The sequence below is a fragment of the Alligator mississippiensis genome, chromosome 2 (assembly GCF_030867095.1).
Source record: "Alligator mississippiensis isolate rAllMis1 chromosome 2, rAllMis1, whole genome shotgun sequence".
NCBI lineage: Eukaryota > Metazoa > Chordata > Crocodylia > Alligatoridae > Alligator > Alligator mississippiensis.
The window spans coordinates 67,789,533-67,861,621 of NC_081825.1; positions in this window are offsets into that span (position 1 = coordinate 67,789,533).

A 72,089-nucleotide genomic window follows, 5' to 3' on the forward strand; every position below is an offset into this window, starting at 1 on the left:
GGCCTTTCATGTCCCTCTACAAGGTTGCCTTCACATGAAAATACCATGGGTATGATTCTGCTTTCCTCTTAAACCATAGTTTTACATCAGTGTTTCTATAGTGACTTCATTTAAGTTTACCTGGCTTACATTAGTGTCAATAAGGAGAGGATTTAATCTTAGACCTATCTTTTGCCTTTGCCTTCCTTTAAATTACCCTTTAGCAGCTTAACCTGCACTCTTGCCTTGTTTAAATTTAGCTTTTCTAAAATACTTACTCGTTGCTTTATTTTCCATGTACTGCTGCCAAAGTAGAACATCTGTACTTTTTATGGCATTGCCAAGAGGATCTATATGCACGCGCACACACGCACGCGCACGCACACACACACACACACATACACACACATACTCATTTAGATTTCAGACTTTTAGTATATAACCATTAGGCAGTCACCTTTCAAACATAAATTTAGAAAGTTTAGGTACTTGTTTGGGTTTTTTAAATGGCTTTGTCATCAAGCTGGAGTGATGCCATTTTGCAGTTTTATGTAAACCTGAATAGTGATATATTTGTGGAAAAGAAAGGAAAAAGCGTAGTTTATTTAAAGGTCAAATTCTATGACCATTACTCCTAGTAAATAGTATCTTACTTGATAAATAATTCCATGAAAAGAAGTGCTACTCAGGTGAGTAAAGGGATCAAGACTGAACCATAATGTTTCATGTGCATTTGATCTAAATAATTTGTTATCATCAAGAGGGTTATCTTTTTGTGTCGCCACACCTTTTAATTCAGCTGCTGCCACTCCTTCCTGTTTGCTTCACATTTGTACCGGGAGGAGGTTTTGTTCTTTTCCTTTCAATACCATGTCGTATAAAATATCTTCTCTGCCAGCAAATGCCAGGAGAAAGACTGTTCTTCTAATACTCTTACAAACACCTTCACATGTTGCTTTGAAGTTTTACAACTTGTTGTGCTTTATAGTTAATTTTCTGTTGATGGTGTATAAATCACTGCCAGAAACATTCTTTGTGTGTTGGATAATGATAAATTTGGATTGCAGTCTTTCAAACTCAAATTCACACTAAAAATAAGCAGATTGAGCATCTGTGACAAGCAGGTAATTTTTAATAGTATCAGACAGTTCCTTTCTGTGGAGAATTTACTACTCTCTCATCTCTAATCAACCTTCGCTGCTATAGCAGCAGCTGCCAATTAGAGATGTCGACTCTTGGCAGGGCACTCAACCCACACCTAATCTATTTTAAATGTCTGTTGTGTTTCTCCATGGAAGGTGAAGGAGTATTTCTAGGATTTCATGCCGTCAGAGACTCATGTCACATTTTACAATGCTGAGAGACAAGTTCAAATCAGAATGAAGGCTGTGGAGAGTTTCAAGCAGCACTTTCTTAGGGAGCAATCAATGCACTGGGTCTCCTTAAAAAGCTACAGGAAGAGAATTGCCAAATTGTCTTTATTTGCTCTATAGTTCAGAATCTGTTGAATTTAGTGGAAAGATCCAGTTCATTCAATGGGATTGGAAGCAGAAAATTAAATAATTACAACTGGTTATTGCATTTAGGATTTTTTTTAAATTAGAGAACCTGAACTTACCTCTCCCGCCCCTCCCCCCCCATTCAGCCCCCCTCCCCCCCAAAAAAAAATTCAGGTGTGCATCTTAAGTAGGGAAGCTGTTTTCTTTGTTGGAAAAGAAGCACACCTGAAGACATTACGCATGCCATGTAGCTAACATGACTGCTGCTTGTGCCTGGCTCATCAAGCTGAAGTGGCATAGTCCTGTGTTAACTGTAGCTATTGGATGAGAACTGTAGTTTATGCCTAAAGCAGCAGGTGACCTGCTGGTAGCATCTTGATGAGGCTTGTGATATGGAACAACACTTTTTTTACAGGAACTTATATAAAGGACTATTTACAATAAAGATCTAACAGTATTACTATTGCCCTTGCAAAGACCTGTAGCGTAACTCTATTTGACAGAGAGTATATCCTCCTGGGAACACTTAGAGGTTCCAGGAAATACAGCATCCCAGGAGAAAGTCTGGATAAGAAACCCTGCCTATTGCCTCACCTAGACTGTCTCCTCGGATGCCATACTTCTGGAAAATGTATGTTCCTAGGATGACTTACTTCTTCACAGAGTCTGGAATAAATCTTTTTTTCTATATTTTTCTTTCCATAAAACAAAGCAAGTGCTTATATTGGGGGGTGTTGTATGCAAGAAAATATGATAATTTAGAGGGTGTGAAAAATATATAGGCTATTTAAGTATCATATTATATACACTTGAGAATAACAAGTTTAACACTAATTTAAGGAAAGAAGTAAAGCTTTGGAGGCTTGATCCAGATAAGTAACCTTAAGTACTGTTGTAATACTAGCCTTTAATAGCCTTGACTGATATAAATTAATATAGAAATTGGAAAAAAATGCCTTGTCCACATCAACGCAAAAATACATTAAGTTGGAGAGAAAGGATCACAACCCAGAGGCATATTTCTGTACCCTGGGCAATGGTGTGCACAGTGCAGGAGCAGTGGCCAGAAATTCACCACTGTGGGGGAAGATGTTTCCTTCTTTCATTGCTACTGGCTTATATTCAAGTGGCCATTTATACACTGATTTTGGTGGCAAAAAATACGTATTTCCTCCCATAGCAGTGAACTTTCAACTTCTGCTTCTGCACTGTGCATTGCCATCACTGAGGGCATGGTATGCTGCTGCTATTGTTCTGTCCCCCCGACTGCTAGAGCTAGACCTGATGCAGGGAAAGTACAAGCTGTGTATGTGGTAAGGGGGATGGATGGCTGATGTACTCTCCTACCTCCATTCTGGAAACACCCCTCCCCTGCCATTAGACAGCATGCTGGGTCATATCTCGCTCACTGCCTCATTGTTTTCCTATTGTCACAACCCACTTAAGTACATGTGAATAAGTTCATTAGAATGAGAACAAAAGTCTGCAGCTTTAAATTAAGCAGGAAAAAAATTGTAGCGTAGTGAGGCCAGAACCAGGCAAAACATCTGGATGAAACCATATAGGAATAAGGGACTAGAAAGGGCTTCTGGGCAATCCACTGTTTCCTGAAGGCAGTGCTCTTGTTGATAGGGTATTTATATGTATAAACCAAACCTGACTGCTCTGTCTAGGAAATAGGTAAAGAATACTTTGCTCTTTTGGGCAGGTTCAGTATCTCATCCTTGTATTCTATAAGTATCAGCAGCAATTTTCTTCAAGAAATATGGAGCTGTTACTGAGGCCAGTTCAATTACCAGTATTCGCTTACCAGCAGAAATCTGTCAATAATGAATGTTTGTTGTTAATGTTCAGGAAGTGGGAACTTTTTTTAGCTTGCTTTAGTGATTCCTGCAAGCTTGCCTTTTAAGGCTGACCATATGGGTGGCTCTTCTTTGGAGTCTCTCAAGCTTGTCCATGCCTTTGTTAAACATAATTCAAATTCACATAAAGGGAACCCACTTTACAAGGTAATAAATTGGGATACATTCCAAGACCTCAACTACATCAGCAGCAAGTAAGTCTGCTGGGTCTGGGGCAGCACTGGGCTCTTCCGGGAGTGGGGCTGGGCCGGGCTGTGCTTGGGGTGGGTGGCAGTGGCACTGGGAGAGGGGCTATGGGGAAAAGGGCTAAAGCCACCCCAAAATTTGCCATAGTCCCCCTAATCTCCCTCCCAACACTGCTGCCACCTGCCCTAAGCACAGCACGGCCCAACTCCGCTGACACCAGGAAGAGCCCAGCCCCTGGGGCTGGGATGAGTGGGACCTTGATCTGCCCCCACACTGATGGCAGGGGAGGAGTGGGGCTGTGGCTTGGGCTGGGACTGGGGCAGAGGCAGACGCTGCACAGCTGGGGTAGGGTGGGGTGTAGAACAGGGGATTGGGCTCCTGCTGCTATGGGCTGCCACTGTGGGCTGGGGCTGGATCTATGCTGGCCTCTTCCCGGTGGGAGCTGGGCTGCACTGTGCTCGGGGTGGGTGGCAGTGGCACTGGGAGAGGGGTTGAGGGGCTACAGCAAATTTTGGGGTGGCTGCAGCCTCCCTGTTGCCCCCCTCCCAGCGCTGCTGCCTGCCCCAAGTGCAGCCCAGCCCAGCCCCTGCTGGGAAGAGTTCAGTGCAGCCCCAGACCACGGTCCACTGTGGCAGCCAATAGCAGCAGAAGCTGCATCCCCCCCCCCATGCCCAACAGCCGGGGTGGGTAGCAGTGGCACCGGGATGGGTGGTACGGGGGGCTGCAGCCACCCCAAAATTTACCGTAGCCCCTCTGACACCCCTCCCAGTGCTGCCGCCACCTGCTGCAAGTGCAGTGTGGCCCAAACCCCCATCAGGAATAGCCCAGTCCCAGAAGCAGGGGTGAATGGGGCCTTGATCTGCCCCCCTGCTGGTGGTGAGGAAGGAAGTGTGACTGGGGCTGGGACTGGTGCCCAGCCTTAACCCACAATGGCAGCCCATAGCAGCAAGAGTCACACCTCCTGTCCTGCACACCACCCCAGAGGTGCAGCACCTGCCTGCCTCTGCCCAAGCCCTAGCCCCACTCCCTCCCTCACCACCGGTGGGGGGCCAGATTGAGGCCCCACTCACCCCAGCCCCTGCTCCTGCCTGTGCCACACCCTCGCTGCTGGAGCCTCAATCTGGACCCCTGCCCACGGCCCTTTGCCCTTCCCCCACAGACTTACCTGCTGCCGATCGCATACGAGTGAATTTACCTTGCACATAATGAATTTTGGGTATAAAAAGGGTCATTGCATAAGAGTAAATTTGCATATACAGAACCTGCATAAAGCAAGGGAAACCTGTATATACCCTGAAGAGAGGTAAGTGCCTGTGAAGAGAGGAGCCATAAGTGAATGTGAGAAGGAAAGAAAATAGAAAGCAGAAAAATGAAGAAAATTAACACAAAATAGGTTAGATTAATTAGATGTAATTGAAACTTTGGATCTCTTTAAATGATAGATAAATGAAATGGTTTATCTTCAAGCTCTATCATTGCTGGAAGTACCACAAGGCAAAAAAAAAAAAAAAAAAGGATATTGAGATGACATCTTTTTCTCCTCTAGGCTGGAGGTAAAAATATTCTGTTTCACAGGATCTCACTGAACTCCTGGAATTTCCCTACTGCTTTTTCTGCCTTATCCTCCTGTTCAGGAAAGGCTTTCCTTTTATCATGAATCCCTTTTAAAAATATTTTCTTCTACTGATGAGGGCACATTCTTCTACTTGTCTAGTATTAGTGAGCCCCCTACTTAGTACTCATGAAAACAATAGGAGCTGCTGGGTGCTGAGCATTTTTAGAAATCTCAACACTTTATTTAGATGCCCTGATTGTGAGCTTATTTAAAAATATAGCTAAAATGTACGTAATTTCTATTCATCTATGACAGAAGACATTTACATTAGCAGAAATGACATAACTCGTATTCAGAGTATAAATATTCCTATCCTTTTTACCTACAGTGCTCTGCTCTGCTAAAGTGAGCATCACATTATCCTTATATTCTTGCCTAAAAACCACTCAACCCAAAGCCACATCTTCCCCCCCACACCAACATGTCTTTTGTTTCTTCCTGGTCAGCATTCTTTGCTCAGTTTACCTGGGTTATTTACCAGGTAGATGAAGGATGACAACCATATAAGTGCCCTTAGCAAACCATCTGACACCTCCATGATAGATACCATGCTTTTCATATTCCCACATTTTTTAACTGAGTAGTGTATCAACTATTCATATCTCAATAATTTGATAAAATGCATTTCATTACCTTGTTTTCCATAGTAAAATTTCAATATTGTTATCGTCTAGAGAAAGTGAAGGAATGTAAATTCCTTTCCCCCAAGATTCTTCAATAATACCTAAAGGCAAGAATTTTGTTTTTAATATTGTCCTCCTCTTCCTTGTGCTGACCCCCCATGGATACTTAGGAGAAGAAGGTTGTTAGTAAACAGCTAAAAGCACAGAGAAATTAGCACATAAAATGTAATAATAACTTCCTTAATGAAGAGGCTTTCATGTATAAAGAGAACAAGTTAGTAAAGAAGTACTGTTTAAATAATCTGATAGACAAGATTATGTTAGGATAAACCATGATTCAATGACACTGTAAATGCCCATAGATTTGGGTGGTATGCCGGATCTGAGCGTATGGCTTCTTGTAAAGCTTTTTTTACTTGGCTGAGAAAACATTTGTTCATATCATTCCAGATTCATAAGAGCAAGGTGAAAGGCCTTGGCAGGAGATTCCAGTTCAGTTTTTTGAAGTGTGTGGACATCTGGAATTAATAACTTTCTTCTCCTGATTCGTTCTAAGCCATGCAAACACATTCATAGGAACATAGGACTGGAAAGGAATGCCATAGTCCCATATTGATGCAGAAAACTATATCATGTCATTCTTTCATACACCTGAATCCTATCTTGCAACTATTATGTTTCTGGTACCCATTACTGCAGCTGGGAAGTTATCTTATGACCTAATGGTTAAAGACACTGTTCTAGTTTTCTAGATGTGTATTAGGCCAAGCCAAGCTCTTTCTTGAACAGGAATAACCGTAATTGCACATAGTGGGTGGGTCTACATGTTCATTAATGCACCATAGTTACTGCAGATTAAGTTTAGTACTAGGATAACCAAGTACTATACCAATGCAGAGTAGTAACTGGCGCTGCTGTGCAGTAGCACCAGTGCATGGCTTTTTAGTGACATTAACTGTGCAGTAGCCTATTACTACTGTGAAGTAGTGTATTAACATAGGTTTTGCCCAGCATTCTACTGCACAGTGTTATTAGGCTACAATACAGTTAACATATTATGTAGATGAACCCAGTATTCCAGATAAGGCCTTGCCAGTGCCTTCTATGCTGGCATTATTACTAACTTAATGAAAAAGATGCATTTCATATATTTATAAATGAAAATGTATAAATGCTTATGTTTTCATATTATAACATGTAAAAATATATGTTTAATATTCTATAAATATAAATGTTTATAAATATATAGATGTGTTTACACATCAAGTTTCACTGTCTATTAAAAAAAGATAGTGAATGGAATTTGGTGGTATCAACACTTAAAGTTGCCTAATATATCTCATTTTCAGTGCTGCCATTTGGACTGAATTTTTCAAAGCAACTTTTGGCCATTTGAAGTGGTTCTGCCATTTCCAGGAAAGTGGCTAGGTAAACAAAAGGCAGTTTTTTCTAAAGCTGACATTTTCACCAGTCATTTCTTTGAAGTGTTCTTGTGCTTCCATGATTTAAAATAAGGACTTGGAATTTGGCAGATGTAATATTTCTGAGGCGGATCTTTCTGACAATACAGTCAGATATGCTTGAGTTATATGCCTCTGAAAAATCTCGCTTAAGCCTAGTAATATACAGAGGAAAGCCAACTCCACCAAGCAGGGAGTAGAAGTGGAGCTGTGCACTAAGTACTGTTACAACCCTGAAACTGCATAGAGTCTGCTACTCCTTTGTCCTTTCCAGATCCCATAGCTCTGAACAGTGACAAATTCCCTGGCACTCTCTGTTTTTTTCAAAGCCCATTTCTTCTAAGAATCTGCTCTATAGGATGAGAAGGAAATTCCTACACAGCAGATATGTGTGGTGTTTAGGGTGTTTAACTTGTGTAGGCTCTCAAGTTTTGTCTTCTTTTAACTATGTACTTATGTCTAGGACTCTCTATGCCCATGGTCAGGGTGGAGTTAGAGGCTGATCTTCCCTTAAGGACCATATTTTAGAACATCATATTAAATGCTTCAATTTTTTTTTTTCAGGGAAGCAACATAAAGTATTTATATTATTTTAGAAATCAATTAAAAGACAGTCTTGAGAAGTTATTCTCATTTGGTTATGGCAGCATTAGAAATGCAGGTTATTTTCATTGGATATAAGTAATGCAGGTGGTCTGTGGACAATGTCTCCTTTATTGTGCTTCAGTGATTTACAGATCATGAAAGAAGAGAAGTTGATATGGTGGTGTGGGAAGTGGACCTTTCATAACAGCAATAAATTTTAAATGAGAATTTTGTAGGGAATGAAAATATCCTTTTTTAGTCATTGGGTCCATCTAATAGAAGAAGCTGACATTTATGTGATATATGTATGTGCACCATTACCCTTTATTGTAATACACATGTTCAGGCCACTTCACACACAGCAGTTCTCTCTACTGACCCATGTGATGGAACTGGCTCTTTCACTGCTTAGCAATCTACATTTCTAACGTTCAAGAGTGTAAGCTCAAATCCCAGTGTCAGAAGCAAGCAGTTGTCTGTTGATTGGAGTGTGAAATAAGATGCTGCAAAGTGGATATTTTTCCTCTGAGCAGTAATGAGTAACTGGCATCCTATTGGTTATTTATCTAATTCCAAATGAGAACAAAGGGCGTCATTGATAATTTTCAGTGTTCTAGTAGTTTAGAGAAATCACTTCATTGAAATTCAATATTTAGGAAATGCTACATTTTTTTTTTTAAATAGAGAAGCCTGGAAATTACCAGTGAAGAGTGTTTGTTAAGATAAAGACTCTCATCATGGTTTTCATAATATATATTTCATTTGTCAAAAATGAGCAATTCTTTGACTTCACTAACTGATGAAGTTGCAAATATGCTACTGGCCACAACAGAGAAAACAAGCAAACAAAAAAGCAGGTTACAGTTTCCATTTTTAAATATCTGTGCTGAAATACTAGCTATATTGATATCAACATGAGTCTTATAAATCACTTCTACAGAGCTAGAATTTTTTCCTTTTTTAAGATTTCATTTTCCAGAAGCATATTCCTAGCTGATACTGTGCAAGCACACCTTAATCCTATACTGGGCATGGTAGAAACTGACAGTCCTGAGAAAAAGGTTTAGTAAGAGACCATGGGACTCTGTTTCTCCAGCAGAGTAAATATTTGAAAAGAAATAGCAGAGACATGAAAGACCAGGACAGAGAAATGTAGCATGCACCTCTGCAAAGCCTTTTATTCCTTTTCTGTTTAGAAATATGTTTCATAATTATTCTTCCATTTCAATCTATATGTGAATAGTGCTACCATTGTGTAAGAACTACTCAGTAATGACTGTTTAGTGCTCTAGTACTGTGATTTATAATAGTATGGTACTACTGAATTATTCATGCCTTTCCATGCTACAGGATTTTTGAGTTTGTGCTCAGAAGATTTTTGAGTGCTTTGAAACACACACATTTGACCATCATTTTTTAACCAAGTTCAAGTTTCAGTCAGCAACTTTATCTAAACATAGACATCCATTAAACCTAAGATGTCCTTAAGGAAAAGGAGCTCAGGTAAATCCTTAGAACTAAACTGAAATGACTGAAGTAAGCACTTCAAAGCCCATCTAGCTCTATATATAAAGAGGGATTTAACCTGCTGTTGTTCCTACAACTTTTGAAAGGCAGAGCCTTAAAAATGAGGGATGAAATATTGTCCCTCTAAAATGAATGGCAAAACTCCCTTTGACTTCAAGAGTGCCAAGTTTTCACCATACTTAAAGGCTTTGAACTACCATGGCAAAAGTGGTTCCTGCTAAACAAGTTCAGGACAGGCCAAGGCCCCTGTACAGCCAACCGTCACCACTGGGGCCTCAATGCTAACCCATTGTGCACTTGTGGAGAGATACAAACAATGCCGTACATCACTGAGTAGTGTCCCCTCTATAAACTAAGAGGAGGATTACTAACTTTGAACTCGGCTAACAAGGAGACTATTGCTTGGTTTCGTGGTTTTGCATTCACTAAATAAATAAACAAATCACATTTAAAAAACGGAAGTCTTAGCATACTATATTTTCTCTCTTTGTTCCCTCCCCCCCGTCCCCCCCCCCACTCCGCAAATCCAAAAACCTAGTAACATAGCTTCTGTTTCATCAGTTATTGGACCAGAAGAATGGAAAACATTTAAATTAAAATGCATTCAGGGTACTTGTACCCAAAAGCTTGCAAAGAACTTTGTTCCAACTTAGTCAGTCTAATAAAAGATATAATATCTACCCAAAGAGCCTTGCCTGCCTTCAGGGAAAATAATGATTGATACCAATACATTGTCATGAGAGGCCATTGACCTGAGAATCATTTGCACATGTAAGTCATGTGAAGAGACATGATTGGCATACATTTCACTGGAATGAAAACAAGACACATTGGAAGGACCTAATGCAGAAATGGTCCAGCTACCTGCTTGTGCTCATTTATTTATTGTTGCCAACTACAAAACTATTACATATTCCAATGATTTTATTTTTCCCCTTTTTAGATTTCACTGCTCAGTAGCTAAATTCAATGTTATATCAACTGCAAGTCTCTATTTTTCACAGAAAAAGATCTTTGGGTTGATTTCAGGAGAAGGAAAAGGGGAAGTCTTCGTGTAATACTAGCTTTGTTCCACATTACCAAGAAAGAAAAGAAATCATAGATTAAAAAAGGGTAGTTTCAGAAGTTTGTTTTTCAGAGATTCCTTTCTATATTTTTCATCAAGAAATAAGGCTATAATTTGGGAAAGCTTGCACTGCAAACTTTGTCCTTTATGTTGTATATGATTATGATACAATTTTATGGAGCCCAGCAGAATTTATGAGGCAGGTGTTCAAAAAGTGCCTAGATCCTCTATCTGTGAACCACAGGGCTTAGAATGCACTTTGATGAGGTAACTGTTTACATATGTAGTAAACAGTGCAAACAAATAGCATTTCTACAGCAAACTCCAATCATAGGATGACTTTAGAGAGAGATTTCTCTGCAAGAGCCGTACAGTACACAAAATGGCTACTGGCACTGGCATTTTTCAGCAGAGCATATTATTGATAACCTTATGCTGCTGAACGCAGAGGTAATTTATTATTATGATTGTTACTCTATTACTTGTTAAAATTGGGTGAATTATGAAAGGAGACTGCATCGAGTGATAAATTTGTAAAATATTTAGTAGCTGCCCCTTGACCACTCTGATCTTTCCTGTGCCACAAAACCACACAGGCACATTCCCTTTCCCATTTTACAGGTCCCAGTTATTGTTACCAAGGACTACGTTCAGTTGATTGTCCTATTGCCTGAGAATAAATGTACTAATAAGTATTCACTATTTTTCAGTGTGACTTACCCTGGGGAAAAGATTCTGTGCAAATTTAGGCTTCTTCTGAGTCCAAACTCCTAAATTCTGAGGGTTTATGTTGGACTCAAATAAACCCATAAGATTTATAGGTAGGCAATTTTCTCCTATTATAAACGGACACAAAAAGGAGGGTTTTTAGAAAATGTGTCCATTATTTTTGATTGTTCAGTTAACTTATCCTATGGATATAGCTGGATATTTAGTTTTTGCAAATGATTATGAATATCCCTCTAATTAAACCATAGCCAGTGTACACAGTCATCTAAATCAGAGGTTCCCAAACTTTTTTTCATTGTGTACCCCCTTCCAGATTTACCAGCTGCCCACATACCTTGCCAGCACGCATTTTATATTTTAACCCCTCAAATGCCAATTATCATTATTATAATGAAAATTAAATCTACCATTTCACAATCTCTCTTGTGTACCCCCCCAGAGATGTCTTGCATAAACCCGGGGGTACATGAACCACATTTTGGGAACCCCTATCTAAATCATCATGTTAGGGTTTTCTGCTCCCTGGCTGAATGTCCTAATCTTTCTAAAGAGGAAGAATATCCAAATCAGTGATTCTCAACAAGGGTGCCATGTGCACTGTTAAGTGTGTAAACATGATTCACAAGATAAACCCAGAGATTTCAAATAAGTGTTAATAACATTTTAAGCCAATGTGGGCTTTCTGAGTTTTTGTTTTTGTTTGGTTGTGGGGGGAGTTGGCATTTTTTTTGGTTTTTTTGTTTTTGTTTTTTGCAACAGAAGATTAGCTCTATTATTTTTCTGTAGTCAAAAATGAGCAAAAACTAAGAGCTGGCATTTTCCAAAGGGTGCCATCAGTCTATTGAGAGGTGCCTTGACTCTAAAAAGTTTGAGTATCACTTGTCTAAATGAAATTGAATCCTTCAGGGAAAGAATGCAAGGAGAGATGCACAGAAAATAAGCAAGCATGGTTCATTTTTTTGTAGGGCACTTTGGGACTGTTGAGACTTCTTCCACTTTTCTGGGTACAGCGCAGTGCATGCCACCTCCTTTGGCATGTGCCAAACCCAGGAATGATGCATCAAAACTCCCATGGACATGCATCTGACAGTGTCCTCAAGTGCACCAGAAACAGGGAGCTCAGAAGCAGCAGCTAGGCATGCCCCAAGGGAGGCTTCACTGCCCTGTTTCCAGATGTGGTACATACAGAATTCGAGTGTGTGGGTTGGCACCTGCTGTTCTATGAAAGCAATTTACACATGCCCTTTAAATCTGTCCTCCTCTGCATTGTATTTGGCTGTGAACTTTGATCTCTCATTGTATAATGACTAGATTTCCTCTTGACTGAGGCTGACAGAAGTCAGATTTATTGACAGACTAGGAGACATTACAATTCCAGGTTTTTTTTGTGTCTCCTTTCCACTAACAAATGCCATGTATGTGTGAATGGGTAGCTGGTGAGCTATCTGCAAGGAGCTACTTAGGTCATCAAGAATAAATGGTTTTTCACAACATTTTGTTAAACAGAAGGTAGTTTCATGAATGTTCACAGAGAAGTAAACAGAAAAGGGCACATGAATAAAAACAGATTTTTTCACTATTTGCCTAGTTCTCAACTAAGTCCACAATTAAATAATATACAGTTACTTCAGACAAAAGCTTTTACCTAAAAATATTTTATTAAGAACTGAAAATAGTCCTCAGATCCTTGACTTCAGAAAAGAAAATATTACATTAAAAACCTGTGCTGAATTTTATAGAAGGCTATATATATCAGTTTTATATCATGTCTTCACCCAAGAGGAGATAGATACCAATTAAACAAATATATAAATGGATTCTCCACACACTTACAGTAGCTTCTTGCTAGAAGCTGAGTCCACCCACACCAAAATAACAAAGTGACGCAGAGTCTGCTTCATATATGCATCTGAGTTGTGGCCAGAACCAGAGGGGTTACTATCATGAGCAATAATTATATGTTCTGGAGAAATCCAGGCAATTGTCTAGCAGTTAAGATTAGCTAATGCAAAGCTTGCAAGTTTGCAACCCGCAAGTGGAATTTGTCTGTCACAATTTAACCAAAGTGTTGAATCTAACTGTTTGCACTGATCATGGGACTGACTGGGCCCTCAAAATAAGCAAAACTACAAGATTAGCTGATCTAACAGGTTTTTTAAAGGTCAGCCATAACAAGATCTGACCATCTAATATAATTAGCACATTCCAAGGAATCCAAGGAGTAAGAAACCAATGAGTTGAGCAGAGTAATGCTAATTTCAAACCTAAAAGTAATGTGGTGTAATTTGCTTATTGGGTGAACCCGAGTTCAGGTGGAAACCTTTCATGATAATTTCTGACATCTTTTAATCCCATAGGATAACAGCTATAGGGCAAGATTGTGAGTGGCTCTAAAGCCAACAGATTAGCATAAGATAATGCATAAAGGAACACGCATGTCAAGTAACCAGTATGAAGGAAGGGACAGAAGGACCATCGCTGTACCAAGCCTGGACCCTGGACTGCCAGTGTAAGCGAAGACCGGATCCTGACCAAGGGACCTTCCTGGTGACCCCTCGGACAGTGTTGATCGGGGACACCTGATTTCACTGGAAAAACTTGGCACGCACCTGGCATACAGGGACTGCCGATAAGTTGCCAACCCCACGTGGGAACTCTTTGACATTCTATCTGTTGTTATTATTCACTATTAGCTCTTTATTACTATACTATCTGTTTGTCACATTAACCTTTCTGTTAACTGTTGTATGCTAAGCTATAAGTAAATTTGCCTTTACTTCACTCCTGACTTGCCTCCTTGATCCCGAACCCAGCAGCTTAACGGCTGATACACTCACAGCACCTAGCCGGCCTATGACACTGAGTGCAAATGGTGGGGTCAGGATCTGCTTTACTTAGAGTATGGTACAAAATAGATTCATAGATTGTAAGGGGCTGGAAGGAACCTTGGAAGATCATTGGGTCCAGCCCCCTTGCACTAGGCTGGAACAACAACTGGGGTCATGCTTCCCTAGCAAGGTGACTGTCCAGTCTCTTATTGAAAATTTACAGGATAGGTGATTGCACAACCTCTGGAGGAAGCTTATTCCACAGTCTGTAAACTCTGTGAAGAAGTTTTTCCTAATGTTGAGCCTGAACTGGTCTTCCAGGAGTTTGTGGCCATTACTCCTGATTTCCCCCAAGGGTGCCCTATAGAGCTGTGTGAAATTTCTCTGGGGGTTTTGTTTCAAAGCTTTTTCGATGTGTTTTGAGCTCAAAACAGTGAAATTGAAATGAAACAAAAGGCTTTGAAACAGCTCTGAAATGAAACAAGGGCACTCAAAATGTTTCAAAAGTTTTGAAACGTTTTGAGTTTTGAAGCCGGGCTTACCTGACTTCAGTTCTGGTCCCAATTGGCAGTGGCAGCCTCCTCTCATCTGGTGCATGGATGTTATTCAATCATGTCATAGTTCCATGACTGTGCAATGACTTGCAGTTTTTCCTGCTTGTTTCCCAGGCTTTGTGCATTTGTGTACAGACACCTAAGGTAACTAGTTTCTCAGGAAGTAGAACACACCCCTTGTTGCCCCCTCCTGATTGCTATTCCTCCAGGTCACCCACTTCCCCACTTACCTCAGGGCTTTGGTCTCTACCCTCTGGTGAACCTAGGTTAAAGCTCTCCTCACTAGAGTTAGCGAGCCTGTCTGCAAAGATGCTTTTCACTCTTCATCAAGTGGATCCCATCTCTTCCCAGCAATCCTTCTTCTTGGAACAATGTCCCATGGTCAAAGAAGCCAAATCCCTGGTGGTGACACCACCTGCATAGCCAGGTATTGATTAGCAGGATGCACCCATTCCTCTCAGGGCCCTTTCCCTTGACAGGAAGGATTGAAGAGAACACAATCTGAGCCCCAGACCTCTTCACCCAGTGATGTCTGGTTGCACCCAGAGACCTGTAGTCACTTTTGATCTGCTCAGGGTCTCCCCTGGCAGTATCATTGGATGAGTACCATGAGGTAGTAGTCAGAGGGCTAAATGAGTCTTGGTAATCCCTCTGTAACATCTTGGAATCAGGCTCTTGGCAAGCAGCAGACTTCCTGAGATAACAGGTCAGGTCAGCAGATACCTCTCTTTGTCCCCGACAAAAGTAAGTCTCCAACTACCACCACCCATCGCTTCTTCTTGGTGGTGATTGTCTTGATCCTTTCCATCTTAGTGAGGCCTAGACTGTCCTCCTCCACCAATGGAACATGCTCCTCCTTCTCTGCTGCTAGGGCTGTATATGTGTTCTCCAGATGAACTGCTGCAGCTGGAGGTGAAGATTTTTGCTTGCTGCCATCAAACATAGCTTCCTGCTATGGACTATGGGAAGCTGCTCTAAACTTCCTTTCTTGTCTATTTCAAAGCACAGAAACAGGGAAGGTAAGAATTAGGGAGATGCCTGGAGAAATATGTGGCAAAACAGTAATAAAAAGAAATCTGAAAGAATTATTCTGGAAAAAAATTCAATTATATATCAAGCATCCTTTTTTCAAAAGCAATTGCTTACAGTAATCCATTACTCCAAGTAACCATATTGCATGCAGTTGATTACATCCACTACTTTAACAACTCTAAACATAGCAGGTTATAAGGTTAATTTTTTTTTCTTTCCTATTCCTACAACCATTTTTTTTTCTGTTCAGGTGTTTTCACTTTCTGGTGCTCTTTTTCCATATTAGAATAAAGGTCCTAGCTTCCACCTTTACATTAAAAGAACTCTACTCCTATTCCTCAACTCACTTCTTTTTCTTTCTGTTCTTCTATGCTTTGCTCTCCCTAATGCTGACTGCATATAGTCATGGATAATGTATTTGGCAATAGTATTCAATGTGAGTGGTCTCATTTCATACATGATCTGAGGAAACTGGGAACAAAATATCCCTCTAATAAATTAAGGGATGAAACATTTTAAAATAATTCAAAGCAGCTGGTAAGATCCACTCCAACTTTCTGCTTACCTAATATCTGCACCTTTTTCTCCCACTCTAGTTTTTATATCATCTTCCATGATGTTACACATACTCAGACTGACCATCTGAGCTTATTTGCTACCTACCGTCCTCATCCTTATTCAACTTTCTAGGTAAAACTAATTTTATCTCTAAGGGTAATCCTTTATTGAATGAATTATCTCCACAGTGTAAATTGTACTGCTCTGCAATGACTCAATTGCTACAGCAGCCAAGCTAACTACCTTACACATAGATTTCTAAACTATTCTGCAGTGACCACTCTCTCTAGAGCTTTGTGGGAAAAACAACCTTTCTTTTTGTCTACCATTCCCATCCCCACACTTCGTGTCCTTTCATGTTACTTTTGCATTTTCAGTTCTGTTGAATAACCCTTATTTTATAGAGTACCTGCCTGCAAAGTATAATGTCTGCCTTATGCTGCTATATTAATAACACAAAATTAACTGTGGCAAAAGGACTGGGAGAGATGAGTGACACCAGGGAAAAAACTCCAGGTCAGATCCCTACCTGCTGTAAATCAGGATAGCATCAGTGAAATCAAGAGAACTGAACCAGTTTTCAGAAGCTGAGGACAAAGCCCTTTGGCTTTTCACTCTGTTTGACTCTGCCTTACTTCATTGAGAGCTCTGACCTTCTGCCTTGGCTTCATGGATATCCTCATGTATTTGACTCTTCACACCATCTGCTGCTTGCATAATGACTCATTAATGAAATCCTCTTGCATGCTAAAGCAGCAGTATATTCAAAGCCGTCTGCCAGAGACAGAATTTTTACTGTCAAGCCCTCTACTCAAGATTTCTGAGCTATTGTGATGTGTCATGTCACTGCATTATGACTGCTGATCCCCCTCCCTAATCTAGTGCTCATTGATATATGTATTACATATTATCGAGAAGAGCCCATTATTCTAATGTGTATATAGTTATTACAAAATATGGAATGGGCAGTAAAATATCAAGGAAAAAAATTGCTGTAGACACTACAAAAGTGAATTTAGAGGTTGTGATTCACTGAAGCTGCTGGGCTTTTACTGCTCTGAATTACTAGTAATGATAAAGACCCACATAATTGAGAGAGAATGTGGAACCTGAATTAATTACTCTGTGAACTGAGGTGAATATGCTACAGCCCAGTCTCTGGTTGGACTACTTGGTATACATGTAAATTATAACCGTCTATATAAGAAATAAAGATAGTAGGTGAAGTGGGTTATTGCTCTACTCCATACAGGCCAGGCAAGAATCATAGGCCCTTTACTACCAAGCCAGTCCTCTGAGATATAAAAATGTAGCATTTCAGTGACCTTTTGGCTTTTGCATAGACATGTTGGTAAGGAGTGGAATAGGCCCAGGAGTATCTTCAATCCTTAATTTCTATATGTTAACTCTAAATGCCTGCAAAAAAAATAATTTGTTTACTGTTAGAAATAAAAAAGGAGATGCACATTCAAGCTGAGCCCTTATTGGGTAGGCAGGATTCAGCCATTTGCCAATGTTTACATGCAAATAATAAACCCTTCACCAAGGAGTATATAATAAATTTGCTGAGAAATCCTCAACTGTAGGGGCACATTTGTAATCCCTTTATAAATGAAGATGTTTGGTATTATTTTGAGAGAGATGATGATGAGGGTTTTTAATCACATGATGAGAGTAAGCAGTAGACTTAAATTCTGGGTGAGAAGCTCTTTACCCACTGACTCCAATTAGAGCTATATGCTTAGTAGGTGCTCATATTGGAGACATGGCAAGCTGGAGGGCAATTAAACTAGTTTGTTGTGCATTCAAGTTACCAGGAGGACTGGTGCATGGCAAATTGTCCCAGGTGGTGTAGAGGAGGCTGGGGCTAGCACCTGTGCTGGCCCAGCAAACCTTACCTGGGGTCCTGGAGGCCTCCTGGGGCAGCATCAGTACCATTTTGGCTGCTTGGAGCCTGGCCAGCAGCCAGAGCATGGCTCTGAATGGCCAAGCCCCACTTTTGGTGGTGCACACTGCTGCTGTGTGCGCTGTGCTGTTTTGTTTTGTTTTTTCAGCAGGTTTTTTTTACACCAGAATCTTCCGGTGTCAAATTTTGGTGCTGTGCTGAAAATCAGCAGTGCGTCAGATGGGTGTATGTGCATCATGCATGGTTTGCAGTAACTCAGACAGCTTTGAGGTGCTGCAAACTGCACATGCACACTTATCTGGGCGAGCCCATAGGGAGCTGTTTTTAATAGTGAAATGCAAAAATCTTTGGGGTTTTACTGGGGATATGGAAGATAAATAGCATGCCTGGAGGAGAGGAACAAAGAACAAAGAATTAGATAGGAAGAGGATGTTAACTGGAGGCTAGAAGAAGAAAAATTAATCCCCCTTTAGGGTAAATATATGTTTAATCTTGAGATATATATACACACACACACATATATGCCTGGAGACTGTGGCTATGCACTACTTGAAAAAAATCAGATTAGACCCCAAATATCTTTTTTTTAGTTACTTGCTTTTGTAACTATTGGAGTGGTAGCATTGTCACAAGAGCATCAGTACTTTTAGGGAAGTAGGAAGAAGAATAAAAAAAAGAAAGGGTTTTTCTTGTCCTTTTTCTTTTAGTAAAAATTCCGTGAGTACTGATTCCTTTTCTGTATCATGAAGAATATTATTATTTTGTAGGGCATATTTCCCTAGATGAAAGGACATAATACATAAACACAACAGACCTTTCTTTCAATCCGTCTTGGTGGCAGTGCCTATAATTCATCTAACTTCCTCCCACAAATTAGAATTTCCAATGTTCCCACTTTCAGTATGGAGTGAACCTGAGCAAATCGATAGGCAATGCATAGATCTTAATGAAATTTGGCAGTTTCACAAAGGACTTTTTAGTAGTGTCTTCAATGTACCTTGTGAAAATTTAAAGAGCAAAAGCACATTTTTGCAGATCTTATGGATGCTTCAGTATTACATAACCATGTTATCTTTTGATATAATAACTCCAAGGCCACATACAGGCATTATGTTTCCTCTGGGAGAACTGCAACTCTCCTGGGAGAAACTACCAGCATACAGGCATCCACACAGTTTCTCCAGGAACAATACTGGTAGTTTCAGGACACAAATAACCCATTTATGAACCTGTAGAGGTCATTTTGTGAGATTTTTCTCCTGGGAGAATGAATGTCTGTACATTTCCCAGCCACTTGAATATTTCTGGGGATTAAGATGAGTTGAGCTGCACAGATGGACTCCTCATGCCTTCTGAAGACCTGGGTCACCTGGTCTGGGAAGAGCATAGGAAGCAGCTACTCCTTGCCTCCTCCCAGTCCTGGGCAGAGCTGAGAAGCCAGGAAGTGCTCCCATGCCTCCAGACCAGGGTCAACCAGGTCTGGAGAAAGCAAGGTGGGTAGCTCTTCCTGCTCCTTCCATAGATTGGGCAGGAAGGGGAAGGCAGGAGCAGACATTCACCCCTTCCCATTCCCCAGACCAGAGTCCCTGATATAAAAAGAGGCAGGGTAGGAGAAGGGAGGAAAGGGATTCCCGGCCTGCTCCTTCTCTTGGCTTTCAGCCACTGGGAGCCAAACAAAGGAACACATGCTCCTTGATCCCTATGAGGTGCTCAGACCAGGATTCCCAATCTCAGGAGAGTGTGTGTGTGTGGGGGAGGGGGTGTTCCTCCACTACTCCAGTTCTCCTGTGAATGGAAAACTGGAGAAGCTGCTGTTCAACACATGATGGTTACAGGATGAATGCCTGTATTGCTCCCTCTTCCAGAAACATTTCTTGCAGTGTAAAATTTTCACCGCTAGAAATGAGTGCCTGTTTGTAGGCAAGTATACAGTCTCATAGTTCACTCTATCAGATTTTAATTTCAGAAGTGAACACAGGAAAAATATAGTACATTTACATATTTTTAAAATAATTATAATATGGACGGAAACAATAGTTTGGCATTAGCTGACAACAGTTACAAAACTGTATATTATAATTTGCTTCTGCACAAGAAACAATAAGCTGTGGAGGGATACGTATGGTATCAAAAAAGAACACTTATATGTTCAGGATTCTTTTCTTGCATTTTATAATCACTTTTTCTGATAATTCATAATATAAATCTCAACTACTCCTTAGGTTAAATTTAACTGACTGACTAAAAATAGAAGTAATTGTCACTAACTGTCATGTCATTGCTGAGACACCCAAACCATCTCTCAGCTAAATTTATCTTCAGGGCAAATTAGCAAACATTAAGGGTGCCTGTACATGTGCAGGGAGGCTGCTCTGACATGCTGTAATTACAATGTGTTGGAGCAGACTCAATTAATCAAGTCTGCTGGAGTGTGCTAATTAGCGTGTGACAGGGGGGAACAACAAGCTCTGCCCTCGGGCTGTGCACATCATTGGCTTGCCCCCTGCCTAGGGCAGTTTGCACTGACTTGCCTGCAACACCTTCAATGTTACATTAATGGTTGTTGACATGTGGGAGGCTACCCTAATCATAGCCCTGGTGTATTGTGCCAAATACATGGCTCCAAACCATCTGTACACCATGTCCCATGCCTCACAGATGGCATTGAATTCACTACTATAACTCCCCCAGCCCCTTTTCTGGCCCAAACTCAGCCTATGGCCCGTATTTGGCCTCAGGCCCCACTATGTGGGCCTTGGCCTCCTGGCCCCTTCTCCAAGCCACTCTCTACCCCTTAGTGGGCCTCTGTTCCACCCCTCACTGGGTTCCTGGACCTTATGCTCTTTGGGCCTCGGGCCCTACTCAGTGGGCCTTGGCCTCTCACTATTCTGCCCCTCACTGGGTCACATTCACACAGCCCCCCACTGAGCCTCACTCACTCCACTTTGCTCTACATAGTCTTTCAGGCCCACCCAGACCCTACTCTACACAGCCCTTTGGGTTTCATTCTCTACAAACTCAGGCCTGAGCCTTTGCAGACCTTTAGGCCACCCAGGCCCTACTCTGCACTGGCCTTCAGGCTTACTGTCCCACACTGGGCCCTCCTTGGCTTCTGGTCCACTGTGGCCTCAGATGCCTTATGGCATGCTTTGGCTCAAACTCGTCCCTTCTATGGGGTAACCCACCAGGTTGTGGGGGCTGAGGCTTTCCAGCATCCCATTCTTTGCCTTTCACTGGATATAATTTCTAGCTCAGCTCCTAGGGCTTGGTCTTATACCCTGGCTGCCCAACCTTCATCCAATTTGGCAGCCCCCTTGTGGTCATGTAACCTCCAAATTGGGCCTAACCACACTTGCTGGTTGCTCCACAGCCTGCTTAAACCTCTTCAAGTGGCAGGCACAAGTTGTGCTCTGCCAGAGCATGCTCCAGCAAACCTCCACATCTCATGTTTTCAGCAGCACCATGTCTTATGCATTCATCATCCCCATGCTTAAATAGTGGAGGGACACTTTAACTAAAACTCATAGAACAAGCTTTAGTTAAAGTGCCCCCACCACCATTTTGAAGCACAGGACACTGAATACATGAGACGCTGAGGGTGCTCTAATTAAAGTGGCTCTCAGAGCACATGTAAAGATGCCTTAAGCTTCTAGCTACTGTGGCTTGGCCAGTGCCTAGAGCCAAGCTAAATAGTTTGGGTGTAATTCAAGTATCTCTGCATATATACCAAACAGTCAAGGTGCAAGCAAGAAAAAAATGCAAACTCCATTAGCATGGTCTCTGTCTCTAACCCTTCATAGGAAAGGGTAAATAGAGGGAAATAGGGACTGCAACCTATAGGGTCAAACTATGTTTCATTTTTCCCACAATTGGCAGCATGCCATAAAGATGGTCAAATAAAAAAATATTTCATTGTGTCACATCTTTTGAAATATGCACATTTGTTGCCATTCTTCACTGAGATTCTTCAAATCTTTCAGGGTTCTTTGCATAATGGAACAGTGTAAAAAATGTCTGTTCTGGACCAAACTGTTCAGTATTTCTATGCAGATTCCTCTCCTTCTCACTTTGCAGGTAGCCAGAAAATCCACTATGATGCTCAGACAATTACCCATCAAAATGAACATGCCTCTGAAGAATATCTCAGGTTTGATGAAACAGGATATTTTGAGAGGGAAAAAAGACACTTTGTCAGTATATTATCATAAATTGTACATTTAAGTAGTTTAAATCGTCAGATAAAGGATGTTTGTGGGTAGACACTGCACAAGTGCATACGGGAACTGTTTAACAGTGTTAAACAGAAGCATTTGGAATGGCATAACTGAGTAAAGAGGATCTCTTCAAGCTCTTTCAGACCAGAGTGATTAGTGGGCCCCCAACTTGAAAATTTCTGACCAGTTTTAATGGGGATATTATAAAACAAGGAATCTTATAAATGAAGATTTTCTCTTTCTCTCTGGAGGACAGAGATAGATACTTGATCCTCTTTTTTCCATCATTCCCATGTCAAAGGAATTGTGTTTTAGCCTGCCAGATGAGGAGCACTTGATGCTGGCTCTTCTACTTAAATTTTTCCTGAACTTAGACTTCACCTGTGACAATCTAGCTGGTGCCAAAGGCAAGATTTTGTGGGGAGAAAAAGGACACAATTAGAATGTCAATATCTTTTGCTTGTGTTAGTGGATTAAGCACCTGTTGAGACCTCTTAAGCGTACACCATAATCCAGAGGATCAATGCATTGGCTAATGCATTAAAAACTTGATAGTATCTGCTTGTTCCCAGATTTTGGAACAAAACTCTTTTATTCTAGAGCTAAGATAAAAATGATGGCATATTCTCTTAACTGGTACTCAGAATAATTCCTTTTCTTCATTATAATGGCTTCCACTCTCATCATAATCATTCTGTTCCAGTACCTCAACAAGCAAGCTCTATGTCAAGAGTAGTTATTAAAAATAGGGAGTTTTGAGAAAGTATTTGCAGAACTAGGTTTTAATCTAAGAAAAGTGGGCATTCAGAAACTTACTTCTTAACTTCTGAAATGTGAATGCAAAAAACTGTTCATGCATAGATTTCAGCAAATAATTATGTGCATCTATAAATTATAAATTTCTCAGAAATTGTAAAATGATTAAATTTCACTGCATATTATTTCTGCAGCTCTTGTTTCTGCCTGTCTTTGCAATTATGGGTACATGCACATATCACAGGACCTGATTTATGGTCATACAGTTTCCTTTAAGGGATGTGATAAATCCTACTTATGCAGATATAGACAGGTGATGGGAGCTGCACCAGGAATGAAATCTAAGTAAACCAGGGAGGGTTTTTTGGATTCGGGGTGGGGGTTAGCCAGTCTGGGGGGTGCTGGCTGCTCTGCAGTGAGGTTGATGTGTCCTTGCAGGGGGTTTTCTATCCAGGACTGGGAGTGTCAGAGGGCTAAAAATAGCCCAATTCAGGTTGGGAAGGGGGCGTTGGAAGAGTGCAAGCCTAGGTCTGGGGTGAGCATCTTGGCTTTTTCAGACCCGGAGCTGTGCTCCAAATGTGTACAGATATTCATTAGATCAGGTTAACCTGTTCCCAATCTAACATAGTTTACCTCCTCAATCAAACTAAATTAGATTAAGCTTGTGATTTTTTTGCCTTATTTAACCTCCTTGAACATCTGTATAGATCAGCATTTAGATTGACTTAACCCTAGTTAGGTCAATCTGAGTGTAACATCTGCATGTGCCTTATGGGTAGCAGTTATTGCTCTAAAATAAGGGATCAAGCTAGGAAATTGAGTTAACCCTCATCACCAAGGTTGGAACTTTCAAACAGAAGCAGTGACTACAGAGCAAAAGAACCCACAGTGGGTGCAGCTACACATGACACTACATTACCGTAGCAAGACACTATGGCAATGTAGTGTCGGTGGGCAAAAACCATGATGCTGCAGTTACATTGCCATAATGACATGCTCCCTCAGTACAGCACAGATGTAGGGGCTAAAAGTAACCATGCACACATGGATGGTGCAGTACAGGCTATTACCATGCCATCATTTAGTACTTCCAAAACTAACTGACAGCACAGTGACACACAGCAGGGGCATGTGTAGACACACCCAGTCAACACAATATTGGAAGAGGGACTACAAAAAATATTCCTTGTCATTTTTAAACTGTTGATTTATTCATCTCTACTCAAAATATTTTGAATAAGTAAACTGCAGCCACTTAACCTCTGACTCAGTTTTCCATATGTAACATGGAGATAATCCTTATTACTGAATTCACAGCAGTATTTTGAGGATGAATTAGTATTTGTAAAATACATTATAAGTGAAAGACTATTAAGATATTATTGTAATTATTGTTATTGCTACTACTATTTTTATTATTGTAATTGTTGTTACCTGTTGCTATTGCTACATCTAAAGTTGTCCTGTACTTCTTTAAGTTAGCTATTGTCCTTTTTTACTATCTTTTCTTTCACATCTGTATATAGGATGTTGCCTATATTTACTCATGAATTATTTTTTAAGGGGCAATAACAACACTATCACGGGCAATATAAATGAGAGACACCAAGACCAAATATAATTCTGCTTGCTGTATGTTCAAGGTCCTTTTATTTATGGAACAAGCATGTTAAATGGTGCAGAATCAGGATGTATTTATCAATTCCTGCCCAGAGTATGATTTAATAGCCTAATTAGACCTTGGGGGAAAAAAGATAATACACTTTCTATTCACACTAAAAACACTTCAGAAACTAATCTTTAGCTGTAGATAATCCTGACAAATGTAGTAGAAAAAATACTCCTAAATTGTTCTTTTTTAGGATTAGGCACATACATTAGGCCTGGAATGTGCTGCTCAAATGATTTCCCTGAGCAAAAAATTCTCCATCCTGAGAAAATAACTTGACTGACCAACATGCCACATCCACAAGAAGCCAGATCATTTGTTAACATGCCAAAGAAAATAACTTAGAAGTTAAACACAAACTAAAGCAGCTGTTCAATGATGACAATAAGTCAGTGTTCCATTCTAAGATATAAAGTCTAGTCAATTTAAATTTACAATTCTAGGGAACAATAATTCTTCATCATGGAAAATGTTTACCTTCTTTTCCTTTAAAATATTTTAAATTGACGTCATTTGATTGGTTATTGACTATTTTTCAGTTCTTCCCATTCCTCTTACACGGTTAGACACTGGGCTAGATTCTATTTAGATATTTATTAAACAAGATACACTTCCTACAGGAAGGAGAAAGTCTCTAAAAGTTTGAGATTTCATAAAACCGTTTATAACTTTTCAACTAAGCTTCAGGAAGGGGAATAAGAGGTTCAAAATTTAATCATGAAATTCTATGAAACCTGAACCCAATAAGTTGATCTTAATATTTTATTTTATATGCTATCATAGTATTATATGGGTTATGAAGGTGGATCCTCAGCATAAGGAGTCTCTGTCCAATGTTATGAAAAAACACAACTGTCATTATGTGACAATACACTAAGGGGTTGCTCTGCAGAGTTGCTAAGCACCTGTTGCTCCAAATTACTCTACTAGTCATAGGTATTCAGCACTTCTGAAAACTAGGCTGAATATCCTCACTTTAGTAGTTATATTGCAAAAGGTGCTGAGTTGATTTTTTTTAAACCATATCTAGTCATACCACATACTATATTTACTCAATTCCAGGAAAAGTCCACCCCCCTGCCCATTTTACATGGATGGGGAGTGGAAAGCCCTTCATCTTAGAATCAAGTATAAGGTAGTGCGTGTGCGTGTGCGTGTGCGTTGGGGTGGGGGGGAAGGGGGAGAGCAGGGAGATGGGAGCCTGAGACTAAAGGGGTAAGAAGCAGTGCAGTTCTGGAGGGAAATGGTAGGAGGGAGGCAGGCACAGGAGGACGAGGGGGCAGAGGCACCCTGGTTAACAGAGCATTTCCAGTCCCTTGCTGTGTTCCCCTTAATGAATTTGTAGGAGATCACAAGATCACCTCTCAGCCTTCTCTTGCGGAGGCTGAAGAGATCCAGATCCCTCAGTCTCTCCTCATAGGGCTTGTCCTATAAGCCCCTAACCATATGAGTGGCCCTCCTCTGGACCCCCTCGAATCTATCAACATCCTTCTTGAAGTACAGCACCCAAAAGTGGACACAGTACTCCAACTGTGGTTTAGCCAATGCTGCATAGAGGGGAACACCTCATTGAGTCTATTTGTCATGCATCTGCTGATGTATGATAAAGTGTGGTTAGCTTTGCTGATGATTTTGTCACACCGACGACTCATGTTCATCTCGGAGTCCACTATGACTCTGAGATCCCTTTCCACTTCTGCTTCCCTGCTTCTGATTCCTTAAACCTCAGCTGTCAAGTTGCCTAAAAAGTGCATGATAATGTCTAGGTTATTGGTATGCTACCACTGATGTTTATTACACTGATTGTAATTGTCTTGCTGCTACCTAGTGCTCTCCCATCTGCTGTATCCACCTTATAATATAATTAGATTGTAAGCTCTCTAGGGTAAGGACCATATTCTTCTTGTATACTTATACAATGTTTGGCACAATGAATTCCCATCCTTAGGCCTGTTAAATCAAGTTTGGTGACAGACTGCAGTAAAGGCAGCTTAACTGTACTAAAAGCTCTTCCCCTTTAAAATTGAATATTCATTGAAAGTGATTTACAGCTTGTATATTAAATTCATAGCTCAAAATTCAAAATGTTAACTGTGCAGATTCTTTTTGGAAGTTGCCCAGTCAGGAAACAAGTCTCACACTTACCTAATCAACGTCGCACATATTTAAAAAGTGAATGTAAGTCATAACAAATTATAAGAAAAATGGTTTTAAAAAACGTTTTGAACCACTTTGAATGATTTTAAAATTATTATTATTTTTTAAATTTTGTGATTTATTATTCTTTTGAAACAAGAAAAAGGCAAAATTGAGCAAATAAATTAATAGTAATTATTCATGTAACTATTGTTGAGCTTAATTAGTGTGTCTCATGACATTCTTGAATTGTAAAACAGCTTCCTTGTTCTTTGTTCTTAAAAAGTCACAGCCTATTGCTGTAATAAACAGCAAAATGTAGAGGTGTAACAGGTACCCGCTCTGGGCCGAGCTAAAATGTGGCCCGCACACCTGTTCTTGGGGCAACCACCCGCCTTCTCGCTTGCCATGCCTTGCTGTTAATTAATTAATTGATGTTACTTAGCAGGAGGCTGCCCTTGTACTGCCCCGCTGCCAGGGGGCGCTATCTGCGGCTCCATTTCCTCCCCTACACCGCAGTCCACACCTCACCGATGGAATAGCCGTTATGTCTCGGCCTTATCACAATTTAGCCCCTTGTCCTCTCTGGGCCTTCCTTCCTTTGATCAACAATGCTGCCCACTCTCCGGGGCTCACTGTGCCCGCAGTGGGCTTCTCAGTAAGGCTGCCCCTCTCTCTAGGACTCCTCAGTAAAGCTGCCCCTGCTTTGGGGCCTTCAGTAACGCTGCCCCCACTCTGGGGCCTTCTCCGTAATGCTGCCCCCGCTCTGGGGCCTTCTCCGTAACGCTGCCCCCGCTCTGGGGCCTTCTCTGTAACGCTGCCCCTGCTCTGGGGCCTTCTCTACAATGCCACCCTCTCTGGCGCTGGGGTCCTCACACTCCGCTGCGAGTCCCCTATGAGGACTCCTCCTCCAACCCCTAATAGCCTCACCCAAACCACCGGTCTTGTAACAATAACAAAACACAAGCCCCTGGGCTGTAACATAAATTAAAGCTGCCCGGATAAAATATCAGTCCGGCCTACCAGGGAACACTCCTTCTCTCATCAGTGTCAAAACACTGCTCCTGTAGTCAGGCCTCCCCCTTCTTCCCTGAGAGAGTTCCTTCCTCTTGGGCCGCAGGCAGGGAACTGACTCTAGCCCCAGCCCCAGGGTTTATAAGGGAGCTAGGCCCTGCTCCTTCTGGTCAGCTGACCTTCCCTGGTTGCCCCGGCAACCCACAGCTGGGCTCCTTATTCCCTACTAGGGAGGAAGCCCTAGCAGTTTCCCCTCTTTAGGAGCAGGGCACCTCAGTGCTCTGTATCAAGAGGATATCCTGATTATTATTTCTTGAATTAGTAAGCACTCTGAGTTATATTGTCCTTAAAGTTGTAGTAATAATAAAAATAAAGGTTATTTATATGGAATCTATTCACTATTGCTGTTCTTACTACTTCACATAAAACAGTACATTAAAACAACAATTAAAATCAATAAAGCCATGTGAAATCAGATAAAACTATAAAACCAAATAATTGTGCCATATTCTTCAAAAGAGTTCATCCTAAGTCTTCACTTACCCATTGGTCAGAGAAATAACAAAAAGATAGCAAATCAAAAATTGCCTGAGTAGGATTGCTAGACTTAAAGTACCACAAGAAACCAACAAATTTCCACTGTAGCCCTCAGACCAGTTGTTGAAAATGATAATTAATAAGACATATGTAGGGATCAAATTTGGAATTGTTAAACCTTTTGTCATTACATTTATTTTCTCTGGATAAAGGAAGCAAAGAAAGGAAGAATGAAGGACCCGTGTACCTATAGGTCAATCAGCCTAATCTCTATTCCAGGGAAGATCCTGGAAAAATTAATCAAGGAGTCTATATGCCATAGGTTTGCAGAACATAAGATTTTGAATGACAGGCAGCATGGCTTTATCATAGGCAGGTCTTGTCTTACCAATTTCATCTCCTTCTATGATCAGGTAACTCACCACCTGGATAAGGAAGAGGAGGATGATTGTATACTTTGACATCCAAAAGGCCTTTGATCTAGTATCCCACGATATTCTCAGGAGAAAATTGGAGGACTGTGGGCTTAACCATGAGACAGTTAGGTGTGTAGAGAGCTGGTTCTGAGGTAGGACCCAGAGAGTTCTAATGAATGGATCTGTGTTGTTCTGGCAAGAAGTGTCCAGTGGTGTCCCTCAGGGGTCGGTGCTTGGCTCAGTGCTTTTCAACATCCTTATCAATGATTTGGATGTGGGGGTGAAGTGCTCACTGGCCAAGTACATGGATGACACCAAGTTATGGGGATGAATGGTCACGTTTGAAGATAGGCTGCAGATACAGTTGAACATAGGCTAGTAAGCTGGGCGGATGAGAATCAAATGAAGTTCAACATCAAGAAATGCAAAGTGCTCCTCCTGGGGACAAAACACCCCCGACACATCTACAAGCTTGGCAATGTCAAACTGACCAGCACCATGAACGAAGGGGATCTAGGGGTAATAATAGACCACAGTATGAATACGAGCCAGCAGTGCAACACTGTAGCCAACAGGGCAAATAATACCCTGACATGCATCAATCGATGCATCTCCAACAAAACTAGGGAAGTGATTCTTCCACTCTGCTCTTGGTGAGACCACAGCTGGAGTACTGAGTCCAATACTGCGTGCCACACTTCAACAAGGATGTGGTAAAGCTCCAGAGAGTCTAGAGAAGAGCCCCCCATATGATCAAAGACTTGCACAGCAAGCCATACAAGGAAAGGCTGAGGAACCTGGGAGTCTTCAGGCTGAAAAAGAGAAGGCTGAGAGTGTACTTGATAGCAGCTTACCACTAAACCAGGGGCATACATCTAGAGCTCAGTGAACAACTGTTCACCAGGCACCCTTGGGGAAAGCCAGGAGTAATGACTATAAACTCCTGGAAGACCGTTTCAGGCTCAGTATTAGGAAAAACATCTAGGATGTCCAGACTGTGGAATAAGTTCCCTCCAGAGGTGGTGCAATTGCCTTCCCTGGAAATCTTCAAGAGGAGACTAGAAAGTCACCTTGCTGGGGTCACCTGACCCCAGTTGTCTTTCCTGCCTGGTGCAGGGAGCTGGACTCGATGATTTTCTGAGGTCCCTTCCAGCCTTGCAATCTATGAATCTATGAAGCAGAAAAATGCAGCAATTAGTATAGCTGCACAGGGTTGTGGTACATCAAACCTAAGAGGCAAGAACTGAAGGTGATTCAGCTTTAATCATTAAGCCTACTGGCTCTTCTTATCCACTTAGACACTAGACTTGTGTGAAAACACATTTTATGAGGGTTGGCAAGAAAAAGAAAGGTTGCAAGTATTGTAGGTGCAATGGCTTTAATAGTTTACAATTGAAAGTCCATGAAAGTCCATAGAAGTGCCCTGAAGGGAGCACTCTGAAAGAAGGTACAGCTGTTCAGGCTTAGTGCCTAAAAAGCCCTCTCCAGGCCGGTCATTTGTTATAAACAAGAAGGAGCCTGAATTTCCAGGCCACAGTCTCACTGAATCCCCCTACTGACACTCTGCTGCTTCCCCTCATATCCAAGCTGTAATGTCTTACAGATGCATGAATTTCCACATGCCTGTTCTGCACTTCAATCCTGAGTAACTCCTATGCATTTATGTTCTCTGCTATTTCTGTCCTGCCAGGCTACTACTGCTTCCACCCACTGTCAAGGAAAGGAAAGAGGATCTTCCAGTCAAAGAGCAGTGGGGTGGGGGACAACCTTCAGTGGGAAGGGAAAGTTACCTGCTTGGCTGTAAACCTTGATTCTGTGTTTTTGGATGAAAATAATAGCATGAATGACAATATTTTCTCACATATAGCAGATACTTCTCCTCCCCCCTTCCAAGAAAACAGCTACTTAAAACTGCAGTATACATTGTATTTGAAAAAGAGAGGAAGAACAGTTTCTTCATGTATGGAAAAAAGTGAAAGTAAAATCTCCACACAACTCACAGAGAACAGAACAATGAGGAGGCTATGCTCTGTAGCTGCTGCTATTCAGTAACTTACATAGAAATATCTTTTCTTTCCTTCATTCTGCCTTTCAAAAACAAAGTACCTATTATATTCCAAGGCATGTTGTATGTGAGTAAATAGGGTACACAGAACACTGGCTGAAGAGACTTATGTTTTGTGTTGTCTCAAATGATAGACTTATAACTATTTTCTTTTTGTTCCAAGGATTAAGTTTGAGGGAAGGAAAGGCATTCTTCCCCTAGACCAAATAAAAAGACAGTCTTTCCCTGTCTCATCATAATAAATACAACTGGGCTTTTAGAGGTAGTCTGTGCTCTAGTCCTTATCTATAATACTACACATACTGCGTGCCCTCTCCATTAGTATGTATGAAGCCTCACTGTAATAGATGAAATTGTTTGGAGAGGGAGCTGGGTGAAATCACCAAGTTCACCAATCTATACGCATGAGTGAGTTGCTGCCTGCCGGCCAGGCTTATATGCAGCGTTAACCTTTAGGCCTTTCCGGTACTGAACATTCTAGCAGGGCATAGCCCTGCAAATGCATGTCAAATGCATTAGCAGAGGAGCTGTACTATAGCCGGCAGGAGCAATGCCAAATTGCTCAAGATTCACTGTCACGTGTGCTTCCAGCTCAGTGACAAATGGTGGATACAATCTTGAAAGGAGTGGAGAATCATGAGCAACTTTGTGCATTTGTTGATGCACCTGGTGGCAGAGGAAAAACATTTTGCTTCAACATGACACGATTCTTTCAGCAGTGTGCAGGGAAAGGAAGATTGCATTGGCTGTGGCATCCAGTGGAATTGCTGCTACCATGCTTACGGGAGGCAGGACTATGTACTTAAGGTTCAAGCTACCTCTGAATGTGTTGAAAACCAGTATGTGCAGCATATCAACACAGTCTGACCTTGCTAAGCTGATTCAAGAAGCAGCTATCATAATTTGGGATGAAGCATCAATGGCTCATTGGTACATGCTAGAGCTGTAGAACAGATGCTGAGAGATTTAGAGCAATTTATTTTTTGGTGGCAAGGTGATAGTGCTTGGAGGTGATTTTCAGCAAATCCTGCCTCTTATGAAACATGTCTCAGGGCCACAAATAGTAAAGGCATGCTTCAAGTGATCTGAGTTGTGAAACCACTTCCAGACTTTCCAACTTTGTGAGAACATGTGAATACGTAAGGGAGGTTTTGATGCACAAAGTGCAAAATACGCTTAATGGCTTTTGGATCTGGGAAATGGCCAATGTCCAAATATTGAGGAAATCATTACACTGCCTCCTGAGTTCTTCATGCCTCTGGATCTCTCAGCAAAGATAGAATGAACATTTCCAAATCTATTGGATAACTATCAAAATCCAGGATGGACATCTGAAAGAGCTATTTTGGTGCCACATTACTCCATTGTACAGGAGATCAACAATGCTATTGTGGCAAAATTTCCAGGCTAAGAATGGATTTGTACAAGTGCAGATGCTCTTTCAGAGGATGAAAGTGTTATGGCTGTGCCAATTGAGTACCTGAATTCCATGCAGGTCTCAGGTTTGCCTCCACATCAGCTCCACCTTAAGCCTGGGAGGTTCATCATGCTTCTGCGAAACCTTGCCCCTAAGGATGGTCTGTGCAATGGAAGGTGGCGATTGGTGCACTCCGTCATCAACAGCAGACTACTTGAGGCAAAAATTGTTGGATCAGAAAGAACAGTACTAATTCCTTGGATAGCACTGAAGCCGTCTGACGACACATATCCATTCACATGGACACGTCGACAGTTCCCTGTGCAGGTGGCATTCAGCATGACCATCAATAAAGCCCAGGGGAAAACATTACAAAGAGTAGGAGTGTTCCTTCGGATCCTGTCTTCACCCATGGACTCCGGCCGCTTCCAGAATCTCCCACCCAGAAAACATCCGATTTGCAGGGACTGCTGACTTGAGTAATAAAACCAGGAATGTTGTATATACAGAGGTGTTGTAACACTGCTGAAGTGCAATAAAATGTGGTCTCAAGCAAAAATTGGCTCATTGGATTTTCATGCAAGCAATGATGCACGAGGCATCTAGTGTATATTATGACCAGTAAATTCATTAGTTCAGAAAATGATTCTAGGAAAATAATGAAGAAATAAGTTGAAGATAATGGTACAGAAACTCTGCCAGACATAGCAAGGATGGAAGATATTGTTAGCTCTTAAATGCTTACACTTGTGAAAGGGACTCTGTATTCCTCTTAGGTTGCTTATGAATGCCAAAGATCTGTTGGGTATGTGAACACTGGCAGACACCAGCTAAATCCCATTCTAGCTTGGGACTATAGAGGAGAAACATAAGAGCTTAGTATTACTTGGAATGCTTTAATAATTGGAGCTATCTAGATGTTCATACCCTTTGGAACGTTAGAATATTCAAATGGAGCAAAGGAAGTAATGGAAACAGAACATAATTTGGGTAGGCAGCAGGAGCAAAACTACCTCTTCTTCTGCACAGAGTAAAAAACAAACTCTTTTGTAAGGCTAGAAGCTTCTCTACTAGTCCCTTCAACATACTTTACTCAGGAAATGGTATGTCAACAACTTCCTTATTTTAATTGGCTGGATCCCCTTGTCTGGTACAGAAAGGATGAGTACAGGTGGGTGGAAGGGAATTAGAGTGAGTTACAACAGCTGGGTTTTTTGGTTATAGCTGGTAACTAGGGCCTATCAAAGGACAGTAATTAAGTGTGGCACTTCTGTTCCACCATGTCCTACATCTCTGGTAGAACAGCAACAAAAGGGTGTAAAGGAATGCAAATTGTTCAATCATGCACTGCCCCATCTGGAACAATTCAGGCTTGGGTTATTATGAGTCTTAATTAATGATAGTTTCTGAGTTGATGAGAAGAATTATGAGCTTCAATTATAATGACTCTTATTATGTGGTCTGAAAAATTTATCTTGAAGTCTTCAATAAAGCTTTGTCTTATGATCTCTGACACATCCTTTTTAGAAGTGTTGGAAATTGGAGTCGTTCTAGGCATGTACTCCTTGTCCCAGGGGAAAGTAGTAAGTTTGCAGGCCTGAGAGATTTGTGTTCGGGATTTAGGGAAAGAGAGGGCAAAACAGTTCAGTAAATTTGTTTTGCAAATTTGCATTTTGTTTAGCCTAATTTAAAGCAAAAATGCACTGTGGTTCATATTTTACTCAGAATGGCTCTCCAGACCCTGATATTCCCTCAATAAAGACTATTCCCTAAATAAATAATAATGTAGTTAGGGTTTGGAAAGTGGTCCAACTATCACGTCTCTTCCATAGCACCTCAGCATCCTTAATCAGCTCAAAGCTTTCTGATTACAATGGAAAACATGCAGTTTGGTTGTTTGAATAGGCGATTGGTAGGGGGTACATGGGGGTGCATGTGCCCCCCTGATGGGGCTGGTGCCTCCCCCCCCCACGATGGCCAATACTGATACTGTCAGTAGGACTGGTGCCCTCCTCCCCTCCCCCCAACAGGGTCGGCAGCTTCTGCAGGTGCCCCACCAGATTCAGAAGGAACCATTCACTCATGGTTGTTTGATTACACTGGGAACACTTGAGAGAATAACTGCACCCCTTCACAAAGGAGAAAGAAAGGATGTGAAGAGCTAGACCCACTACTAGAGAAGAGCACACAATACCAGGATGTTATATTGCCATAAGCAAGTGTTGAGTGAGCAGGAAAGAGGGTTCAGTTCCTTCACCCTGATCCTTGTCTACAGCATACTGCCTAGCCCAAATGAGGCAGTTTGGAAGAAGAAGCTAGAAGCCTTTCAGACTCATATGTTATCTCAGGCTGCCCAGCTCCTTACACAGCATGATAGTATGTTACCCTTTACTGGGCATCACTGCCAAGACCCTACTAGTGAAAAAAAAGGAAGAAAAGTCTCATCTTTCTACAAGGAAACTTTTGCTTTTCCAGTGTAGGTTATTAAAGGCCAAAATATAATGGTAAATTCCATTTGCTGAGAGCAATGGGTTAATAGAATATTTGAAAGTGCTGAAACTCTAGGTCCATTAAATAAAATATTTCAAACATCAACCCACAATGAGCACTATTGTCAGTAAAAAGAACATGTATAATGAAACACTAGACAAAGGAATCTGTACCTTCAATGCCATGTCAGAATGGATTAAAGGCATGAATGCATGATATATCCTGTTAGAATGTATTAGTTTATTGACTCAGAGACCATCCAAAGACTTTTAAGAACTTATGGAACAGTTAATTCAGCCTAAATTTTATATCATTTACTTCATAAATGTGTTCCATTATCTGTTATTTTTTCTGTGGCCTTATGGAATATTTTTATTTGGGCCACTAAACCATGAATCGGGTAGGTAGATATATTGGCACATGTAATTATGTTTAGGTTTACACATATGCAAATAAATATAACTACATATATATCTACATAAAATATGTATACATTTTGTGTGTGTGTGTCACACACATACGTGTGCTTAATATACATATATACTACATCTCCTATGACTTTATAGCTTACACACACACATTTTTGGGGGTGGAACTCAAAGGATAAGGGACTTAGATAAAAAGCTACTTAATGAAAAAAATCTTAAAAGTTCTTTAGGCTCTGTTTCATCTGCTTTAGTTGTCTTTTTAGGTTATTTTAAATAATAGGAAAAATAGAAGTAATTATTAACAACAGTATTGTGTATTATTGCCAGAGAAATTAATGCAATGACATTAGCTAAAAATAATTGTCATTTGAGGACTATATTCATGTTCCTACTTCAAATAATCACGTAAAACCTTGTTTCAGAAGTGTTTTTCTTAACAAGCATTAAATAATAGCAAAAATAAATGTTTTATAAAGCACTGGTAGGTAATGAAAGATCAAGATAGAGATCCAGCAAATTATAATTCCAAAATAACATTTAAGTTTCCTTTAACAACTGCTGTGCATATTTTTTATTTTTTACAATTATCATATCATAAATAATTTTAATTTTTGCATTAGCAATGCAATAATTATGAATTAAAAGACACTCATAGTAAAAGACCCTATGGCATATGTAGGCATTTAAAATTTTTCAAAGAGCTGGAAGCATAAGAGGATTATAGGTTCTGGATAGGACTGGTATTAGAGATATGACTACTGGCCCTTCAAATGCTGTGCCTTCTGTTTGAGAAAGGCTGTTACTGAAAGAAAGTACAGCAACCCAAAATATGTAATTTTGTCCATACAGTAAATGTCTGTCTTTCTCCTCCGAGACAGCAAGTGGTTTGTTTATAACATGAAACATGAGGGCTGACATATCCATTGCACAATTTTATCCTGGGTTAGTGTAACAGAAGATAGTCTTAACTTTTTAATCCTACTTTGAACCACATTCCCAGGGTAGTGTGTACAACACATTAAGGTATCTGCTTTGTTTTACCTATAGTTGCTCTTCTGGAGGACATCAGTAAAAGTTCAAAATATAAAAATACAATATAAAATATTTGTATGATTTTCCTTTCATTCTGTCTAGTAGTTGGGCACAAACTCTATATGTAGGTAGATGACCCATGCACAATCTGCATGCCTGTGAGTCATTGCTGTTTACAGAGCTGCATACTCTTTTTTCTACCCTGATCCTTCATGTTCCAGCTGTATTTTACACTAACAAGCTTATTATATATTATTGAACAACAAAGTTTTATTTATTATTGAGGTAATTGTTGAAATGTTCTCTTTATAGGAAACCAGCTCTGCATAAAGATTAATGTGTGCAGTATATGCTTGCTTTCTAGAATTATGAAACTTCATTAATTTGAGTTGGTTAATTATTTATCTACCTTCTAATTTTCATAAACAAGAATGCCATTTTTTCATTACAATAAGAAAAAGAAAAAATGTCCAGCTTTTTCCTTTGATCAATCTGGATCATTATATTAAACACCCATGTAGGGCACCCAGACTACAAGCACATGGTCACCTCAACTGAAAGCCTGAGAGCACTTATTAACATTTTGAAATTAATTTGTTTCCCTACCCTCTCTCTCATTTTTTTCTCCACTCTTTCTTTTTAGGTCTGGCTTCTCATCCCTCCTGTCATGAAAGCCTTGCTGGTACAAGAAAAGGAAAAGAACAACTGAACATTTGTCTTACTCAGATGAGCTCACCATGACCCTCTCTCTTAATGAATTGAAGCTTTCTTTCCTTGTAAATAATTTTAACACTTAACCCCACCCGTAAGCCCCCATGCTGCTTCTTGCCTTTTTATCTTTCCTATGGATTTGTAAATCAAAATTTCTATTGTGAGACTCATCCCACCCGTCTTATATTATGCTCTTTGGGTCTTAATTGCCATGTGTTAATCATTCTAGTTCTTCTTGCTTGTTTCCCAGACTCCTTGCATGTGTGTTGTTCTGGGACCATATAATGCAGTAATTCACTTCTTATTCTTACTAAGCAGTTTCAGGAAACAAACAAACAAACAAAAACATCTTTGTACTACTCTGCTTAGGAAGTACTCACAGTTATATCTAAATGTGAGTTTCTTTTTTCTTCTTATCATAAGGCCCAACCAACAAGCGTTATCAATTTTGAATAAGACTAAATCTCCCTTCTATTTTCACTATTGATTCATAGACATTACAATAATACTCAGTGTGCTAATCTGGCACTGTACAGATACTGAATTTGTTGGCACACTTTCCTGCCCCAAAAAACAAAATTATCAAAGACAAACAGCAGACTAAAGTTAGTTATGTGAGGGGTGAGAATTTAACATAAAAACATAGGGGCTATTGATTTATTAAAATATCTATGAACTATTTCCATCCACCCAGCTCCCTAGCAACTGTTGTTACTTTGTTAACCGCCTCTCCCCCCCTGCACTTTTGTTACTAATTTGTTTCTAGCTACCCTTTTCTAATAGTTAAACTAAATTAATTCATTAAATTCACCACTTGTCCCCTTATTTTTCTACTTGCCAACCTACCTAGCACTGTGGTTGGTTTCCACTTTCAGCATGTCCTTTCACAGCATCTGATGAAGTAAGCTTCAGCTCATGAAAGCTTGTGCTTTCTCTATATCTATCTGTCCACCACAGGAAAGGTCATTGTGAGAATCCTCCTGAACTGTCTCCTTCCACTTGCTGAAGAGCTCCTCCCAGAACCTCAGTGTGATTTTAGGGCATCAAGAGACACAACTGACATGATCTTCACTGCTCACCAACTGCAGAAAAAATGCTGGGAACAACATTAACCTTTCTACATGGCCTGCTTTTATCTCAAGAAAGCCATTGTCTCTGTCAACTGAGAAGAGCTGTAGAAGATGCTTCTGAAGTATGGATGCCCACTGAAATTCATAACCATTCTTCACCTCCTCCATGACAGTATGCAAACAGTGGTTCTCAGTAACAGATCTAGCACAGATCCCTTTTAGTTTAAGATGGGAGTTAAGCAAGGCTGTATCATCACTCCCACACTTCTCGATATTCTTTACAGTGATGCTACATCTGACTACCAACAAGCTTTGAGTTAGAGTAGGGCTAAAGTATCAAATGGATGGTAAGCTGTTTAATCTCAGCCAACCTTGAGCCAAAACTAATACCACCCTGACTGCAATCATTGAGCTGGAGTATGGTGATGATGCTGTAGTGTGTACTTGCTCAGAAGCAGATCTTTAGGCAATTGTTGATGTCTTTACCAATGCATACAAAAAATGAGATTGATGCTTAACATTCAGAGAACAGGTCCTCTATCAACAAGTTCTGAATGAGCAGTTTCCAGCTCTGGTAATTCAGATTCATGGTAAAACTCTGGTGAACACTGAGTATTTCCTGTACCTTGGAAGCCATCTCTCACAGAAGGCTAACATCAATGAAGAAATCAAACATTACCTCAAATGTGCAAGTGCAGACTTCAGACACCTGAGGAAATGTGTGTTTGAAGGTCATGGCATTAGATCCCAAATGAAGCAGTCATGATCCCTGCCTTACTGTATGAAGCTAAGTTGTGGACATGGTACAGGAGACACTTCAAGTTGCTGGAGAATGCTGTCTGCGGAAGATCCTTCAAATTCAGTGGGAAGACAGATACACCAATGTTAGCTTCCTCTCACAAGCAAACACCACGAGGTTATGATCATCCAACATCACCTAGCTTTTGTGACCTAAGTACACAAACACACACACTTTGGTTAGTCTTTAAGGTGCAAATATTAAAGAATTAATAAACCTAACAAAAATACTTCAAATATGCTTGTTTAGCTATTAGAAGGGCAGAAGTGTCCTACTTTCCCTTTTATCTGTTGAAATGTGGACCTTCATTTTCAATGAGAAATTAATCCAGTGTAACTACCCTTTTTATATTTTGTGACTTAATTTACTCAGGCAGATAGTCAACATACAGTTTTTGTCTTTGGCTAGGGATGCCGCAAGCCAAGTTCCTCAAAATGAAAATACAGATCAGGATCACTTTCTTCTTCTTTCTTTGTAGTGGCTGCCGTTCATTGATCAACTCATGGCCACCATTCTAGTTACTGGCATTGCCTTATCTCTTTGTTTCCCCCTCCTTCCTGAGGTCTGAGTAGGGTGACCATCTATCCCATTTTTCCTGGGACAGTCCTATCTTTTGGTGTAGATTAAAATGAGTGTCCCAGATGAGGGGCAGAATCCACTGGGGAAGGGAAGCAGCAGAGCACCCCAGGGAAGTAGCCAGGCAGTCTGTCTATCACAGCATGCAACTCTGCGTCCACCTCCTGAACTGTGATGGTGACTTGGAAGGGAGGGAGGGAGGGAGGGAGGAGGAGAAACAGGGGAGCAGGGGCAATGTCCTGGATGTCCCATATATCCAACTGGGATGAATGATCAGGTCTAAGGGCCTCAAAAATTATCTGCACACCCTAAAAGACTAGTTCCAAACTTGGTGTTTGAAACCTAGTGCAGTCAAGATGCTTATTTTCTCATTCCAGCTTAACAATTCTCAGACCAGTAAAATGCTAAATGGTAGTTTTGTGGGAATAAAACAATGCACAAAAAACATCCACTGTACCTTGGAGACACTCTAGTTTGAACCCTCAGTTACTGCCAGAACCTTGAAATCACTGACAAGAAGACAGTGACAAGGGTAAACATTATAGAAAAGCTCACTGGAACAACCTGGGGAAGCAATGCTTCTACCCTCTGTAGGTCCCATGTGACAGGTCCATGCCTCAGGGGTGGCTGTGATACCCCCTGGTGGCCATGTGACTCCTGCCAAGCTCACTCTTTATTAAAGACCTCCCTTAATTGCTTATGTGCCATGCCTTGTTCTTATTAGAAGTTGAATGAGGGAGGCTGCCCATGGTCCTTAGAGTGAGCCTTAGTCCATTTTTCAGTAGTAATGGGTCTGGGTATCTCCTGGACCCCCAACAACCTTGATTTGACCCTTAAGCTCAATGGTCCCTCTCAGCTGGCCTGTGCCCCTGCAGAGCCCTTGAAACTTTGAGGGCTACATGCATTTCAGTGCCCCTCTACAGCACCCATAGCCTTAAAGGCTCAATGCATGGCTCTATTTCCTCCCCTACACCACACCCCAACCCTTGCAGATCTTCTCACTCACTGATGTTAACTATTTGTACACACAACCCCCTTTGGCCCTTGGCCCCCCTGGTCTCTTACACCATCTCCCTCTGAACTGTTGGACTCCTGGTCCCACTCACACTCCCTCCTCTGAGCTCTCAGACCTCTTGTCCTGTACACAGCTCCTCTTCTGGGTTCTCAGACCCTGTCATCCAGCTTAGCCCACTCTGGGCTCATGGACACTTTGGCCCAGCTCAGCCCTGACTCAGCCCTTCTCTGGGCACATGGACACTCTGGTCCAGGTCTCAGACTTTTCCTAGGCTCCTTGACCCCTTAGTGGGTTCCAAGCTCCATCTGAGGGCTCCTGGGTTACTGGTTGTCTAAACAGGCATTGAGCCTGCCAAAGCAGGACTCAAGGCTAAACTACCCATGTAACTTAAATAAACAAGAAGCATCTCCATCCATTGTAGACACCTCAAACCCTCTAGGGATTTAATATAAACACAGGACACTTGCCTGTAAAATGCATTGATGGTTAGCTTAATCCAGGTCGTTTCAGCCAGCAGCTCCTCACTTTGTGGTTGCCAGGGAGAGACTAACTGACTGGTGCAGGCTCTGGACTTATATAGCTCCAGCCTAAGCCCTCTTCGAAGCAGGTGAAGCCTCCCATTCTTCCTGCTGTCTTAAAGGAGCAGGCATATCCCAGTGCCCTGCTGCTTTCTACAGCTGAATACTATGCTCCTGTCTTGTGCCCTCATACTTGTCACTGTGACACACATGTGAATTCTGCCATGCAAGTAGTAAGTGGTGCTCTAAAATTCACATTGCTTCTGTGACTGCTGGTGTTATTGAATATCACTCCCTTCCTGGTGAGAAGGGATTCAGTCATACTTCAAGAGTATGAAAAAAGCATGGCTCACCCTGCACTCCCATTGTACATCCACCAAGATGTAGATGCCAATGAAAATCTTTCTGGGCATATGCTTTCCACCTTTCAAGGAGCAGTCTGGACACTGAGAGCTACCGATGCGAAATCTGGTCTGCAGCAACAGTGTGCAACAAAAATGTAGTTGTAGATCCAACCATCCATCTTCTGGGTTTCCACTTGCAACATAAATATTGGACCATGCTGAACTGCATTTGTGTGGGACATGGGAGGTGTGTCTACTTATTGAACAAATGGGTAATCAAGGACTTGCTGAACTGCATATGCAGTGAGGTGCAGTCAATGGACCATGCTGCATACTTTTGCCTTGAACTTGCATATCATAATGGGATTGAAGTAATCCATTTATGTGGTCATCAACTGGCTACCAAACCTCAACATACAACTTTAACCTGCACCTTCTCTGCTGTTCCTTGCCCTACCCATATGAAAGAAGAAGTGCCTACTCCATCAGGATTAAACTTTCTTTTTGTGCTTTCCATAGGTAGAAGACAGGGTAGATTTATATCTTAGAGACTAACCAAAGTGTAGCAAAACCCCCAGTTTTTCTTTTTTAAATTTATTTTAAAATGCATTCCCTCCCCTTCCCCAACCATTTCTGACTTTTTCTCTCCCTCTCTATTCCCTATAGATAAATATAAGTAAGCTAAGATGTAAGATGAGCTTTAACATTTTATTTTAGGTAGTACGTGTTATTTTTCTCTCCCCTCTTTGCAACTAAGTTGCCTGCTATTTTGGTATCAATACGCACTGTTTTATAAGTGATAATAATTATGTTTGTACTGCTTTTGTATTGTGTGATTACTGTTTTAGGCCTCTATATGTAATTTAGCATAAGTCATGTCAAGTTTCTATTTTGTATGTGTTTGTAAGTGAAACACAGTAATGTTTCCATTTTATATGTCAAGTCTCCGTCTTGTGTCCTCTGCCTGGGCATCCCCTGTGTTGCAACTGTATGAGTCACATATCCCTCCCATGTAAATTGGTTCCCGGATGAATGAGAGTGATTGGGAATGATTGAAATACAATGGTAGCAGGCCTCTATTGAATGGCCTGTAATGACCAGGCCATCACCTCGCATTGATTCATCCAGGAACCACAGACCTCACCCAGGAACAGAGACAAGAACCCAGCATTTGGAAGACAAAAGACCCTGCAGAACCAGCAACTCTACCATTGTACCCCACCATTACAGACACCCGAAACTGCACATCCCTGCATGGAGCACACATGCTCAGTACGCCAGGGCCTGACTCTTGCCTGGGCATGCCTCCTGTCACTAGGGTCACACAAGGTCTGTCCCTATAAAAAGGGGCAGTGAAGACAGACCCAGTGGGACACCTTCTCCATCTGGACTAGCACTGTGCCACACCACATATTCACCCAGAGGCCCTGCCAGCGACCCGCCTCTGGACAACACCTACTGGACAAGGACCCCTTTCCAGCCTGGATAGGTAGGTATCACCCCCCACCCCCCCTTCAACCAAGGACTTGGACTCTGTCTCTCTTCCCTACCTGAACTCCAGCCCTTCCACTGAGTCTCTTTCTCCTGCTGCCATTGAGAGAGTGTGTGTGTGTGTGTGTGTGTGTGTGTGTGTGTGTGTGTGTACCAATAACTTCATGGGGCTGTGTAGTGTGTTGTCTGTGTAATAAAACTGTTATTTGGACCCCTAAGTTGGGTTTTGCTTTACTATGGTTTGGCCCTGCTCCAATCTCTGCTCCTCGCCCCTCTAACTTCTGTCTCATTTCTCCCTCTCCTGTGACTGCCACCTCCAACACCTGTCCTGAGCTCCTCTCTACTTCCAAACCCCCTGTTTCTTTGCCGCTGTCTTATCCCCACTGCCTTTTCCTTTTCCCCTGAGCAACCAGGTTTCTGCCTCAGTTTCTTTCCTGGCTGTCTCCTCCTTGCCACCACTTATCTGCCTCCCTCCCCAATATCTCAGCTGCCTGCCTCAGTTTCTAGCCCCAGTCTACCTTAAGTGCACCCAAGCCTCAGTTCCTCAGCTATCTTCTCTTTAATCCACCAGTTCTAATCCCAGTTCTGGCAACTTTCACTCCCTACACTTTAACTCTCTCTCTCTCTCACCTGAACCTTCCCCCAAGTATCTCAGGTACTCCAAGCACACACATACACACTGTACCATACAAGTTAGGAACTTACCTGTCTGTATGTGTAGGTGGGCTGTATGTGCCTGAATTGGTGAGTTTATGTATGTCATTGTGTGCATGATATATGAATTAGTGATCTGTGTCTAACTTTTGGGGTGTATAGTGTATGTGCTTGAATTGGTGATAGGTATGCATGTGCCTAGGCTGGTTTGGATGTGTATGTGCCTGAGATGGTAGTGTGTGCGTGTGTGTGTGTGTGTGTGTATGCAATTGTGTCACACCCTCCTGTCTAACAGCGCAATATTGAGATCCTGAGAGTTAGCCTGACCCCACAGGGCAACAAAAGTAGATACATATATAGAGTACAAGCTTTCATGAGCTGAAGTTCGCTTCATCAAGTACTGTGAAAGGATGTGCAGAAAGCAGAGCATAAGAAGGAGAGAGAGATTAGAATTAGAAATTAATGTCTCTCTCTTTCGTATACTCTGCTTTCTGTGTCCATTCAAAGCATCTGATGAAATGAGCTTCAGCTCATGAAAGCTTGTGCTATATATCTTCTTAGGTTAGTCTTTAAGGCATAAATCTACCCTGCTTTCAGACTATCATAGCTAACTAGATCTTTCCATCCATTCCATCCTTCCTTGAAGCCATATCATTCCATCCTCTTTCCTTTGCTATTTTTCCTTTTTGTAGCTTCAGATTACTTTCTTCTTCTTGAACTACAAACAGATATCATGTTTATCCCAGAATGATCCATTTCATCCCAGGACAAAGTGCATTCATTCAGAAGTCCATGTCTGCTGTCCTGAGATAAATCCTAAAATGGTTCACAGGATGTCAGTTTCTCCCAAGACATTGCAAAACACATCTGAATGGTTATCCTGGGATTTCATCACTGGAAAAAAAGTGGCAGTGCATTTACCCATTCACTAAGCCCTGATTAGAAAGCTGGTGTGTGTACATGCCAGTTCTGGGACATTTATATTCTGGGACAAACACAGGGACAATTTACCCATGAACAAATGCAATTTCTATTCCTAACCTTGAAGATCATTCTCTTTGACTTCAGACTCCCGTACTGCTGAGAGACAATGCTTTATGCAGTGCCATCCCAAGCACACAACTCCGCCCCCTCCCCCCCCCCCCCGATCATCCCCTCTGCCTCTGAGTTGCCCTCTGACCCCTGGACAAGCTCTTCCACCCCCAAATCACTGAACCCCCCCTTACTTCTCAGATTGCTACCCTGCCACCCCAGTCACTGCCTCTGCCCCCCAATTGTCCCTCCACCCTCTGAATCACTCCCTACAGACTTGCAGCTTCTAGCCACACTCCTGCTTTCTAACCCTCGTGACAAATCTGAGCAGTACATGTTATAACCTGCCCTTGATCACTAGCATAAGCTAACCTTAACACCAGCTAATATTCCTTACAATTAGCATGTTAGCTCTAACATATATGTCACCCTTTTTCTCTCTTAGATAGGAAATAGGAAGGGCCCAAAGGATGAGGCATGCATATCCTTCTTCAGTGACCACAGCACTCAGCTTGAAAAGCAAGGACCTCTAGTAACCAGCATCTGAGGAAGTAAGTTCCACTTCAAGAGTGTTCTGCATATTGTTGCTGGGGTTGACTCACAACTTGCTCTCAGAAAGCAAAGAGATGAAAGCAACAGAAGTAGTGTGTCATGCAGTATTCTTTGCTATACGTAGGCACAATTATCTGAGTACTGCTTTAATTCATTATTTCTTAGATTTCTCTCTGAGTGGCAGCTCCATTACATAAAATATGGACATGGGAAATGTTAGAAAAAATCTGGCTAAAGGACTGTAAGTAGCTAACATAACTAAATAACAGACTGCCGTAATTTCACCAATCTTGATATCATAGATCATTTCTGTATTACATTTCTGTACATACATTTCTGTATTATAGAGCTGTTTTCAAAAATGCTTCAGAGATCTTGCATTTAGATTGTACTTATTAGAAACAAAAACATGTGGCATGCATAGAACGATATTTCTACTAAAGGAAAGAGGATAAGCTCCAACCTTTTCTTTTAAATTGTGATTTTTCCTCAGGCAGCCAAACTTGGCAGACTTGGTGGTCTTTCTCACCAATTAATCTAAACTGTTAAGAACTCTGGTAGTCTTCACTTCTCAGCTAACAATGACCTACTTTAAACTACAAATTTGTGTTAGGCAAAAGCCTATTTAAGAAAAAAAATCCCTGAGGCCATCTGTTGTTTATTTTTGCTATTAGCAGCAAGCCCTTCTGTTACAGAACAAGGGTCAGCCAGTTCCACAGGAAATATGAACATTCTGCCTTTTTATTTGTTGCCTTCTGAATAGTAACAGGTATTTTTTTCTTTCATAGTTTTTAGCTTAAAATGGTTGGGGAAAGAGAAATAATTTAGAAGGCACTGCTATGTGTTTTCACTCTAGCTACTCAGTAGAGTATATGAACATATGATTTGCCATATCTTCATGTATGTTCATTTTTTTGTAGAAGGCAGGGCAGGGTGGAACATTAGAGAGGAACTGGTTCAGATCAGAATAAGCTTTCATAGACTTATTTTTGTGAATTATTTTTTATTTGATGTCAAGTTTAGTTTTGCTATTGAATAGTATTTCTTCCATGTAACATTCTCTGTTCTGAAAATACTCCCTTTCTGCTGCCACTGGCTTATTTCTTTTTCATTTAATTCTTTTCTCTGTTTTCAAAGATGATAGAGCAGTGAATAACTGAAAATAGCATTACGTGATATTATGAATGTACTTATTTGTTCGGGTTCACCTTATTTCATTGGAGTTGCTGATAATTTTGTTTTTCCTTATCCAATAAAATATTACTATAACAAAATAATATTCACAAAAAAATCTGGCCCATTTATATGGAAATGTGCATTTGCAATGCAATTTAGTGAAATGCTCACAGCAATTAGTTGGGAGTAGGAAACTAAGAAATTGTGTTTAAGGGCCTTACCCTTTTGTTTTCAACAGTTCAGTGAAGAAGGCAAGTAGAAGTATGTGCCAAGCATTTCTGTGTCCACAACATATTAATCTTAATGTACTATACAGTTACTCATTCAATTATTTCTTTTAATAGGTAGATTTAGAAGAAATAAGTAAGCATCCCACTATCATTTCCTAATGAACCCTGCAAAAGGAAAATTTAAGGAAGGCCAAAGTGGTGGGTGAAGACAAGGAGAGTAGTGAGTCATATACTTGCTGTAAGTGGAAGTGCTGAGCCTTTGATGTAGTATATAAATAATTAGTTAACACAGCCAATAAGTCTTTTCCCCTCTTTTTATATTTCTATAATTAGAGGTGTGTGATGAGCAATAAATTATTCTTTTCATTTATTGTTCACGCTGAATAGTAAATTATTCCTTAAGCTACTCATGTTCTATATAGCAGCACTAATGTTTCAGGCAAGGGAAGAACTATAGCACAAGACTTAAATACTTTCTTCAGGTTCTCTCACAGATAGTAGTGTCTTTGCATGAACTTTATAAAAATATATATCAAATCAACTGCACAGCATGTGATGCATGCAAGAAGAATGTGATCAGGAAAATTGAAACCAGGAAAGACCATAGTCCACCAAACAGCTGTATGCAAGCTTAATTTTTAGCATGTGAGCAATCCTGTGGACTTTCAAAAAAAGCATGCTTAAAATTAGGTATATATGTAAGTGGAGGCAAAGTAGGAATCTAATCTCATTAGTTAGCCTTTATTTAGTGGTAATGGTTAGCAAAATATGTTAGGGAGAACATTTCTAAGGTGACAACCTGTACTATGAACTGGTAAAGGCCAATGCCTTTGTATCAATAACTTCATAAAGGCTATCTTCATGGATTCTTTCTAGTTAAACTTGGCACTTTACTACCAATACTATTCTCAATACTAACCACAGTGTTGTATTACTGCAGTTTTCAAATGGTTATTTCTGAACGCTAAATCACAAAGTGTTTGCTTGTTCTGGCTATTTTTATCACTTTGCTCTTCCATGATAAGCTAGAACCATTAATGTGACAGTTTCCGATGATTATACTACATTGGATGCCAGCACAATTTGTTTAAGCTATTTTTTTTTCTTTTTGCATCTGTTTCATAACATATGCTTCAAAATGTTTATCATATTGCAATATGGAACACAGAAGGGTCACTGCTTTTGTTTTGCTTTGATCAGACATATACAACTGTGTAATGTCAAATCAAATACAATCCAATGGGAAATATATATAATCTCCATAGACTGCTATGCAGAAGACCAGTAAAGTAAGCAAATCTAAAAAACAAGGGGCAAACAATAAATTATATACAACTTGTACATGATATAGACATTCATATACCTTAGATAGGAAAGATCTTGTTTCACATAACTATCTTTGTAAAACTAATTCCAAATAAGATGTACATAACTGACAATAATAAAGAGATTAAAAATAATACAGTAAATTAGGTGTTTAGAACTTTTCAGTCATTTTACTACTTCTATTAAATCCACTATCACTTTAAATCCACCAGAAGTCATCTAATGTTATATCCTGGACTTTAGCAAGGCTTTTGATACCGTCTCCCATAGCATTCTTGTAAGTAAGCTGAGGAAGCATGGTTTAGATGAATAGATTGTAAGGTGGATAGAAAGCTGGCTGGATTGTTGGGCTCAGTAGGTAGTAATCAATGGCAGCCAGTATCAAGTGGAGTGCCCAAGAGTTGGTCCTGCATCAGTTTTGTTCAATACCTTCATTAACAATTTGGAAGATTAGAGGGATTGCACCCTAAGCAAATTCATGAATGACACTAAGCTGGGGGCTGTAGCAGAGACACTGGGAAGTAGGGCTAGGATTCAGAATAACCTAGACAAATTGGAGGATTGGGCCAAAAGACATCCCATCAGGTTCAACAAGGACAAGTGCAAATTCCTGCACTTTAGGATGGAAGAATCCCATGCACCACTACAGGCTTGAGACCAACTAGCTAAACAACAGCTCTGCAAAAAAGGACCTGGGGGTTGCAATGGACAATAAGGTGGATATGAGTCAGCAGTGTGCCTTTGTTGCCAGGAAGGCATACTGGGCTACATTCGTGGGAGTGTTGCCAAAAGACTGAGAGAAATAATGTTTCCCGTCTATTCTGCACTGGTGGGGCCACATCTAGAGTACTGTGTCCAGTTTTGGACCACCCACTACAGAAATGATGTGAGAGTTCAGGGGAGGGCACTGACAATGGTTAGGGGGCTGGGGCACATGACTTGTGAGGAGATACTGAGGGAATTGGGATTTTTTAATCTGGAGAAGAGAAGATTGAGGGGGATTTAATACCAGCCTTTAACTACCTGAAGTGTGATTACAAAGAGGATGAAGCTAAACTGTTCTCAGCAGTGACAGATGACAAAACAAAGAGCAATTGTCTCAAGTTGCAGCAAGGGAGGATTAAGTTGAATATTAGAAAAAAACTCTCTCACTGAGAGGGTGGTAAAGCATTGAAACAGGGTAAAAAGGTGGTGTAATCTCCATCCTTTAAGGTTTTAAGGCCTGGCTCAACAAAGTCCGGGCTGGAATGATCTAGCTGGGGCTGGTCCTGCTTTGAACAGGGACTTGGACTGGATGACCTTCTGAGGTCCCTTCCAACTCTAATTTTCTATGATTCTATGACTATAAATCCTAAAGCTATTCCTAATTTTGTCTGTTCCTTATGTAAGTGGTCAGTCCAGAAACAGGAAGCAAGCTTCCACCTTCTTCTATAGCCCGTGTCATTGTATTTTTTAAATAAAATGTTGGCCTTACTGAAATCAAAGAAAATATTTCTATTGATGTCAATAGGGCCAGGTGGTCACTTCCTATTTCTGCCATATCTTTTTGAGATAATGTAACCAGAACTGGAGACGGTAATCTAAGACAAGTCTTGCTTTCTATTTTTAAAATGACATTTGTGACAGTGGGCTGTCCCTAGCCAAGCTCAATGTTGGTCTGCCCACCTGTCTAGGGTGGTTCGCCCTGCCTCTTCTGCCATGCCTTTGTTGTTACACAAAATTTGATGTTAATTGTGATGATTGTAGGTATTGTAGGACTTACTGTCATTGGCGAGAGTTTGTTTACCTACAGGCAGTGACAGGATGGATCTCAAACTTGGATCACCCAGTCTGCCAGGAGACTTTTCTCCCCTGCCATGATTTTGTTGGTACAATGTTAATAGGAGGAAATACCCTGAGGTGATCCTTCAGGTCTTGATTTCTGTCTTCATCTGTGGGGCTACAAACCTCACCTTTACCCCACCCTAGCCACTCCAGATGGAATTTTAAGTTTCTCTTCAGCTTGGTTTTGATGCCACCCAATTCTCTAATGCTCAGCCCTCTGTAGCCTGCCACCTGGATGACCATAGTCTTAGTCTGACACACACCCCATCCAGGGGATGGCCTTACCCTGGGCTCAAGCACCCCAAAACACAACTGTTTCAGTCTCTTTAGATTCAGCCAATGTCCCCTTTACCTGGGGTTCAAGCTATCATATCCAAAAACCAGTCAATCAAATGATGCTCAGTACAGATCTGCATAGGTCTACTGTGAAACATACACAGTCCCCTGTAGAATCTTTCTTCCAAGCAAAGCAAAGCCCCACCAGGGAGACACTAACCTAAGAAAGAAGTCTTTCTTGCTTCTGTCCAGGATCCTCAGCAGCTACTCTGCTTCAGTACTTTTCAAAATTCTCATGTAGGCATGCCTTGCATGCCTCCTTCTTGTGGTCGCTCCCGCAGTGTTTCTCTGACAAGGTCAGCAATACCTGCTTGCAGGCATGCTGAGCAACTCCTCTCAGCAGCTTGCAGGGAATCAACCCTGTATGCCCCTCCCCAGGACCAGAAATACCTCCTGGCAGCTTCCCTCCTCCAATCCAGTGCAAGAGGCTGCTGCAGAAGTGTTGCTGTGATTGCTTTTCCTCTTCTCTGGTCTCCAGTTGGAGCCTTACCATCTGCTCAGGCTGTAAGCTCTGTTTACTTTAATTTTCCCTCTGTGTTACTGCTGGCCACTCTTCCTCCCTTAGTCTCAGCTGGCTGGCACATAAAGCACCCTGGGGGATCTGTTTATCCTAGTTTCATTGTTGTTAGGTTCAGAAGGGACCTAAGCAGATCATCAAGTCTGACCCCCTGCCATGGGCAGGAAAGGATGCTGGGGTCAAACGACCCTGGCTAGGTGGTTGTTTAGCCTCCTTTTGAAGACCCCCAGGGTAGGGACGAGCACCACTTCCCTTGGAAGTTGGTTCCACCTCCTAGCCACCCTGACTGTTAAGTAGTGCCTCCTGATGTCTAGCCTGAATCTACTCTCTGTCAACTTATGACCGTTGTTCCTTGTTACTCCCAGTAGTGCTATGGGGAACAGGGACTCTCCCACTGCCTGCTGGTCCCCCTTGGCAAGTTTATAGGTGGCCGCCAGATCCCCTCTCAGACTTCTTTTGTGGAGGCTGAACAGGTTCATGTCCCATGGACTCTCCTCACAGGGTCTACCAGGCTGCCCTGATCATGTGTGTGGCCCTCTTTTGGACCCTCTTGATGCTATCCACATCCCTCCTGAAGTGCGGTGCCCAGAACTGGATGCAGTACTCCAACTGCAGCCTGACCAATGTTGCATAGAGGGGGAGGATCACCTCCTTGGACCTGCTCATGACGCACCTATGGATGCACGACAAGGTGTGGTTAGCCTTCCTGACTGCACCTTGCATTGGCAGTCCATGTTCATCCTGGAATCAATACTGACTCCAAGATCCCTTTCTGCCTCTGTGCTGACTAGAAGGGAGTTCCCCAGCCTGTAGGTATGCTGCTGGTTCTTCCTCCCCAGGTGCAACACCTTGCACTTGTCTGTATTGAAACCCATCCTATTCTCATCTGCCCACTCCTGTAACCTGTCCAGATCTAGTTGTAGCTTGTCCCTCTCTTCTAGCGTGCTCACTTCTCCCCACATCTTAGTGTCATCTGTGAACTTGAACAAGGTGTTTTTCACCCCCTCATCCAAATCTCTGATGAAAATACTGAACAGTGCAGGCCTGAGGACTGAGCCCTGGGGAACCCCACTGCCCACATACCTCCAGGTTGAAAATGACCTGTCCACCACCACTCTCTGTATGTGGTCCTCCAGCCAATTTGCGACCCATCTGATTGTGAGGATGGGGTGAGAGATAGTGTTGAAGGCCTTCCTAAAGTCCAGAAAGACTATGTCCACCGCGACACCTGCGTCCAAGGCTTTTGTGACCTGGTCATAGAAGGCAACCAGGTTGGTCTGACAGGACCTGCCTCTAATGAACCCATGTTGATTGCCCCTAAGCATAATCTCCCCTGCTGGCCCCTCGCAGATGTGCTCCTGGATAATTTTCTCAAAGAGTTTCCCCAGGACCGAGGTAAGACTAATGGGCCTATAGTTCCCTGAGTCCTCTTTTCTCCCTTTTTTTGAAAACGGGGACCACATTGGCCCTTTTCCAGTCCTCTGGCACTTCCCCAGAGCACCACGAGTGCTCATAAAACTGTGCCAGGGGTCCTGCAATGACCTCTGCCAATTCCCTCAGCACTCTGGGGTGGAGATCATCAGGACCTGCTGACTTGAACACGTCTAGTCCCTCCAGAAGTTCCCTGACTAGGTCCTTACTGACTGTAGGCCTGGCTGCACCTCCCCTGGGTCCTTCCGGAATCCCAGTTGGGGGGGAATCCCTGTCCCTGCTCAGAAAAATGGAAGCAAAGAATCTGTTAAAGAGATTAGCTTTGTCATCTGGTGCTACCACCAGATTACCAAGTATGTCCTGCAGAGGTCCCACATTATTTGGTACCTTCTTTTTACCACCTTTGTATTTAAAAAAGGACTTCTTGTTATCTTTGATCTGGGTCGCTAGTCCCAGTTCCATCTCTGCCTTAGCCTTCCTAGCAGCCCCCCTACAATCTCGAGCAATGGAGGTATAATCCTCCTTGGTGATGGCCCCTCCCTTCCATTGGGTGTATGCCTCCTTTTTGGCTTTGAGACATTCCTGGATGCTTTTGGTGAGCCACTCCTTCACTTTAATGAAGAGCCACCCTCTCTCATTCCTTCACATTAATCTAAGCAGGAGGCTGCCCATTCTAAGCCCTGATGCCGAGGGCAAAATACATGGCTCTGACCTCCCTTTTTACCATGTCCTGTACCTCACAGATGGCCTCCAAACAGTTAACACTCACTTAGCCTTCTCCAGAGCCAAACTCTGTCTATATGTTGGACCTTTTACACATGACCTATAACTGGGTCTCACTCATACAGCCATTTTTACAGGGTCACACTCACTTTTGCCCCACCATGGGCCACATACACTCTGGCATACTCCATAGGGCCCTTCAGGTCCCTTTGGCCCTACTTCATACAGTCTTTCAGGCTTCATCTCTCTCATGCTTGGTCCTGGCCTCTCCCAGATCTTCAGGCCATCCCATTCAGGCCCTATTCTATGACAGACTGCCAGGCCTACCGCCCCACGTACTGGGCTGATTCCAACCCCTGGTCCTCTCTGGCCTTAGGCATCTCAAGATCAGCCTACAGCCCACTCAGGTCTCAGGTGTCTGCCGATGTACCTGGACCCCTCTCTCTTGGCCTCCCTCTAGGTATCACTCTTCAGGCCTCCCAGTAGTTCTTGCTCTTATTCAGGCCTCCTACTAGGCCTTGCTCTTATTTACACCAAGTTTGTTGGGCCCTCCTGGCCCCCATGATCTTGCTGATAAGCCCCACTCTCTCAGGCTTTGGGCCCTCCTGGCCCCCCATGTTGTCACCCATAGGCTCTACTCTCTCAGGTGTTGGGCCTCAGGCCCTCCTGGCCCCTGTGCTGTCACCCAAGCCTGTTGCTTTTCTGTCAGGTTGTGCTCCCTTAGACTTTCCCCTCCACAGGGTGCCCACAAGGTAGCAGGGACTGAGGCTTTCCGGCACGCCATATCACCTTTCACTAGGGAGGCACAGGTGTGGCATTTCCTGAAAACTGCCCCATCACAGGCAGCCCCACCATACCATCCAACCTCATCAGGGTGCAGTTTTCCATCTTGCCCAGGACCAACTGCAGGCCTGCCTACCCTGGTCTTTCTCCTCCCTCTCTGGGCTCTTTGATGTTCTTCCTGGGCTGCTCACTCCTGAGTACTCTGTTACTGCCTCCACCTTATAACATAACCCTCATTCACTGGCCCCAACTCTATCTCAGAACCCTTATGAGATACCTCCCCTCAAGTGACTGAGATTCAGTCCCTGTCATTCAAGACTGCTTGCTGGCTGCCCCCCTTACTCTCTTGCCAGTGGTCTCTCCCTTGAGAGAGCTTCACTCACTTGAGCCCGGCTCCACTGTCTGGCCAGTCAGGATGCCAGGCTCATGGTTCTGGAGCCCCTTGTGATAGGCATACTTGCCCATCAGCCACTCAGGCCCTAGCTTCATCTTGGGCCAGTTGAGAGCCCTGAGTCAATCCACAAACAGCTGATTTTCTCCTCAATAGGAATCCACCTCAGGCCTTTCCTCAGTCACATGTACTCTCAACAGTTCTATTCAGGGGCTTATCTACCCCTTCTGCAGGCCCACAAACTCTAAGCCCCTTCTGCTTGGACTGGTCTGTGCCTTCTCTAGGGCCTTGTACACACAGCCTCTTTCAATAGGCCATCCTGGCCTCTCCCTTGGGCCTCTGTATACAGAGCCCCTTACTATAGGATGACCTCTTCACAGCCTCAGGCCTTCAGGCTCCTCCTAGGGCTCTGAACCCCACATGAATCCCTAGGAACCTCCTCCTTCTCCATAGTTCCTACCCCAACCTCCATGATGTTCTGGAAGCAGACTTCTCCAGCTGGGCAATGTTACTCCATTGGCCTCTCAGTTGCAACTGCTGATCCTGCTCCCTGGGTTTCCCCAGGCTTTATACTCAGGCTGCCAAGCTCTCCTCCAATCAGGCAACCTCCTGGCTGCCATGTGACCACCTGATTGTCTCTGCTCTCACCTGCAGGCTTCTCTGCAACCTGCTGAAGCCCCTTAAAGTGGTGAGCACCAAGAGTGTCCTGCCACAATTTCTTTCTCTATTATTGTAAATATATTTTTACACATGCTAGAACTGTGTTTGCTTTGATTACTATTGCATGATGCTTGCTTCTTAGTATCTTTTAAATGATGTGACATGTGGAGTCTACAAGAAAACACCTTCACCCTTCTTTGTTACTTGCTTTTGTGTCTAACATTGATCATCTTATTCTAAATGTGTTTTCTCTCGAGTACTCTTCCATGTCTCTTCTGGCCTTCCTATTTTCTTACTTCAAGACTTACTAGAGCTATCCAGTCTGCATTACTGTTCAGCCTATTCATTTATGTACTGTTCATCAATATCAGCAAAACCTGGTTCTTTCAGTTTAGTTGTTGCTGCCCTTTTTATATCTGAGCTTTAGTGCCCTTCAATGATTTTGTTTATTTCATGGTTTATCACTAATCAAAGCAGTACAGTAAATAACATTCATCCTTACTTAACTGATCTTGATACTTCAAAGAAAAAATTGATAACATTCTATCAAAATAATTATTCTAATTATTATAAATAATAATAATTATTAAATAAATACAAGTATTATATATTATGTATTGCATACCATATTATGTTTTATTGAGTCCCTAATGGCACTCATTTTAATGGATTCCTAATGACATCTATTTTTGTTTTCTACAGCTAATTTAATATGAGTCGATTAAATGATTACTACTAATGTTCATTACCTTGCATTTGTCAACCCTGCATTTCATCTGCCATCATGCTGTCCAACTGCCTCTTAAAGATTTTATTATATACAGACATACTTCCAGTTCATAAAAAAATACCTGTTGAATTGAAAAAAGGTGCACATTTTTTAAGTAAAATAGTTGTCAAACTACAACTGATTTTACAAGAAAAATGGTAAAAAAAAATATATCTCTAATATCAAAAAGAAACACTAAATTAGGCTAGTCCACTTCATTGACTTAAAAATTTAAAAATGTCTTGAATTCTAAGGCTTTTTATAATATATTATAAACACAGGCTAAAGATTTATTAAAGCAAGATCACCTGCAGCCAATCAGCAATTTAGACCAACATCTCAGGTTTGTATCTGTTTTTATTTGTTTATTTTTAAAAGATATTATAAAGATATTATAGGTTAAATCAATAAGAGCCAACCTTTTTGGCAGGCATGCTGCAAATTAATCTTTAACCTCTCCAGAGTGACACCCTAATCCCCTTCCTCAGCCAGATTTACTCTTCTTTCTTCCCCATGTCATAGATTCATAGATTCATAGATGCTAGGGTCGGAAGGGACCTCAATAGATCATCGGGTCTGACCCCCTGCATAGGCAGGAAAGAGTGATGGGTCTAGATGACCCCAGCTAGATGCATATCCAACCTCCTCTTGAAGACCCCCAGGGTAGGGGAGAGCACCACCTCCCTTGGGAGCCCATTCTAGACCTTGGCCACTCTGACTGTGAAGAAGTTCTTCCTAATGTCTAGTCTAAATCTGCTCTCTGCTAGCTTGCGGCCATTATTTCTTGTAACCCCCCGGGGCACCTTGGTGAACAAAACCTCACCAATTCCCTTCTGTGCTCCCGTGATGAACTTATAGGCAGCCACAAGGAAGCCTCTCAACCCCCTGTTGCGGAGGCTGAAGAGGTCCAGGTGCCCCAGTCTCGCCTCATAGGACTTGGCCTTGAAGCCCTTAACCATACAAGTGGCCCTTCTCTGGACCCTCTCCAAGTTATCCACATCCCTCTTGAAGTGTGGCACCTAAAACTGCACGCAGTACTCCAACTGCGGTCTAACCAGAGCCTGATAGAGGGGAAGTATCACCTCCTTGGATCTGTTCGTCATGCATCTGCTGATGCACGATAAAGTGCCATTAGCTTTTCTGATGGCTTTGTCACACTGATGACTCATGTTCATCTTGGAGTCCACTAGGACTCCAAGATCCGTTTCTGCTTCCGTTCCACCAAGCAGGTCATTTCCTAGGCAGTAGGTATGCTGGACATTTTTCCTCCCTAGGTGCAGCACTTTGCATTTCTCCTTGTTGAATTGCATTCTGTTGTTTTCCGCCCATATGTCTAACCTGTCCAGGTATGCTTGTAGTTGTTCCCTGCCCTCCAGCATGTCCACTTCTCCCCACAGTTTTGTGTCATCCGCAAACTTGGACAGAGTCCAGTGTCCTGTGCTCCCCAACTGATCTGCTTCCTGCCCTGTCTGCCACTGTTCTACCTGTACTCTCCCTAGTTTTCTGAGTACTACACACACAAGTTGCCCATGCCACTTTTGGCACACATGTTTCAGGCTGGCCACACCTGGGCTAGAGTATGTCAATAGATGCACTCTTTTGGATAAAACATGTGAAAAGAAGGTATTTTTCAATTAAATGTTTTTTCCTTAGAAAATTGTGATTAGTTGAAACCAAAACTTTGTATAGGAACACACAGCTAACACAGACATTTTCAATGGGAGATGTTTCTTGGTTCTAGGATGGAACTAAACCAAGGAGAGAAAATGCAACCTTAGAATGGCAAGTGACATGATAATTAGGCCATTCAGCTGGGATATAGGAAATGAATGTTCAAATATTAACACTACCATATTCAGACTGGGAACTTGAAACTTATCTGTACCATTTTCCTAATGAGTTCCCTGACCACCAGGCATTTGTCTATTCTGTGGTGGATTTTCTCTCTTTCTCTCTTATGTTCTGCCTGCAGGAAAAAAAAAAAAATGAAAGCTTTTAGTCTCAAACCAAAGCAGAATAGGAAAATATGTGAAATCTTAAAAAAAAATGTGGGAGGGAAAACTATTTCTTACTCAGATCAAAAGAAATCTCTTCTCCATATTGTACCGTGATGTAAATCAATGGAGTGACAGCAACTGAAGGACAGGGAACTCCCCTGGTTCTGGCACTACTCAGCTCCCAGGTGGCAGCTGGCATCTGGGAGCTGAACAGTACCAGAACAGTAGTTCTGTGCCCCTCTGCCCCCGTCCCAGTATTGCTCAGCTCTCAGCCCCACAGGAAGCTCTCCACACAGCCTGGAGTTGGTTGGGACCTGCCCCAGAGTGGGATAGTTCCTGGCTAGTCCTAGAAGTGGGACAGTTCCTGGCCAGCCCCAGGCTGCACAAAGAACTCTCCACACAGCCTGGAGATGGCTAGGACCTGCCCCAGAAGTGGGACACTTCCCAGCTAGCCTATGGGCTATGTGAGGAAGCCCTGCTGGGCACAGGACTTGTCTCCATGTGCACAGGGTAGGACAGCTTTGCGGTAGCATCTGTCTCCCAGGCCCATACACATCAGGACCCCTCCCAGTGTGTATGAGGCCAGGAGACAGCTGCTGCTGATGGAAGAGCTTTCCTGGTCCCATGCACATGGAGACTGGCCCTGTGCTTTCTGCCAGCCCCCAGGCTAGCACCTGCGGGGAGCCTGGATCTCCCTGACTGCTGTACTGAGCTGCTGCCATTGGGCAGCATATGTAGATGTGCTTCTGGGTAGGCTTACTATGCAGCATTTTTACTGCACAGTGGGTGTATCTACAAATGTAGTAGTTAGTTACATACACCTAAACTTAATGCATCTTTGTTTAAGGTGCGCTAAGGTGATTTAGACATGCGTCTACACGTAGATGTGCTAATATGCATTAAGGCACATTAAATATAGGATCACATTGCTAAGTCCCTTTAGCCCAAGTCCATTGATGCAAACTGGGTTAATATGCATTAAGCACCTCCATGTGGGTTAATGTGATTTAGCTAATCATGCCTAAGTTTGGTACTATCTTTAAGAAGGTATCAAATTTAGGTAGGATTAGCCTAAAATTGCCATTTTTAAGGTGCATTAAAGGTGCACTCATGTGGACATGCATCCTTCATGCACCTTAAAAATGGTGATTTTAGGCTAATCCTGCATAAAAGGGCCATGTGTAGACAAGCCCAGTATGCCTATTTCAAATTAATAACATGTTTAGATGTGCCTGGTCAAAATTCCAAAACATGCCCCCTCCCCCCCCCCCCCCGGTTGCAAATGGTAGAGTAAAATATTATGTTAAAATAAAAGAAAAGGAAGATAGACTTCAAGAAAATGTTTCTGTTATAATCTTTCCACATTGTCTATAAATGGAGCTTGGCAAGTGACAAATGACTGTGGTCACAGTGTCCTTTATGACTGCATTAGTATTCTAAACCTGTTGTGCGTGAAAGCCAAATTTAGTTCAATCAGTTGTATCTGAGAGATTTTGAAGCAGGTAGTACATAAATAAATAGGAGTAACCCATTTTGTGTTCTAAAAACTGAAATAAATTAACCAAGGCAGAAAGCACTGGTAAATCCCCCCCCCCCCCCCCCCCCGGCATTTTACAAATGTTTTCTATGAACATAATACATTTGAAGGGATAGCCTGAAAATTGCTGCACAATTAGTATTAATATTTTTAGTAGATATTTCATTTTCTCCACATTAACCCTTAAGGTTAGAAGTGGGTGAGATTATAGTCCACTGCTTGATCTTCTTTCTCTTTTTAAAAGAATAAAAATCGATTTTATTTTAACCCTTCTAACTTCCTTTGGCATCTCATCAATTTCATGTCAAGTTCATGATAAGTGTCAGGTAAAGGTTAAGAAAAAAAGCCAAAAGAAATATTTAACATTTTGTGTGAGCAGTTCCTTGGGCCTAAAAATAGTCTAAGTGAAATTCAGTCCTTTCCTAAGAGTTCAAAAAAGGATCACTTCCATACTACATAAGATGAAAGTACTGCAGTCTTTGTACAGGCCCTCTGTACAAACAATCTCAGTGAACAATCCAAGATCTGGTTCAAGAAACACTTATGCACATGAGTAGTTTTATGTAGGGTCACTTATATGGGTGACACACTTTACATCTGTCATTTGGGTACTAATTATCCCCCCGCCCCCCCAAAGACAAATGATCTAGTATTTTCCTTTGGGGTCTTACTCTCCCCTATTCCCATTTGTTCTTTACCTATTCATTATACTCTCTTACACAAGTCATTTTAATTAAGACCTTCTTGACATTTCCTTTTGCCAACATGTTCTATCTTTAGAAATCCAGTCAGTGGCATCCTTCTGCACATACTATGCTCATTGCACATGCAGCATATACCATCTACACTTTTTCATAAAAGTTTTTTAAATCACTGTTCTGAAAACTATCTTCTAACTTCAGTTTAGGCTTCTGAAAACTTAAATGCTTTCGTGTAACTAAACAACTAGGCTCAACTTAGTAATATTTGGGTGAAATGTAATGGGCTGCAATATTCAGGAGATCAGCCTAGATTATACAATGGATTTAAACTCTACAATGTCTAATAAATTGATATAAATGCACACAATATCCTTTAAGTGTAAGTGGATGTTACTAAACTAGATTCCCATGTAGGTGTCAATTCCATGTTTCTGACTCTTGAGGCCCGAGCACCATGGTATTTAGGAGCTGACAGGCAGTTACAAGTTACACAACAACTATAGGTTTCTAATTGTGTCATCTGAATTTCACATGTAGACATGCCCAAATAATCTCACTACAGGTTTTCTGCTTCTAAAGCAAAATTTCTAAAAGCTTTTTGCAGTTAGTCATTTTAAGTCATGTAGCAATAAATCCCAATCTAAACTGATGGTATCCTGATAAAATAATCAATCAATTCTCTTTCTACTTACCATTTTTTAATGTTCCGCTTGAATTTCAGTTGAAAAGCTATATATGATATATTCTCATATGTTATTATCAATGCCATATTTTTTCCTAACTATGACATGGCTGCTTCTTTCCAACTGTTTCAGGTATTCCATTAAATATCTGCAGTAAGTATCTGGAGAAAATACTTGCCAGTATATCATGCTTTTCTTTTATAATAGAGGAAAAATAATACCACACAATCAAATAGTGCTTATAATATTTAATTTCCTATTGCTTTCCAAAATCTTAAAAAGGAAAAAAGGTTTTAAAAAGATTTAAGGTAGCACACCTTTTTATTAAGAGCTCCTAAGGGCATTTGTTTATGAATGTAGTTGTACTTTTTAAACAATTTCCTGTCTAAAAAACCTGAAGTTAATTAGATATTGAGTTCTATTTTTAATCTAGTTATGTATTAATGTTGACAAACAGAATATTGAATATTACTTGAGACATTCTAAGCAGAAGTAAATTAGCGGCGTGATGTGATTCATCACTGACATAATTAATTTAAAAGCAAAAAAGATAATAGCAAATGAACTTTTTCTGAGTAGTGTCAACATTGGCATAAACCTATGATTCTTATTAACCAAATATTACTTTTTCCTCCATTCACTTATCTGGACTGTTAATGTAAGCAAAGATGAAATATCAATCCTTACTTTGAAAACACAAGATTTGCTTTGAAGATTATCACCAGAAAATGGTACATTTAAACTTCTACAGAGTAATTGAACCATTTTTGGCATTTTCTTTTCTTCCCTATGGAAATTATATTTTGTTTTCACTAAAGTTCAGAAAATGTTAAGGTGAATATGGAAAATGCTTTTATTATCACATTTTCTGGGTTCTGCAAAATGTGAGCCTGATTCTCCTGTATTCCTGCATCTGGCACTGTGAATACATCCAATACCTCTAGGCATGAGAGCCAGAGCTCTCCACATACTTGGCCTTATTTGATCACAGGTTGGCCTCGATGTGTATGCATAGGTGACTGGTGCCTCCTGACTTGGGCCAATTGCCAACCAGCGGAGGGGGGCAGCGGCCGATCACCAACCTTGGAAGCACTGGCACCAAAACCAGAAGTGCTGCAGGCAAAATTGGAAATGCCGCTGGTGCTTCTCAGGGGGGCACCGGCTGGTATTCCCCACTCCCCGGCTGGTGAGGGCCAATCTTGGGGGGGAGGCACATGCCCCCAATGCCTCCCCTACACATTGCCTATGCATGTACTCACACCTGTGCCATCCTTCTGTTCTCACCCACCATGTCTTAATATTATTGAATGTGCAGAAGGCTCCTGATGTTTCTGAGGCTACACATGTGGACCATGTGTTGCCTTCATAGGGATCCTGCCTCCCCCTTACCCTGCCTACTCTCCAGCCAGTTATTCTAGAAAGTAAACAAAATGGAAACAAAAGAAAAAAGGCAAATCCCCTTACACCTGACAATTAGGGCCACCGGAGTGTCTTTACTGGGACTTGTATCCTAAGGGTTTGGCTTCCTGCCATCCCTGCTCAAGCCTTGTTACTGGATCATACATGTTTTTCTAATAAGTCCTGGATGGTGCCACGGTACCCATTATTCCTTTAACATAGAAAAAATACTTTAGTCTGGCCAGAACAGGGCTTTCTAAATTGTTCAGTATTCCCATAAAATTGGTAAAGAAACAGCAAAAAAGAACATAAAGCACCTGGAGCCCTCAAGTTCCTTAATTCACATGTGAAGTCCACGCAGATACTGCAGAATCTTCCCGCACTTTCAAGTTTGTTTTCCTTTCCCTCTCTCCTGGCCATGTTGGGCTACAAAAACTCCTGGTCACCCAGGACTTCTACTGTTCTTCCCCTCCAGTATAGGGGATGCTCGCAGGATGCTGGGCTTGCTTTCTCCCTGGACTCCCACACCTCCTGTCAGCTGTATCCCTGCTGTACTGGCTCTTCTCCCTGGTTGGTGCCAGGCTTTTGGTTATACTAGAAGCTGCAGCATGCTGTCTTATGTGCAGCGAGTACATGCTTCTAAAACATGGCTTCTGCCACATCTCCCTTATTTGCTGCTCCTCTGTTCCTGCCTGTGCTCCTACTGGGAGGTAAGGAACATGACTGGCCCTTACTGAGCCATCCTGTTCTTCCCCAGTGCTCCAGAGCAGTTCCTCTGAATTTTCCCATCACATGTTCTTCAGGACTCTGGGAGTTAAGCTCCCACAGTTACTTTGATGTGAGTTAGAAAAAGCTTCACAGGAACATTAATGAAGTTCTGCCATTATTTATCAAGACGCTCAACCATATAGCTTCAGAAACAAGGTGCAAGGTACTGTGTGCTTCCTGAGAGGTATAGACACCCTTAAAATACCACTGAGCTAAATTTAATAAAGTCATTGCAATCAATGAGTCTTCTCTGAAGCTACATTATTTTAAATGAGATTAGGATCTGTCCTTATCAGTCAAAGCTATTATTGGATACTGAAGGCCTAATGTATGGTCCAGAGAAACTTCAACTATAGTTGAACAAAATTCAATTGAATGAGAAAGTGTGGTGTTCTGCACCTCAGAAAACATGCCTTCAACAGCCAGCCAGTATTTCTTCCATTCCTCTGTTTTCTGTGAAGAGGTTTATGTAGCTCTAAAGAGGATAAAAGACTAAGGCCCTATCTACACATTACATGTATTATGTAATTAACTGGTTAATTGCACAATTAATTTGGATTGGCTACATATGCAGCATATGTATCATGCCATAAAAAGTCCATCCAACTAAAAAGTTAGAGCTTGAAAATGTGTAACAACTTTATAGCTGATTTTTATCTCACTTTAATTTGAACATGTAGCAAGGAACATTGTATCATAGCTACGCCCCAATGTTCCTTGCTACATGCTCTTTGCTACACGGGGTTCCTTGGAGCTCCCCCAGTAGATAGAATTCCCAGCTGTGGCAGTGTCCCTGCAGATGATGGGACTCTCAGCCATGGCAACACCCCATGTGTTTCCATGGCTGTGAGTCCTATCAGCTGCGGGACTCTCAGCTGCAGGAGCTTCCTACTTGCTAGTGCAGGGGCAGCCCAGGATTGCAATCCCAGGTTCCCCCTGCACTAGCAATAAGGTGTGATTGGATCTGGTGCTAGCTCCCACAATCATGCCTCCTGCCATTCACACATGGTATGGCAAGAGGTGTGACTGTGTGTCTTGCATATCAGATCCTATCATATCTTTACCTGAATGTCTAAGGGTGCCCTTAAATGTAGATTTACATGGTTTCCCCAGAGTGGCTGAATATAGGGGCAAAATATAAGAAAGCACACAGAGATAGCACACCAATATTGGAACAGGTGGTAGCTTCAAAATTACATATCCAGGAACAGGACCTCTCTGAATCCAAGGTCTAAGGGACTGTTAAGGGACATTACTGTCATATTCTGAAATGGAGCCAAGGAGTTGCAAAGGATGTGCTCTAAACAAACTGTGAAAAGTTTGTTTCAATATTCAACACTACGTGGTAGAAAAGGTTTTACAAACAGTGGCAGTATGTCTTAGAAAGGGAAACCAAGGAGGAATATGGATTCATATTTGCAACACCAAACATATGACTGAGAAAGGGAAAAAGCTAAATGAAGAGCATGTGTTGAAACTATGACCCATTTTTGGGTCTTCCCACAGAAGTTATGCTAGAGACACTATGCCAGCAGTCACATTACCATAGTGGACCAGGGTTTGAAAACAAAGGAAAAGAATAAGCTTAGTTGCTAGACTTCAGTAGTTGTTGAATCATCCAGGAGGAAATGTCAGAGGCTCTTACAAAAACATACCCAGCATGCAGAAATAGATTTGTGAATCATCAGCATCAAGCTGGTAGTTAAGTCTAGTGAAGCACATGAGATCATTCAAGGCCTTTTTCTCTTTGTGTATTGCATATTCTAGTTTTTTGTTTTGTTTTGTATTGTTTTTAAAGATGCTTATTGTAGTGGTCTCCAGGCATCAGGAGGGTTTGTTTTTAAAGGTGCTTACTGTACTAGTCTTCAGGTATCAGGGGACTTCAGAGTTGTCCAACCCTTTTTATTTTAAAATATCTTAGCCATATTATCATCAGTGTTTTTCTAGGTCAGAACTAGAAGGTTTAGTATCATTTTCTTAGATACAAAACTTCCCTCATTATGCCCCTATTGTATTTCTGTTGTCTCCTTTAAGGAAAGCTTAACCTCCCATTTAAAATTACAGCAATTTTTCAGCACCACTAACTTGACCAGATTGCCTTTCAAATGATAAATGACATTTAACAATATATATAACTATATATATAACTATATATATATGTATGTATGTATTTATATGCATAAATATATGTATATATATTTAAACTGACACACTTGTACTTTTCCAGTATACTAGACCTATTATCATAATGAACTCTTATACAGAAAAAAAACTTATTCCATACATCAGCTGATGTTTCCACTAAGATGTGGGGTTATGGCTCCAAGTTAGAATTGTCAATTACATTATAGAAAAAAAGGGTAACTGATCATCCTTGAGGCTATCACTGAGTACTGAATCCACTTCTATATGTCAGTAGATCCTGGCAATAGTCTTCAGCCTGGTTAGGACACTTGTCTGAGGAGCTCTGCTCCCATTCATGGTTGGGAGTTCCCATTGGTCAGCGGTTCAACAGCAACCTAAAACTTACCAAGCTCCACTTTCTCTTTAGTGCCAGTCTTCTTTACTGCCAGTCCATGACTCCATCTACTTCATTGCCTTCTATTCTAGCATGCTGATCATCTTTGGAGTTGGTCAGGCAGTTACAAAGCTTCTCTCCATCACAAGCAGAGAACAGTAGAGACTGAGGAACCAGCAATAGTCTGAAGCACTTGCAGTGTTACAGAATTAGTTAATTTTGACTGGTGACCAGTTTGAATCTGAAAAGGTGAGCAAGATGCATCTGCCAGCTATTTAAGGAAAAGTATTCTCTCTCCAGCATCACAGGGGTGGTCAGCTTCATCTGTTATCTCCTCCCCAGTCCTAGCCAATTTCTAATTTATAAAGAGGGAGGTGGGAAATACCCCCCAACACCAATGACAAAGAATACATTAAGCCAGGGGGAAAACCTACAGCATGTGCGGCACAGGCAACCTCTGTGTGGCATGCAGCAAATCAGGGAGGGGACACGCAGCATAGTAGCAGATAGAGCAGAAAGCAGAGCAGCAGATAGGATAGGGAAAACAAGACAGGAAAAAGAAAGCAGAGCAGTAGATCAGGCAGGACAAGGGGATCACAGTGGTAAAGGTGCGGGGCTAATTTTTGGCATGCCTGCCAAAAAGGTTGCCTTCCACTGAAATAGAACATAGTTCTGGAGTGCAGCAAGGAAAAAAGTATTTTTAAGACTTGCAGGCAATGGCTGATAACCAGAAACATGAGCTTTGTGTTTTGCAAGTGTTCAGGACAAGATCAGCAGTCCTTTTCTCCCCATGCCCAATAAGAAACGATTTCAAAATGTTGAAGATTCCAGGACTGGAGATGACTACCATGAACATCCACCCCAATTTACCTTCCGAGTATATACCCACATACAGAGCAAAGAATTCGTCCCTGAAACTCAGTTAAAGCATACATTTTCGAATGATTTCAACCTTCATTTTAAAGACTTAGTAAGCAAGGCTGAAGAGCTTCTTCCTCTAAAAGAACTTTCCCAAATACAAGTACCTAAAAAGTGTTCAAGTCCCTTTGCAGACTTCTCTTTGATAAAATTAAAAAAGTCCCCTATAAGGCTTGTCTTTGAGGCCTGGGATCATTTTTGTGACCTTCATTTAAAGTTGCTTTAGCATTTGCCTATTTTTACTGAGATCAATACAGAAGGTATGCAGAGAGGCAAGATCACTTTGATTTGTATTTTATGTTCCCCATATTCAAGAATGGCATCAGTCCTTTCTATTTCAGCATTGCGCTGGCAGATCATATTAAGATATTTATCTGTGACTCCTAGCCCCTTTTCTAATCTTTGCTTCTAAAAACTGAATCTCCCATTCAGTAGGGAGAACAATCTGCGTTCTTTGTTCTCACATGTGTGAGCTGAATTTGGATACATTAAACTACATTTTATTGGATTTATTCTGTCAATTTGTAAAGCATAATATGTTTTAGGAGTTCAAAGTACTGCTTATAGAAACCTACCCAATCACTGTGGGCCAGAACTGGTCCATGAAGCAGGAGCTTTAGCAGCATTCAGCATTAGGGGCTTTGTTCATGATGTGCTGTATTGCACCACACCATAGCTGGGCAGCCAGGTGGTTTTCCCATGGTGCAACAAGGAAAAACTGTGATGGGGAAATGCAGTGTGCTGGTCCTAGATTCTGCAGCATCGTAATTTGATTGTGTACTTGCATTGGATATTTAGATTAATATATTCTATATTTTTTTTTAATGAAAAAGAGGTATAAATAAACAAAATAAAATTAGCATCAACACAGTTATTGCTTGCAAGACAATGAGAGTGCTCATGCATATTGGGACTAATTCCATTGGTTACAGAGTTATAACAAAGTAAAAAGCAAAGTAAATAAATACTTTGCTTTTTAAAGTAAGAAATGTATATTTTGAGGTATTGGCAAAATGAAGCTATGCTGTCAATATTGAATGTTTGGCAGGAATGACTGTATTATTTTATGCTATTAAAATAGTATTATTTTAGGATTTTGTCATATAATGTCACACATGATTTCAACACCTAGCTCACTGATTTCCCTCCAGTATTATCATATTCTTCTGCTGAAGAGAACCCAAATCCTTGTGGAGATAACTTAAGGATCATTTTAACACAAAAATATATATAAATAAAAAAGAACAAAATTTTGAGAAGAATCCAAACTAAAATATTTGAATCTGGATTCAGACACAGAGATTGAGGGTAATGAGACTGAGAGTATGGCTCTGTCCTATATGAGTGGAGTAAGACGGACATAAAAATCAGATCTGGATTTGGAGTTATATTTCGAATTTCTGATCCAAAGCTGAGTATACAAAGAGAGCTGATTTGGGCCCATCTCTCCTGAATCTAATTATTGAAGACAAGATGCTTCTACATGAGATGCTTTACTCACAATTAGAACAAATTACTGTGCAGTAAGTATCACTGTCTTCACATGCAGATGCTTACTGAACAGTAATTTGCTCTAAATACAAGTATATTTTCTATCTGTAAATACAAGTAGAAAATTGACTGACAATTGGTTACTGCATGGCACAGCACGTGTACACAGCCCACAGAGAGCAAACTTGGTGCACAGGGGGCACTTGTAGATTGCCTACTGGGCAGCAAGGGGTGATCATGGAGCTGAGGCTGGGAACTGTCTCTCCAACCTCCTCTTCCTGGTCACAATCAGGGAGCGGGGGCTCGGAGCTCCCTGCTGCCTGGGCAGGGGGGGACTGTTTCCGCCCAGGCTCCAGTTATGCGATTTCTCAGCCCCTGCCTGGAGGCAGCTATCTCATGGTTGTGTGCTCCCTGGCAGCCCCTGGACTACCACCCAGTAGGAGCTTAGCTCTCCCTTTGGCTACTGCAGGAGGCTACTGCAGGGCCAGAAGGGGTGGGAGCAGACTGCTGCCAGTAGCAGCAAATCTGCTCCTGCATCTCCACATGTGTAAGAGCCTGCCTGGGGTGAGTTTACTCTAGAATAATTTACTCTAGAGTAAGTCCACCCCACAGCATTTGCACATGTAGATGTGCCCAGAGTCTTATAAGGAATGTAACTCTGCGCTTTTTACTTTAGTCAAACAGCACTGCTTCTAGTACTGTGTAATGGTTTGTAAAGAAATCTCTTAATAGTTTTCTTTATATGACCTCGTCTTTGTCTGGCAAAGTTGCTAAATAGAATATATATCTCTACCTCACATGCTCTTCAGTCATCTCAATTTATGTCATTCAAATTATTGGTTTTGAGAGTGGAAGATATATAGTGACTGACCATCCCAATAGACAGACAAATAAGGATAAATCTTCAGAGAATTGCATAGACTTTAGTCATGAAACTCCATTGACCTAAAAAGGACTTGCATGACTAGAAATCCATGCAAAGATGCTTTAAAAGTTTCAAAGCTATGTTCTGCTAAATGCAAAATGAATAAAAACATATTATCTTTCTAAGATTTTTGAAAATATACATTTCAGATGACATTCTTATTATTTCATGGAAAATTAAATGACAGTTTAACTGTTCCTGTTGTCACTTGGCACAATTTTCATATTGACAGATAAAGCGCAAACATTTAAAAAAGTCTAGCAATGGAAAAGCAACTAGGCCATAAAATAACTCTGAACTAACAAAGCTATATAGCCAGACATGAGAAAAAGGTGTAGTGAAAAACAATGAGATCCTGATTCTAATTCTCCTGGAAGTTTCTAAAAAGGACTTAGAAGGAATTCAAGTCCCTAAGTCACAGAGTGATCCAAAGGGGCCAGGATAAGTGTCTTAAAAACAGCTTAGATGCCTAGGCATAGGCAACTGTGCATGCTCACAAGTCATCCAGATTAGCCACCTATGTGTTTGACTTTTGTCCAAGCTCCCCTGCAATACAAATCAGTATTGGAAGGTACCTAAAGTTTGTATAAGTCTCAGTTTCTTTGGTGAGGTCAGAGAATGCCTAGTGATTGTTGATACTGAAATAACATATGCAGATGAATAGAAGACACAGCCAGAGGAACGGTGTCTACCTCTTATCTATTTTATAGTTATAAAAGCATTTGCCTAGTGAGTCAGAGACCTGTGTTCTAGGCCTTCCTTTCCCTTAAGAGATTCAAACTAATATCTCCCATTTCCTAGGTGGAAGCTCTAGCCATCACTCTAAGGGCTAAGCTGGGGATGTGGCTCTCCCTCCGCTCTTCTTGTTGAAGTTGGCCCACTGGACTACAAGTCATAGGGCAAGAAGAAGGCAAAGTATAACTAGTACCACTGGTGATGGCACTCCTATGGGAAGTGGGAGACTTGGTGTTGTCTAACTGTAAAATGCAAAAACAAAAAAATTGGGAGCAGGAATGAGAATCCAGGACTCCTTATCCCACTACTTATCCAAGGGAGTGCACTCCTCACTGTGTTATGGAGTCACTCCCAATATTGTTTATGCATTTTACTCAGGATTGTTGTGGTTTAAAGAAAAGAAAAGACAAGACAAGACAAGACCATGGCAGAAGAAGTGTGGTAATTGTCAATCCCAAGTGAATGCTATGATCACTAGAATACACTCTCGTGTTCTCTTCACTTACTCTCCTTCTGGCCCCATGAATCTTGCATTTTTGACTGCCAGTGGTCCAGTTTCAATGAGAAGAAGAGCCCAGCTTTAAGTTCATTCTTATGAGAAGTGGGAGATGTAGGCCTGAGGGATTCAAACTTACAATCTAGGTTTGAAATTTATGGGATGAATGCTGAATCCTGTAGAGCATAGGTGCTGAACATATCTGCCTCAATTGCACTTGGCTTCCTGAGGTACCCTGCAGCTCCACACCACTGAAGCTGGCTGCCTTCCCTGCCACCATAGAAGGAGGAGGTGGGGCTCCCCCTCACTTCTAGTAGAGTCCTGGCAGCTGCATGTGGTGGGAAAGGCAGCTGGCTCCATCGCCATGGCTTCTACTGCTGATACACAAGTGCTGGGATCTGCACATGGGCCATGTGGAGCCTCGCACAATAGAGGTGGGCTGAACAAACTGTGCTCCTTGCTGCCATGTGAGCTCTGGCCGGAGCTGCATACCACTGGGCAGCAGTGCCACAAGCTCCCCAAGGACACCCACCTGCTGCTGCTGCTGCTGCCACCAGTGGTGGGGGCTGTGCACCATTGGGAGGAGTGTGTGGGGGGCCCCCTCATGCCCCCACCCTTCCTCACACTGACACCCTGCCCACCTGAGCTCCACACCCCCATCACCCCTCTGCATGGTTGAGACATGTACAGTGTGGCATGGAGGAAGTCCCAACCATCCCATCTTGGCTGTGGTATGCAGTTCCCAGTTGCAAGGCTGGGGCCCACATTGCATGGCACAGAACCAGTCCAGCCCGGCCCAGCAGCATACAATTCCCACTCCATGGGCAGGACCTACACAGTGCTTCATGAAGTCTGCCTGGTCCGGTCCAGCCCAGTGGTGTACTAGAGTGCTAGGAGCCATAGCAAGTCCCACACCATCAGGCTAGGCCAGCTCCATGCCTCCACATGGTGCTGCTGGCACCTTAGCCAGGAGCAGCATGTGGAGGCACAGAGCCAGAATCCTGCAAGCCCAATGGATTGGGGTGATCACTGGTGGTTCCCCCCACCGGGCCTGTTCTTACCTGAATTTCCACTCTCAGAAGGAGGGAGGGCTGGAGAACAGCCACAGATTTGCCAGGGCAGAATCCTCTGCTGGACAGAAGCTTCCAGTCTCCTGAGGCTTCTGAGGCCTAAGGGTGGGATGGTGCAGGGCAGGGCCAGCCAGGTCAGGTTGGGGTTGGGTTAACCCTATGAGGAAAGGCTGAGGGACCTGAACCTTTTCAGCCTCTGCAAGAGAAGGCTGAGGTGGGATCTTGTGGCAGTATACAAATTCATCAAGGGGAGAGGCGGGGAGTGGGGGCACAGCAAGGAATAGGAGTTTCTCTGTTTACCAGGGCACTCCTTGGAATAACCCGAAACAATGGCTACAAGCTGATAGAGAGTAGATTTAGGTTGGACATCAGACAGAACTTCTTCATGGTTGGGGTTGCCAGAATCTGCAACAGGCTTCCAAGGGAGGTGGTGCTCTCCCTTACCTTGGTGGTCTTCAAGAAGAGACTGGACAAGCACCTGGCTGGGGTCACGTGACCCCAACACTTTTTCCTGCCACAGGCAGGGGGTTGGACTTGATGATCCATTGAGGTTCCTTCCAACCCTAGTATCTATGAATCTATGAATCTATAAATCTATGAGTTAACACCTACGTAGCAATTCTAGGGAGTTTGATTAGGATCTGCCTCGGTATGTAAGGATTGTTAGAGATACCTAGTAAGAGAGATAGCCTGAGTAATGTGGGAATAGCTAAAGCCTCAAGACTGCAGGCCTCAATTAAGTCTGCAAAATTGGTTCTTTCAAATAATTATAAACATTTCATACTAAAATATTCAGTGTTTTGATGAGACGTGCTGTAAATATTTGAGCTACTTAAGAATCTTCATTGCTGCTTTTAAATGAAAAAAGTGTTTAAGAAAGTGATCTCCTGAATTATAATTTAGTGTAGATTTTATTTGCCTAGAAATTAAAATATGTTTAAGTATTGGGTGTATCATTGGGTCTTTTCTTTCTTATACACTATTTTTATATTGTCCATGTTTTGAACCCATGCCCTTCAAATCTTTCATATTTGTAGTCTCAGAGGTCCTGCACGCAAAAACCAATGTGGTAAACATTGTTAAAAATACACTATGCCAACTCATCAGCCTCTGTTCTGAAATACCTAATATGTTTTCATTTTTCATATCATTTTTATAATCTTCTTATATAGTGGCAGCTTTTCTTGATGGTAGAGTGGGTGTGCAGACTGCATGCCAATCAATAAAAAGAACATTCACACACACTGCATATTGGTGAAAATTTAAAGAAACATGGAGAAAAAGAATAAGCACACAAATATGAAGAACCATAATACCCGATCCCTTCATATACTTATTAAGTACTATATTCAAGCACCTATTGTGTAAATTACATGAAAAAAGTAGTAATTAGTGGAAAATAAAGGCCCTTCCAACATAGCTCCTACCATATTTACCAGTGCAATGAAACCTAAAACTTGAAGGCAATCTGGCCACCAGAAGGCTAAGCCTTTGTCCCACATCCCACTGTGGGGAAGAGGGGGAGAAAGGAGGTTTAGTTTGTCTTGATCATTCTATCCTACTGGCCACTGATCTTCTGATTTCAGGCAGAGCAATGCCAGCCAGCAGGTACAAATCGCTGTTTATGCTGGTAGGCTTCAGACATCCTGTGATGCAACAGCAACCATCCTTCAAAATGGGGTCAAGGTCCTTAGTGTATATGGATTTCTGCCATGCAGGGCATATATACTTGGTAGAGGAG